Source organism: Motacilla alba, chromosome 10 (genome assembly GCF_015832195.1).
Source record: "Motacilla alba alba isolate MOTALB_02 chromosome 10, Motacilla_alba_V1.0_pri, whole genome shotgun sequence".
Lineage (NCBI taxonomy): Eukaryota > Metazoa > Chordata > Aves > Passeriformes > Motacillidae > Motacilla > Motacilla alba.
Window position 1 is genome coordinate 12,587,633 of NC_052025.1, and position 71,295 is coordinate 12,658,927.

A 71,295-nucleotide genomic window follows, 5' to 3' on the forward strand; every position below is an offset into this window, starting at 1 on the left:
CTTGGAAGGTTCATTTCTAGCAGTGCATGAGTTCCTCTAAAATATTTCCTAAGCAGTCCAGTGACTTGTGAAGCCCAGCTCTCTTTGGCTCAGGACCTGAACACACAGAGCTTTACTCACTCCAGCCCAAACATGTGATATGTGTGGGAAGGTGGATGACAGGCAGCCTTCAGCCAGGGATGTGTAGGTGCTTTGCTGATGTCTGACTTGCAATGCAGATAATACCACTTTATTTAACAGACAGCAAATCCTTCCTAAGTGTAGTAGGAGGATATGTAGCATTCTACTGGACTTTGAGAGATGAGGCATCCTCAGTGTGTTCCCACAGTCTGCTCTAATTTCTGCTTCGGGGCTGGCTCTGCCACGTATACTTGAAGGATAAAATCAGAGCTGAAAATAGGGAAGCTGAGAAATTCTTCCATTATGTCACTTAAAAAAATTCACTGTGTTGCTATATGTAGTTATGAGAGGACTTAGTTATTACCTGAAATAGCAGATTGTTCCTAACAGACTGTCCATATCATGCTGCCTGTATAACCTATCATGATATGAATGGAACTGTACCACAAGGGAAGACAACTGATCAGACCTTCCCTTGAAAAATTATTGCCAAAGGCAGATGGGAAATACCAAACCAGCATACACCAAAGCTGAAATCTTACAAACAGGGAAGATAAAGGAAAAATTTACTGTAAAAGTAGTGGTTTATGTCCACACTGGATATAATACCAACTTCTTTGCAAATTAAAGGTTTCCTGGAGCGGTTTTTCTTTACAGTTTCCTTACAGTAAAGGTTTTCTTACAGTTGAGTGCCATTTTGAAGCCAGGAGCCTAAATCAGACAAGTGTTGCCCAACTGGACTCTTGAGACTGAGGGTAAGAAAAGTCCATCCCTCACAGTGGGATAAAAGCTGAATCCAAAGCCTATGCCCTGAATCCATTACAGTGTGCACTGATGTCCCAGAATATGTTTATCCTAAAGCCTATCTTCACCCCTCACTGCCAGTACTGGGAACTGAGACACTCACACTGCAGTGCTGTTTTCTCTCTGGCTCTCATGCATCAAGCACTGTAAGTCAAACAGTTTCAGATGGTGCTTGTTTTTTGTGCTTAACTGAAATCATTAGGTAAATTATGTACCAGGGTGCACAGGGATTTAGCAGTAGGATTCCCATTAATATGGTCAAACATACATGGCTAAATTCTTGGCAATAAAATTTCCCTGCACAGTATTGCCTTAATAATCTTTTTAATTTCAACAGATTGTTCTGTCTATGCAGAGATGCTACAGACAAACTGAAAGTAAACTTTCCCAGATTTTAATCACTCAAATGTCAATATTCTTTTTCATCAGACTCATCAAGCAAGAAGAAAACCTGTGATGACAAAAGGACAATGTGTCAAATGAAAAGCACTGTAATTATTGAAACCAATTTCTATCATTTAGTTCTCTGGAGGCTGATAGCTCAACTGCTCTCTAGAAATAAATTTCTACAAATTCCTTAGGAGTCAACACTGATGCAATCACTTATTCATAGTAAAAAGGCAGTTGCTGACTCAGTATTCTTCTGCATCTTGTTGTATCAGAAGGCATCAAAACACCAAACTTTAAGAAAGGGGGAGATGGGGACTAGAGACATCAGCATTAGTGTTAATGATGACAGAATGTTTTGTCACCATACCTTAAATAAGTACAGGGATGTAGAGAAATACAGTCATAAAGACACCACCAGGGAGGCTAGTTAGCTTTAATGGTGAAATTCTTATCTATAATTTTTTTTGTTTAACCATTGACCCTCTTGTAAAACTTATCAGTGATACAGAACAAACCTTGGCTGAATATCAAACAGGTACCTCAGGATAGAAAGAAGGTTTACAACACCAACACTCAGGTAGCTCCAGAGCCAGGGCAGGAGCCAAGGGGGAATGCTCTGGGGGAAGAACCACAGCAGTTGTGAGGCATGCATGAATCAGAGCATTCTGGAGTGTTACATTTCTGCAAAACCATGAAAAGGAATAAGATTATAAAACTGTGAGGGTTTATCTAGCTAGCAGAGTCTGTCATAGCTCATTTATGAGCTACACACAGAAAGTAATAACTGAAATTCTCTGTTTTGTGTTATCAAAGAGGCAGACTGGATGTTCCAATTCCAGCAGGTGTACATTTATCAGAAGGAAGGAACCTATTCTGACCTTTTTCACATCCAGTTGCAACCTCCTTGTTGCAAATACAAAGCAGAGGCAAAGCATCACCAATTCATGACTACAGCACCTACCTGGGGAAGCAACTACTTGGGCTGTAGGGCAACCAACCTAGAGCATGGGCCCTTTATATGGCTGGCAGCTAAGAAATAAATATTGTACATTTGCTTTTAAACTGCTTACATTTGGTCTGGACTCAGCAGCAGCTTGGAAGTAACATTTTTACTGAGTCACTTTTCACATCAGAACACAATTTTCAGTGTCTTGTTGGGTTTTAAATGTTTGTCTCAGCATTCTTATCCTGCTAATATCACCAGGAATTAGGCAGCATGTTTGATAAAACTGATCCCTGTTCAGGAGTGTGAGCTTTCAGGCCAGACTTGGTTTCCCAGCCGTGCTTCCTCAGAAGTGTTCAGAACCCCTTAGAACCGAGACAGAAGGTGTTCAGGTTGGATCCTGCAGCTGCATTCTACCTCCCTCCGTGCAGGAGGATGCCCCATCAGCAGCTGACACACGTGCGTGTGAGGCTGCAGGACAGGGCTGTAAATCCACAGAAAGGAAGGATTTCTGGGGATTCTGTGAACCCCCAGAAAGGAAGAAAGGGGACAGGATAGTGTGGATGTTTTAGGATGAAAACAATGTCTCAAACAGAAACAATAGCTGGAGGTCCCCAAGGTACCTAAAACGCCTCCTGGTTTCACACGAGGCCATGGCTAATGGAGACAGCATTGTCTGGCAAGGAATTGCTGCAATAAACCCCCAGACATTTTCTTTGTTGGTATCCAGCTGGACACCATGAACAGAAAACCTGACTACATCATGCAAGTGTGTTGTGTTTTTACCTTCCAGGGGAGATTAGTTTCCATTCGATTACGAGTTAATTAACAATAAATGTAGTTTATTGTTATTGCAGTTGTTTCTAATTTGCCAAACATTACATACTAGCAAAACCATTTCTTTATTTTAAAATGAGATTTTTACCCTTTTATGAAATCTATAATTCAAAACTGTTTTGGAGAGCTACACAACAAATTAATTTAGTACACTAAACACTAAAGAATCTGACCATGACTGAATAGATATCCACTCACAAAGTGACTATCCAGAAAAAGTGATTAGCAAATAACAAAGGACAGAATACAAAAGAAACGCTGTTCTATAACAATTTCCAATTTCTACAAAATTAGCTTCTATCCAAGTGGTTAAAAAGGAAGAATGTTTTCAGGAGCAAGTACGTTGGATCAAAGATCAATGCACAAGAAAACAAATTGCCTCAGAGTGTGGTAACATTGTTTAATGGAACAATTTTACAGCTAGCAAGCCGTATTGTGAAAGAAAAGTGATTTGAAAAGATGAACTTGATAAAACTGCCTCTCAGGTTGCCTCACGAGCACTCAATCTTAGGTGACTGAACCAAAACACATGTCCAAAGAATTACAAGCTCTGCATCTTTGGCATCTCTAAGGCAGACCTAGCTGCTATCTACAATGTCATGCGGGAGAAAAATGGGATTCAAGACATACACACACATGCATATAAAAGCTAAACCCAGCCTCTCACTCATAACATGCTACATTAGGCTGGGTACTAAACCAGCACCTAGGCCTGGCCGAGATTAAGGCCCCAGTGTGTCAACTGCTGCATAAATAAACAGCTCCACTGACTTCCAACAAAGGATGGAAAACAAATATTAGGGCTCTGACTCACACACAGATGGCAAATGACTGGAGTGATGCACGTTTGAGTCAGCTCTTACCTGCTTCAGCTCTGCTGAGCTCGTGGCTGCAGAATTGTCATCATCAATAGCCTGAGCACGGTCCAGCCCAGCTGAGGCACCACATACAGACCCCCCTTGACCCAACACACCTCCTTGGGAAGGCTGTAAATACAGGCAACAGGCACAGACCTGAATGGAAGTCTCAAATTTCCTGTTTTAGAAGTGGGGAACTGGGTCGTAGAGACACCCATGGTTTTCTTGAGGATATGTAGGCATAACTAGAAAGTTACATCCTATTGCCAGAGTCAGCAAATCTTTTGAAGAAGCCCATCCAATAGATGGGGAAACCAAAACTCAGCAGGCTGAAGGGGTCTGCCACGCCACAGGAACACCAAGTTTTACATTGGATATAATGATTTTGTGGTTTGCCACCTTTTGTAGCAAATACGGGCTCCTGCTGATAGACCCAGCAAACAACTGAGCCATGCTCAAGTGAGACAACAGCTCTCAATCCCCTGTAAGCAGCCAGAAAAATTAACTCCCTCTGGAACTGTGGTGGCCATTTATTAGCTCAGGAATATAAAGGAGAGACAAGTAAAGTAAACTAATTACATTTCATGGGGGCTTTTTGGATCTGGGTTCTGAGTTACGAAATAGATTGGGAATGGCTGTTTATTGTCAAGCCTCCAAAAGGAGATTGAGGGCAAAGGAGAAACAAGGATGTTGCTATTATTTATGTTGCTTGAGCACTGGCCATTGGAAATGCATTTCTCATTGAGTGATTAACAGTTATCCAGCACAAAGACCAAATAAAAACCTTGTCTAATTCAGTCCCATTCTCTCTGCCTTTACTGCATAAATCACATGCAACTGGCTGAATTATTTACTGTTGCTTCTTAGTATCATCATTGTGCTGTGATGCCATGTTTCAAAATCAAGAATAATTAAGAAAACATAAGAGATTTTTAACTAAAGTTCTTTGCTCTTGAAAATCGATAACTTTAGGTTTGATTTAGCTCCCTGTGGACAGATTCACATCCCTGCACAGATGAAGTTACCAAAATCAATACAGCTTTGCAGAGGCACAGGGGGTCAGTCTGTGCAGAGCTCCTCTGACTTCATGAGCAAAGCACTCGCTGCTGGGTCCAAGCTTCCATCTGCATTGAGGTTTAAAAAGGTTTCTCAGCTCCAGAATACACTGTGAAAGCCCTTGATTAAGTCATTATGATGCATAATTCCCTGGCATGCCAAGAATCTAGTCCCAAATTGATACAAAGGCAAGTCTGCTGAGGATGAGTGGGTATTCCGGGGTTTTATTGTGAAAACTCAGTTACACCCACTGAGCTGCTGGTGTGGCGTTTGCTCGCTCTTGCCACCGATAGCCTTTAAAATGCTTCACAGATTAAATGCAATCACCCTCACCATTGCCTAATGAAAGACTATCACAGCCCCACTCCTGCTGTTATGTGAGGCCAGTGGGGTTTGTGTTGGCTCAGTGCTTCTCCCCATGCTCAGTGAGCTGGGGCAGGACCCTCCTCCAGGCTTGGATGGGTGAATTCCCACCACAGAACAACCCCCACTCCCAGCTGGGCATTTTGGTGTTGCTTTATTGCCTATAACAGCTGGCAAAAGTTATTTGGAAAGGTCTAAAAGAATTCAGCTTTCTTAAAGACAGAGCATTTTAGGGCCTGAGCAGGCCCTGGGATCAGTATCACTGCTAAGATGCTTACAGGCTTAATTCCCTCGATGACCCCAGGCTCTGTACACAGCCACGGCAATGGAGATGGACAAATGTAATTCTGTAAAGATCCATCAATAGAAAGACTGTAAAGATCCATCAATAAAAAATGAGCTCAAAAGCAAATCTCTTTTTATTCTGCTGTGGGTAAAGAATGGCAGCAGGTTTGGGTAACTAGTCACGGTAGCATCAGCTTCCTTCACACTTACTTAACAGGACATCATTTCACTTAGAAAGATCGAGGGGGCAGTGTTACATGCTCAGACAGCACAGCGATGAATGTGGTATAAATACCTGGGGAGACAGATTAGTTTGCTATTTCTGCTCACAGCCTTCTCCTAGGAGCACAGAAACGCCATCTCAGCATGCTTTTTGGAGGATTAGAAAACGTAATAAACACAAGGATGAAAATATGCCATGGGAGTTACAGCTAATTTCTTGCTCTAATTTGCAGCAATTTACACATAACCATTTGAAAATACTGCAGAGTGCCAACAGCCGAGTGTCTGCTGCAGTGGTGCAAATCAGAAAAATGAGAAATGCAGTTAGGGCTGAAGAACCCTCCAGAAGGGTCATTTGGGATATTAAGTTCACAAGCCCTTCCTTGCAGTTGAGTAATGAAGGAGATTTTATTCTACCACATGGAGCCCAGTTTCTTAGGCTGTAGGTGGATGGAGTGACCTTCATAACAGCAGACTTCAGACTTCAGAAAAGTCCTGCCAAACAGCAATGTAGTCTTCTTCTTGTGCATGAAGGGTTTTTAAAAATTTTTATTAAAAAAGGAGGCTGCAAGCAGTAGGCACCAGCACCACGACATTTTCATGCAAATACACATTTGAAAAGGTAATAAAACTGTAGTAAAATTATTGAATTAGGGTTCAGAAATGTGTTTTAATAGCAATATTTATTGTGAACATATGAAAATTACTTAATTCCCATTACACATTCATTTCCTAATAATAATTTCCATCCAAAAATCTGGATTGATTATAAATGAGGAAAATATCTATACAGTGTACATTTGTATTTTTGTCTATTTTATAACTTTAAATATTTCAAAGCTATTTGAAAGAGGAATAAAAACAAATGTGCCCCCAGACCAGAACCCTGCATGCAAAACAAACTAAAGATGAGTTATGAACCTCCATGAACAGGAATTTATAGTAGAAATACCAGTGTTGCTGCAGCCTTCTTTTATAGGATCATCAACAGAGGTGATCTGGAAAAAGGGGAGTAAAATCATTTATTAAGGGAATACATTCTCTTCTAAAGGAAAGATATTTAATCTGTGGATCACAAACCCTTGACCAAGGGCAAAGGTTACCAGTAGAACCATAAGAAGATGCAGCCTTGATTTAAATAATGGAGAAGTGCAGGAGCAGATGCAGGGCTGATTTAAAAGATGGAGAAGCACAGAGGCAAGCACGTTCCTGGGAGGGCTGATGTACAGGACTGCAAAGCTCCAAGGCACCCAGGTAACTTGTAATTGGTAAAGTGAGCTTGGATTTTAAAGTGATTTATTTTAAAAACATGAGATACATAAGCTTCTCTTGGAAAATCAAACAGGAAAGAATTTAAAAGCATGCCTATCTTTAAACTATTAATAGCTTTAATGAATAGCTGCTTTTTTTTTTTTCTTTTTTTTTTCCCCCCAAAGACACCTAAAGGAATTGGGCACATATATCTTATCCATGCTCAGTGGAAACTCTTTACCTAAATCTTGTTCATACTTTGGAGTTGTCATCAAGTGGGACTCTCTGTATGCAAAGCAAGGCTCAGATATGTCACTGAAATGCTGTCTCACCACATTTTGAGTATCACCAGTGTCTAAAATAGGTTTAGGTGTTGAATGCCTGTCTCCCCTGGCAGCATTATGTTGCTGAAAAACACAGATCTGAACTAAAGCTGCTGATCCATCACAAATGACTGCACATGTCCATTTGCCCCACGAAAATGAACCAACACTCAAAACCACCCTTGACTTGTGACACTCTTGACTCATGAGTGCCAGGGACATGCAAAGTTTTGGTTATCCTTTTGAGGCATGAGTTCTTGGCTTCTTATTTCATGAATACTCAAAAACAGATTTTTTTCCCCTTCTGGGAGCAAGTATTTTCAGCCATGAAGCTGACTCTAGTGTTTCTGCTGGCATCTGCAAGAACTTGTTAAGCTTCTACCAAGACTTTTTCATGCTCCATGGTCTGGGAAGCTTAGGGACCTTTACATTTCTGTGGCTCACTGCTGACAACAATGACTATGTGTTCAAATTCTCCTAATCCAAGATAAACATTCAGAAAGGCTTAGGAGAATGTAGAGCATGTGTTTGCACACATGCACGTGATGACACATGACACATGCACAGTGGAGAAGTATGTTTGGCTGCTCCTTGACTTATGGTGATGACAGAACCAGGGATCCAGAAGAAAACAGCCTCTGACCTGAGATGAGTTACCAGGGGAAGTGACAAGGCAGCAGCTGAATCCTGAGTAACACAGCCAAAGCTGGCCATTCCTACAGTCCCCTTGGGTCTCTGGAATGCTACAGAGGAGTCATAAGGGGAGTTGAATGATCATCTTCTCATGTTTGAGCAATGGAGAACCGTGGTGCACCTCCATTTGATCCATCCCCTCCACCTTTCCTGTGTGGTATTTTGGGAGCAGGAGAGAGCCAAATTGTGTAGCCCTCAGTCATTGTAGGTGGCACCGCAGCTCAGCAGCGAGCTGGAGTAGTTACTTGCTTTAGTTCATGATGGGGAGCACTTTGGCTTTCCAATTAGCCCAGGACGCCTCAGCTGGCCTAGAGGGTGCAAAACCAGCTGCATCCTCCCATCCTTTCTGGAGCTTGCCTTCAGAGCATGCATGTCTGACACACAGAATGCAAGCTGGGTCGAAGTCTCTCTTTCAGTTGCCACAGAATCTGAGATCCAGAATCCTGACATTTTGTCTCTATCCTAGAAACATTAGGAGATGGTCTTAAATGTTTTAAAGTTAACTGCTCCCAAAATTAATGGAGATGACCTCTGCATGCTTTGGACAGGAGGCTTTGGTACTTCCCGGCTGGCAGAATTCATGGAATCAGAGAATCTGAATGGTCTGGGTTGGAAAGAGCCTTAAAGATCACTAACTCCCAGCCCTCCTGATGTTGGCAAGAGCACCTTCTACTAGACCAGGCTGCTCAGAGCCCCATCCAACCTGGCCTTGAACACTTCCAGGGATGGGGCAGCCACAACCTCTATGGACAACTTGTTCCAGCGCCTCACCACTCTCACAGTAAAGATTTTTTTACCTAGCATCTAACCTACGTTTTTTCCATTCGAAGCCATTCCCCTTATCCTGTCATCTGTGCCCCTGTAAAGAGTGTCCCTCCACTTTTCCTGTAGGCACCCCTCAAGGAAGGTTCTGCAAGGCTGGAATTAGGTCAACCCGAAGCCTTCTCTTTTCCAGGCTGAACAATGCCGATTGTCCCAGCCTTTCCTCCTAGGAAAAACGATTTACTCAACTTAGAGGCCTCCTCTGGACCTGATCCAACAGGTCCATGTCCTTCCTGGGCTGGGGACCCCAGAGATGGACACAGCACTGCAGTTGGGGTCCCGGAGCCGAGAGGGAAAACCCCCGTCGCTCTTTGGCCGCAGCCCAGCGCTTCGGGAAACACAACATCACTTATTAACATGGCTCATTAGCCGGCTGCATCCCAGTCCCGCGGGACTTTCGGTGTTTGCTGCGCGGAGAACCCAAAGGCAGGGCTGTGCGGCAGCGCTCCCCCGGCTGTGCTGCAGCGCGGCCGGCTGCGACTAGATGTCAGCACTCCACTGGGCAAGCGGCCCCAGCGCAGCGCCGCCCGAGCGCGCAGCATCCTTCCCTGGCTCAGAAAGGCCACCACACCTGCCCAGCTCTCGTACCAGCGCTGCGCAGGACAGCTGCAAAGCTACAAGTGAACAGAGCTGTTCTTTCGCGATGAAATCCGATACCACGCCAAAAAAAAAAAAAAAAAAAATTTAAAAAAAATCACCCCAGTGCTGACCTCAAAAAGAGAAGAAAAGGAGGGGGAAAAAAATATCTTCAATCATTTTCTTAAGGCCTTGGACTGTTCTTCCAGACAAAAAAAAATATATATAACAAAAAATCACAGTTCCCACCATCGCCTGGAACTCTGGCAAGGCAGATGCAGCACAGACAGCTCAGCAAAGCTTTTGTTATTTGGCTCGGTTTTGTCTCGAACACGATGAGATAACATTGTCTCTCACAAGTCAGTTTTATGAGGATCTGTCAACGCAGTCCCCATCTGTTCGGGAAAAATAAGCCTTTTCAGGTTAGAGTAGGATGTGGATTCAAATCCACAGGGCACAGATTTAAATCAAAGTATCTGAAGCCCCTTTCAATTGCCAAGTAGTGAGGGGAGGGTTTGCATTTGAGCTTCTCTGTCAAGCTGGTTTCTGTTTCAAGCCTTTTATTAACAATTAACACTTATCCAGCAAAGAGGGAAACAAGGAAAAAGCAGCGCAGTGTATGAGAATGCAGTCATGCAGCACAGGGGAGACAGAGCAGGTAGGAAAGCAGAGTTTCATTAATTCACAGGTATTCACTTACAGCTACAAAATGAGAATAAAGTCTGCTAGAAGCAAGTAAGACACTGCCTAATGCAGAAAATGAGAATCAAAGCATTAGAGAGGCATGATGCAAGAGATCCCAAAGCTGATTTCTTAAAGTGTTCAGAGTTGACTATTATCAGCTTGTGTGTATAGATCCATAAATTGTCACTGCTACTGAACATCCAGCACTTGGAACTGCACCCTGCACTGCACACTATTGAAAACTTGGAAGGAGAGAGACCTGGGGCATTTTCACCAGCTCCATCCTGAGCTCTGGTCATCGGCGTCACAGCTGGCTGTTAGAGATCTCTGCTCAGAGCTGCCACCCCATTCTGGGAGCTGAGCCCTCAGCTTCACCTCAGAGCCCTTTAAGAAATCAAGAGACTATAAGCAGCAGCATTTGCACCAAAATTGCCAAGGTATTACATTGATTTCTTTCAATAATGGTGACATTCACAGTCCTATTTCATCACCCTCCTCAGAATCCTAAACGCTCCACTAATGAAGAAACAGCTGCATCTGCTTGTGCTCTGCTCCTGTCAGTGATGAAGAGAACAAAACTAGTCTCCTCAGGTATTGTTCACTATCCTCATATTCAACTAGTATATTCTCAGAGAATACCAAAACCTTTTCATTAATCAATTACTAAGAAATTCAGGAGTGATCTATAATTTCACAGACTGTGCCATATAGGGAGAGGATTCTTGTGATGTCTGCTCTAGTACCTCTCTCAGCCCTGTTTACAGCAAGCATCTGACAGAAGGGGAGCTGGCTGGGAGAGCAATGACTTCCCTCTGCACCAGAAATTCCTGTCCAGTTGGAAAGAGTTAGCGACTGTTACATCCTTTTTTTTTTTTTCCTTCCCATTTGCATTCCTCATAAAGTGATAGCATTTTGCTGAAATCACTGAACATAACAAAGGCAAAGGCAGCCTGACAGCTCTGCCAAAGCAACAGCTGCAGGTACTGGATAGGAAACACCTCTGAACTTTCAAAATGAGCTTTGGTAAGAACATGAGTTTATGAAAGAGGGGAGATCCAGCTTCCCACGCCCAGCTCATTCCCAGTCCTGGCATCACATCCTTTCCTGGGGATAACATCTAACATTGGAGTTTTCCAGATTGCACTGTCCTCTGAAACACATTCTCTCTCAAAAGTGAACACAACACCAAGCCCCCTCTCTCCTTGCTTCCAAGAGAAAGTGAGGGAAGTCCTAAAGTGCTGGATGCTGTGCTATGCTGGCTCCAGCTCGAGGTTTCAAGCCCTGCTATGATAGAAGATGACTGTGTCACTCTTGGCCAGACTCACCACGTACAGAAATAACCTCAGCAGGAAGTGGAAACTCCCCTGGTCTAGTCAATGGGTTTCTGCAAAAACTGTGATGTCAGAGCAGCAGCACATGCATTTTGGGGGGCTGGCTAGGGTTAGCAGCATGGGACACCAGAGCTGTTTCACAGTCCAGACTGGCTTTCCCCGGTACAATTAGGTGCCAGTGCTATCCTGACATCTGAGACTGCAGCTCTGCTCCTCTTCCATAAGTCTGAGCATCAGGGAGTGCCCAGGACTGGAAACAGGCTCACAGCCACGCCTGGGACAAAGAAAAACTGTTGGTGTGGGGTGCTGGGAGTGCCTTTTGCTTTCAAAGGAAGAACAGCAGTGAAAGAAAGGTGGGTAAGAAGTAGAGAGATAAAGAAAGATGGAGAAAGAGAGGGGTCCCTAGACATCAAACTGCTTGCTGTTCTTTGAAGCCTTTGCAATGGGGTGAAGTTCTCTACAGACACATCCTGGCCCTGTAGCAAGATCAGATTGCCTCAGGAGATGTTTGTAATGAAAAAGCTGGCTTGATACCCCTGCCTCTTCTCCCAGAAATAACAGCTTGACAGAAAATTTGAATCTAAGAGTAGTTGTAGGTATCATGATACTTCTTTTTCACCTGTCCTGAAAGATTCAGGTGGTATTACACATCACTGGCCCCATATTTTCCATCCCATGTTCTGACATGCTGTCTGCATTAGCATTGTCTTTCATACTTATAACATCTTTTTCAGCAGAGCTCCCCAAGGGGGAAAGAAATCTTTGAAGCTTCCCATTCAAATCTTCAAAGAAGGACCTTGAAGAGCACTCAGAAAGAGTGTGGGAAAGTCTGGCACAGGGATAATGCTATAAAGCTGACTTTTCCCTTTGTCCATCCATAATTGTACCACTGTTGTGCTACCACTTTTCGCACTCCCATAAAACTCCCTGAGTGCTGAAGAAAGTTTATCCATTCTTCCATCCTGTTGGGAATGCCTACCACTTTCTTCACAAAGTTGTGACCAGAAATAACCCATAAACCTGCAATACAGATTGCAGCCTTAACCCTGGCAGTGAGGAGATTGGACTGGGGGTGCTGGGTGTCTGCATCTCCAGCAGCACACACTTCTTGGGCATGTTTTTTCAAGCCAAATGCCTAACCTTTGCTAGCACACACCATTCTTGGAATTTTGCAAGCCAAATGCCAAACCTCTGCTAGTGGTATGTAGCAAAAGTCCCTAGAAAATGCCAAGTTATGCTGCTAAAGAATGTGGTAAAATCTGGTTGATTTTAGTTGCGGAATCACACTACTTGGAGAAATAAATCACTCAAGACATAAAAGGAGACACTTTTTCTTTCATTTCCTCTGTGACATATTCCCCAACGCAGCCATTAAGTCACTGCCTTACAGTACAGGAAATTCTGTGGTAAAACCAGAAAGATTCCATCAAAAAAGGCGAAACAAAACCGTGTGCATGTCCTGTGGCTGCTCACTGCCGAGCCTGACTGCGAGCAGTGAACTGCTCTCTGCATTCTGGATTGAATGGAAACTGCTGAGTTCTATTACGTTTATTACTTAGCTCAGGATTATCTGCAGTATGTGCTCCAGGAATCACACCTCGGACCAGCCCAGACCAGGGTTGCTCATGTCTTGAGAACCATGGCATCCTCTCTGCAAGACCAAACCGAGGAGGCTCTCAGGCCACTCCTGGACAGGATTGACATCACCTCTGTAGCTGTCGCCAAGAGAATTTTCAATGGAGTCATGGATGAAAAGTTTGCCGATGGAAATACTAACTGGGGACGAATTATGACCATATTTACATTTGGAGGTCTTCTCACCAAGAAGCTTCAAGAGCATGGGGTTCAGCTGACTGCAGAGGAGAAGGAGCAGATCTCTTATTTCATCACAGAGTACATCATAAACAACAAAGCCGAGTGGATTGATGCGAATGGTGGCTGGGTGAGTTTCGCATTTTCCACCAAAGTCTACATTAGGAGATTTCATTAATTATTGCTATAGACACTGTCAAAGCTATTTTATTCAGAGTTTCATTTGGTGGTTTAATATTTGGTGTCTGGAATGTCTCATTGAGACTTACAGTCAGAGCTTTGCTTCTGCTTTAAACAGAACAGGGATAAAATACAACTTTATTTTTAAAAGGCACTTGCCAGTTTTGAAGGACAAGATCATACCGTAATTCAGGTTGAGAATGACCTTAGAAGATCATTGGGTCCAGCCTCCCACTCAAAGCAGGTTAAACCACACATACCCTGAAATTTCCATTATTAAATCTAAAATGTAATGGCATCCTAAGGTCAGCGCAGCAATTTTGCTTTCATAGAGAAGTTGGTCCAAAAATACTTAAGTTCAAGGTAAGGAGAGAATACACAGGTGTGATCCTCACAAATGAAGTCAGCACTTTTGCTGTGGATTTCAACAAAGCCATTATTTAATACCCCAAATCGGTTTTACTTACAACAAATGTACTAGTAAGTACAACTGGCATTAAATCTTTTCTGTTTGAACTGAGATAATCCTAGAACTTCCATCTATGAATGCTGAGAAAAATACTTGTTACTAAGTGGACTGTTTTGCCAAGCTGCTGAAATTCCTATTCTGCCAGTGAAGGGAAATATCCTTTTGCTCTGCAAAATTTCTTCACACCCATACTTTTTTTTTTTTGTAGCTGGGGGAATTTGAGAATCAATGACACCAGTGTCAGTTATTTCCTTGGTACTTTTTTCCTTTACTTATATGTAAATGTCACTTTTTCTTTCCACCCCCTCTCATCCCACTTCTCTCATATTTCCTACTACTTTTTTTTTTCCCTGATTTATTTTCTAGTGTCTTGCTTTTCCTTTTTTTTTTTTCTTCTTTTTCTTTCTTGTTTTAATCCTTCTCTGTAGCCGCAAAAAAAAAGGTGATAGTGACTCTTGGCCTCTTGATGCATTGGATTTATTACAAAGGATTATCTTTCCATCTCTTTCAAAGAGAGTCAATTTTATTTCAGAGAAGTATCAACTCCTGACAACATTCTGTCATAATAGGTGGCTCATCATAGTAGAATAAGGAAGCTTAAAGAAGGTATTTCTGGGTGCATTACTACATCAGAAACATAGTACTTGTACCTTCCTGGAAGATGTGGGCTCAGCTGATAGAGTTCATGTTTATTTTCTATTTACACAGGGAGGGCATAGCCTTGACTTGGAGATGAAACAAACATTCAGCAAGGTGCAGCTATTTTAAGCTCCTATTTTTAAAGAGCTATTCATCTTTTGGAGGCAGAGCTCTGAAAAGCTGTCCCTCACTGCACAGTGCTGCAGCACTGTTAATCTGGCACAGAGAGTGGTGTGGTTTCCCTACATGTTGTTTTTAAGCTGTCCCTAACTCTGTGTGTTCTTTTCCACAGGAAAATGGCTTCCTAACAAAGTTTGAAAGAAGATCACTACTGTCCTTCTCCAAAATTACAGCCCTGTTCATAGCTGTTGTTTCCTTGTTCAGAGAGTACTACTGAAGTAAAATGATCTGCCATTCATGTGTAATCTAGACATTGCCACAAACTTCACTTCTCAGCCTTCCTCCAAGCAATATCAACAAGAGAATAATTTCCTTCCATAATTTGTTTTTAATTTATTTGTATTTATTTTAACTAAATACAATGTTTAACATGCTATCCTAATTACCAAATCTGAAGATGAGATCCTTCCAAAGGGGAATCTGCACAACATCATGCAGCAATTCAAGTCCACCTTTCCAGGCAGGATTGCTTTGAGATCATTTTCCACATCCAGATAGCTCTTGGAATCTCTCTTGCATCTCCATGAAAGGACATTGTTTTAGTGAAATACAATCCAATGGGTTAAGAAACAAGTTTTTATGTCATTTGTTTTGTAAATGAAATACTACTGTAATGCATTTTATTGCAACCTCTGTATAAGAAAAAGGGGGGGGGGGGATTTTTGTGAGGAAAAAAGAAATGGGAACTCCAATGTAGAACTGGGTAGAAGTTACTGACACAGACTAAGCAATTTCTATGGGAAGAACTGTTTGTGGAAGCTAGCAACTTAAAAAGTGCACTCACTTACTGTTATAGCAATAGTACGTGTTTCTGTGCTGTATTTTTTAATAGCTCACATCTACAATGAATGTTCTTTCATATTTGTGTGATGTAGTCATCTGGCTGAATGTTTTTTAAACTAGATGTTTAAAAACAGGCAAGGAAAATATTTTTGAAATGAGAAGTTTGTGTAAATACACTAATATTTTAAGAAAATACATTAAAATATGTAGTTTAAAGCCTTAAGATTGGTCTCATTTTTTCCAGAAAAATTGGAGCATGGGAAAAGATCTGTCTGAGTAAGATAAGATTAGAAGAGTTATCAAAATGCTGCTGGAAAATCCAAGTAGTTTATGGATTTGACCTGAAGTCCATGGATGTCAAGACTTTCATTTTCTGTAGTACTTTTTTGGTACTATCTAGTAGCTTGCATAAGAAACAGATATCTTGTAGCAGAATAAATAAACTGGATCAGCTCTGAGGACAGTAATCAGTGTTTTGGGATACATCATAAAACTCAGCAAATTCATAGAACTTCCAGGCTTTTACAGTCTGGGGCAATTCCTGTTTTTACTCAAATTCCATTTGCTTTCCAAGGCTAAACAGTAGTTGTTCAAGAGCTCATTCTAGAAAGGTTTTCTTCAGCTGTAGTGATTTTCCATCAGGGAACTAAGGCTGTGTCTAAACACCCTTCTTCTTTTTTCAGACGTGTTGGGAGGTGAACCAAACTGAGCCAGCAGCTGCCTGTGGCACACACCACTGCTGTTCTCTGAGACAGATCCTCTAGAAAATCCAGCTTTGTGACACTGAGAGAACGAATCAGCCTCTCCTGTAATGGGCTCTCCATCTTTCATCTCAAAATAAGACTGTTTTTTTGCAGTAAGAACAATTGTTTACTGGAACAACCCACCCAGGGATGTGGTAGAGCCCCCCTAACTTGGTCTAACTTGGTGGGTTTAACCATAGAATACAAACAGATGGTAATGTTTGTTAGAGCATGTATTTCTCTCTCTCCTTCCTCAGTGAAAACAAGAAATAATTTTTAGCATGCAGGCAGGATTTGTAAGGTAAACTTTGTTGCTGTTGAAGAAAATATGGCAGCATTCAAAGGGCAAAGGGCAGCAAAAGGAAAATGCCCACCTCCAGAACACCTATGGCAGCACCTGTCAGAAATGACATTTTGGGATGACATATATCTTTATAGGCAGTCTAAGTCTTCATGGTAAGAACAGTAATTCTTACTCAGTTCCTTTTTGAGCACTACTGCAAGCCACACACTATAGTGGCTAACACCAATCTATTAATACCACATCCCCTTCCTTTTACACTGATCTAGTAACCTATTTCATACTCAGAAGAACAAATTTTTAGTTAAATATAAAGGGTAACTGTGTCTTTTAAAAATGTAGGTGATACAATAATTTTAGAACTTTTCTTCGTGGTAAGGGCAGGGTTTAAACAAAAGAAGCCTGGATGGATCATTAATGGTCCAGTGGGCTTCAGGTTAACTTCACTGGGAGAAAACCTATTTTTTTCAGTGCAGAGCAAAAAAAGCAGTGATGAGATGTACCACCCCAATTCTAAGCATAGTAGAGTGTCTGAAAACAGCAGGGCTATTAGCTAAGTTTTATAAAATAGTGTCCATGTAACTGTCATGAAGTTATCCATCCATGACACTGAGTAGTGCCCAGGTTCTGGGGCACTGCTGTTTAAGGAATCCTTGGATCTGCCAGGGGAAAACAACGTGCTCCTTCTAGAGCAAAAGGTGAGGTCAAAGAGCTGCACAGTGGGACAGCTGATGACTTTATCCATGCACACAGCAGCTAAACTGAGATGTCATCAAAAGCCACACAGAAGAGATTTATGAAAACAGCTGTTCTCCTATAGAAATGTCTCTTTCTGTGCTTAAAATCCCAGAATCAGTTAGGTTGGAAAAAACCTCGGACATCATTGAGTCCAACCTTTGACTGGTCACCATCTTGTCAACTGGACCACGGCACTAAGTGCCACATGCGGTCATTTCTCGCACACTTCCAGGGACGGTGACTCCATCACCTACGCGGGCAGTTGAAGGTCTGTTGGATCCAGAGGCCTGCCTTGGGGCGGCACATCTTCCCTGTGGGCACAGCTCCTGCGCTGGGCAGCGGTGACCGCCCGAGCCACGGGCACGGGGCCGGCTGCCACAGGGATATGAAACTGCTTGGCAGACGGGGCTAGAGCATCCCGCCGAAATGTACTTTCCCATCCTGCAGCGAAATTAGAGAAGGGGAAATTCATCGCGATCTGCGCCGGGGGGGTGACCGGGGGGGTGGGTGTGACGGGGTGGGGTAGGGGGGCAACAAAAAAAAAAAACCAACAAAACCAAACAAAAAAAAACCCACCACGCTGGTGTTGGCAGCTACCGCACGGCGGGGCCGCTGCCTCCCGGGCTCGGAGCGGGCGGTCCCGGGCCGCCCCCGCGGCCCTGCCCGGCTCCGCGCGGGCCCGCCCGGCGCAGCGGCGCATGGAGCGGGCCGGGCACGGCGGCGCGATGGCGGCGGCGCTGAGGGCGGCCAAGCGGCAGCTGCGGGCGGAGCTGCGGCAGCGCCTGCGGGCGCTCGGCGCGGCCGAGAAGCAGCGCCAGTCCCGCCTGCTCGGGCGCAAGGTGGGTGCGGACACCCGGGCACGGTCAGGGCCGGGCCCGGCTCGCCGGGAAGCGCGGCCGGGACTTTCCAGGCCCCGCCGGTGATCGAAACCGTGACTCAGGGGCCCTTCCGCCGAGCGGGGGTGAGCTCCGCCTCGGAGCCTTCCCTCGGCTCTTGCTCGGCCCCGCCGGGGAGCGGGGCTGCTGGCACCGGAGGGACAGGAACTGCTGGCGGCACCGGCTAGAGCGGGGGTGCTGGGGACACTTCACCCGGGAGCGGTGGTCACACATCACCCTGGGTGCTGGGGACACTTCACCCTGGCTGCTGGGGACACTTCACCCTGGCTGCTGGGGACACTTCACCCTGGAGTGGTGGTCACACATCAGCCCTGGGTGCTGGGGACACTTCACCCTGGGTGCTGGGGACACTTCTCCCGTGGGTGGTCGCACTTCACCCGTGGATTTTGGGGGCAGTGGGGCAGACTGCCACACACCCCAAGCAGGGCTCCTCGGGGGTGGTGGCAGGTGTTTATCTCAGACATTTCACACCAGCCTGGCTCTGGCCATACATACAAAACCCAGCCACTGCCTGATTGGGTCGCTTGTTTTATGTTCTGTCATCTCCCTTCTGTATCTTCCGGCAGTGTTTCTTCTACACAATTTTATTTCTAATATAATTTTCACACTCTAAAAGATATCAAGCAGGGTTTGCCTAACTGGTATCCTAGCACAGAGTGATATGGGTATGTACTTTTGAAATGTCCTGTTTGTGTTTGGATTACACAGTTTTTATATAGATGTATTTTATCATTTTAATAAACATAATAAAATTTTATTTTGCAGTCACTGCATGTAATAGAGCACAGTCCTCATTTTTTTTGCAGCACCAGCGGGTACTTCTAGATGATCTACATTTATATGGTTATTTTCCTGCCAGAGGCTCTCAAATCATTTTATAGACTTCATTTACTACTAATGTGTAGCCACTTCATGAGTGGGATGTGGCAGCACAGCAACTTTTAAGTTGTAGGAAGTTTTAACTGGAATTTACATAACCCTTTTTTTCCTTGGGAATGCTTTTTAAAAACATATCTATATGTAGTGTCCTACCCTCATGACAATACATTTTAGCAATCACACATCCTAGACTTAAATCTCTTGAATTTTAGCAAATACTGGTATGCAAACCCTTCAAAAATTCTGAGTCCTCAGCCAACTTTTAAGCACCTAGGCCTTGTAGTACTGAATTTTTAGGAGCCTTCAGCCTTTGTCTAGCTGCTGCTGATAAACACAACAATACAGCACTCATTCTTCTAGTGAGAGCACTCTAAAAGATACAGCCTTTGTTTTGCTTAAAAGAAGGCATCAGGAAATATGACATAAATTGATAGTATCTTGCCCTTTTCTTAATATGGTACAGATTGAAAATATTGAGTTTTCTTGAGACAGAGAGGCTCTGTGCAAGTGGCAGAAAGTAGAGTTGGCTCCCTCATGGGGGGTGGCTAATACAGCAGGCACAGAGAAATTTTGGAACAGGCTGAGAAAATATTTGGAATTATATAAGGAAAAAAAAATGCAGCTTTGTAACATACATCAGTGCTTGTAGCTAATTAAAGTGAGCAGGCTATTTTATAACACCTGAGTAATATTTTTAGTGGAAAAATCTAATTTCAAAATAATCTTTAAATTCAAAATGAAATAGCTTCACAGGCTGACCTAGCCACCGGTATTTAATTAGCTTCTGGATGATTATTCTTTTTTAATGCTTATGTTCATGATTAAAGTCATGCTATTTGCATGCTCTGATTCTGAAAAAAATTGCCATCAGCTGGTGAACAAAGGACAGATAATATTTGTTAAGTGTGGAAATTTTTTCAGTCTTCTCAGAAACTGCTCCGAGTCATAGCAGGAGCATCTGCACAATTCTGAGAACATCTGAAATTGTGTCTTCCTGCTCACATGTGGGTTTACATCTTCAACCTCATTTTTGCTCCTATACAGCCTCATAATGTGTTACTGGATACATCAGAGCAGATGGGACCCGTGTGGTGCCCACAGCACACAGCCCTTGTCTGAAAGTCTCAGTGTCTCAGTTTCTCTCTTCACCAAACCCATGAGAGGTTTTGGCTCTGGAGGCCTTCAACGTGAGCCACAGCTGCTTTCTGGAGTCTGCAGCTGGACTAACCAGTCTGCTTTTTGCAGCAAAAGCTACCATGGAAATTCTGGTCTTTTGAGAGCTTAATCCTGTGGAAAAATCCATGTGTAGGGTTAGACAGATAGAAAAGGAAATAAAATATGGTTTGGAATTATGATGTTTCTGTGGCCAAGCAACACATACACCATCATTTGGTCTGGAGTGTTTCTTTTTTTCCCCCCCTTACAAAATTACATCCATCTTCTGAATATTTCACTTGGGTTTTTAACTGCTGTGATGGAAAGAAAATAAAAACTGTAGTGTGAACCATATCTTGACTCAGATGTGGGCATTTGTATCTCAAAACAAGGCCAGGGCAAAGGCTAAAGCTCATAAGAGTGAGTTACCCTGCAGTTATACAAACACTGAGCAGGGCATCTGGTGATCTCTGTTCTGTAGACAGTAGAGAGTTTCTCAATTGTCTGATATTTTAACAGATTTTTGTCTAAGTGTGTAGAGTAAGAGTAAATCTCATTTAAATGAGTAGGGGCACATTTATATTTGTTTTGTCCAGATGTAAGTGACAAAATATATAATGTGCTAGAGAATGAGAAGACAAGCTTTTAAAAGCCTCCTTTCAAATTTTAATGTGGAATTCAGTCTGGGATGGGCAGAGGCAAGTGAGGTATGAGTCTGCTAACACTTTTTCACCATATAAGCATTTTTTATTTTCCCTCCTATATTCAGCCTTTTATAAGCACAGAGTCTCATGAAAAGCAAAAACTGGCAAGGCCATCTTTCCTTCGAGCTTTGAAAAATGTGCAGTAATAAGATCACCTGTTGGAAGCAGCTGATGTTTGAAGTCATATATCTCATCCTGCTGGAGGGAAGACATTCAGGTTAACAAAAGAAAGAGGGGCCTGTTGTTGGAAGACTTTGTGCTCCACAGTCATCTGCTCTGGTGCTGATTTTCCTTTGAGTTATTATCATTGAGGCGCTTCCCGCTCTGCCTAGGCCCAGATGAGAGATGCAGCCTGTTAAAGGGATGGAAGAAGAGGAATGCTAAACTCTCTTGGCTTGCATAAGCTGACAGTTCTGGCCTGCTGTATCTTTCTGCGGTGATGATGGGCATTTGAGGATGTCTGCACTGTATGATGCACATCTTTAGGGGATTGGAAGGTTGTCTGCAAAATTTTTTTGCTGGCCCAAACCTATGTTGCAATGTTTAGTTCACTAGATGCAAAAATTTGCCTATTTTGATCTTGCTAATGGTAGAAATGTTGGAGTAGGCAACAAAGTCAGTTTATTCTGTTTATGATGCATCAAAGTTTGTATCTCTACCCTTTTCAATTAATATTTTGTGTTAAATGAAATTAAGTTGATCTTTCCAAAAACTTTTCATGAACCAATTGTGCCAATTTCCCATGTAGGTGATTGACCATCCCAAGTACCAAGAATCCAAAAGAATTGCAATCTTCCTGAGCATGCCAGATGAAGTCCAGACAGAAGAAATCATTAAGGACATTTTTAAGCAAGGCAAGGAGTGTTTCATCCCCCGTTACAAACCTCAGAGCAATCACATGGACATGCTGAAGTTATCATCTGCTGAAGACATTTCTTCACTTGCTTTGACATCCTGGAATATTCTTCAGCCCAGTGATGATGACACTGCAAGAGAGGAAGCTCTTGCTAGTGGTGAGTATTTTCTTGCTGCACCATGAGATTGTTGAGCAGGAGTAGCCTGGAGCCAGTAGGAAATACTTTGATAGCAAGAATGAAATGAAATGTTACACCTTGTTTTTATACATTGTAGAGAGATGCTCTTTTCTCTTGCCTGTTTTGCTCTACCCTGTGCCACCCCTATGACATGCCAGCAGAGCAGGAGCGCAGCTGCACTGATCCAGCTGAAAGAAAACTCAGCCCTCCACATAAATCATCTTCTTGGTCTGATTCATGAACATCCTCAGCACAATCTCAGCCAGCGTCATGTACAGGCTTGTAAAGGAAAGAGGGGCTTGCTGGGGGTAGCTTAAGCTGCCACTGAAAGTCACAGGGATTCACAGGTTTAAGATGTACTCTGAGAACTTTGGTTTGTGCTGCCTGAAAGGTTGGGAGCTTCTCAGGTGATGCCCATAGACTGAGAATTTTCTGAAATCTTTGATCCTGCAAATTGTGTTGCATGGATGAATCACAGTGCTGATATGGAGCCTGCCCTTGTAGAACAGCTCTCTGGACTGAGTCCTTAGACTGAAAATAAAAGGACTTTCTTGGCCTGCAGTCTTTTCTAGCATCATTCTCTCACATTTTTGTTTTGACCTTATAATGCTGTCTCAGACACTGAATTCTTCATAGAGTTGAGAAAGTACAAGTTAATTAAGATCAAACTTGTGTGTGTGTGTTTTGATCCCCAAATAATCCTTCTCTTAACCTAAAATTCCCCAACTCCTCTTATAAACAAGCTTACTTTTTGTGTATTTGCATTCATTATTTGCATTCTTTTTGTAAACACTTTAGTGTCTTTTCAAAACATCTGCAGAAATGTTTAATCTTATTAATGGAAAACTCATATTGAACTCATGCTTTAAACCTCAGCCTGGGAAGATTTTCTCCAGGTTGAAATTCACCACGCAGACAGCTCCCACACCTCACACACTTGCCAGCTTTTTAGTGCTTGGTAAAGGAACATAACTTTTCTGTAAGTCTGTTTGATTGAACTTAAGCTTGTATTTGCTTTGGGATGCCAATGTACTTTTCCAGAACATTTCACCATGTTTCTTTCTCTTTTCTTTTCAGTCATTACCTCTTTCCTAATTCAGAATCCTTTCTGTGTCTACATTTTAGCTAGCACTGCCTTATACAATCATCTTCTTTACATTTAATATTTAGCACTGTTTGATGTTTTTCCAGTGTTTGTCAAAAAATTGTGTTTATTGGTGGGATTTAGGGACTTTTGAAGGTAATAAAAAATATCCAGAGTTCTGTTGACTGAGCTTGGTTCAGGCTCTCTGGACAAGCTTTTGTACTACTGGTGAGCTGCTGTTAATTGAATTTAACAAGTCTGTTTTAGACATCACAGAGTAAACACACAATTTGAGGTATGATGGGAGCAAGGACTTCCAGGTATAGAGTGCACTGAGATGTACCTGGGTGCCAGACAGTGAAGATGGGGAGGGCAGGAGCACACTTTGGTACCTGGCTAGTTCTGGAGCTGCTGCTTCCTTCTCTGCACCAGGCTGTGGGCAGAGAGCAATGCCAGGAGAGCTCCTGTGCTGTACAGAGAGGTGCCAAGAGACCAGCTGTAAGAACTGATGTATGTCCATGTCAGACTTGTTCTGCCTGAAACTCAATATTAGTCTGTTTGTACTGTTTGTACAGTAATCTTGGAATAATGCCATTTGGATTGGAAGTCAAACCTCGGTCCTTTATCCTAGAATAATTTTTGTAAATTAGAGAATTAGTTTAGTTTTCTTCCACTGTTGCAGCATCATATACACACTTCCAATTTGTTCCCACAGAAACACACAATTCATCCCAATATGTCTTTATATTCCTTTTGCTGTATTTTTTTGTCACCTATTACATTTTTTGAACTTTGGTACATTTGCAAGAATGCAAATTGCCTTGCTGCTACATCCATCCTCCATTGTTGGAATGATGCATGGATGGCACGTTTATCTCAGAGGTGTTACTTTGGTGATCTGAGGCATTTACATTGTTATAAGGAGATAACATGGTGTTACATTAGTAATGTTCCCATGGCTGGCATAAATTACTATGTAATTTCCAAGAAATAGCCTGCAGGTACATAAATAAGCCATGTCATTTCTGAGTGTATTCATTTTGCATGACGAAAAGCTTAAATTTACACTGTCCTTAAAACTTCAGGCATAGTTACTGTAAGAATAGCTCAAATGTAAGCCTAGATATACTTTTTGCATAGAGTTTCCCAGTCTTTGGTAGCACTCATGGGCAGTGTTGTATAGACACCAGCCCTCCTTTTGGAGATGATCCTTTTCTGTGTTGGAACAGGGTTTACCTCTTTTCATCTTGGCAGTACTCACATCACACCGTGCAGGCATAAACAAAGATCACTGCTTTTGTGGTAGGAGAAAGTCTGTCATCTTCTCTACCATGTGTGGGTGACTGATTGGCGTGTGAAAATTTGCTTTTGTTTGGCTATATGGACACAATAACAGAAAGAACAAAGGCGGAAGAAGTTCAGATATTTTGGAGTAGGGCTGTGTGTAGGTGTTGGTTCTTTTCCAGCTTGGTTCGTTTCCAGCTGTATCTGTTGAAAAGACTTAGACAACTTCTGGGGCAAGCCAGTGGTACATTTTCCTAATAGATACCAATTCCCATTTTTATCCTTGTCCATCAGAGGTATAAATGAGTTTTGCCCAAGGTAATACTGCTGATGAAAGTCCAGGCAGGTTGCAGTATTTGTTTACAGAAGTGTAGAAACCTTGCACAACTTTGGAAGTAGTAAATCAGATAAAACTGTACTCCGTGTTTGCTTCTTATCAGTACTCCTACAGAAGTTTAAAGAACATTTTGCCAGCAGCTTCATTTTCAGTGTGGTTTAGGGAGGTGTTGTGATTCACTGAGCTGGACATGGGGTTACTCATTTGTAATGTTATTTATTATTACCTAGACCTGCTCTGAGAGCTATGAGGGAAAAGCTAAGTTACTCCTCTGAAAAAGAGATTATCCTTACTGAGACACACACAAAAAAAAAAAAAAAAAAGATAAAAAGACTAGGTTGAGTGTTTCCATATGATAAAATTCTTGGAGGCTTCTTTGAAGGGAGGCACATGGCCAAGGATCTCAGGTGGAAGGCTTGGACCTGAGCAAATATGCTTAAGTGTTCATAACGTAACTACTGACTGGTAGCTGAAGGTGTGCAACAAACTATAAACACCTTTTCTAACATTCACCTGCATGATGGAGAGAAGGGGCTTTGGCCTAAATAGTTTTCTTGGCCAAAAAATGAAGTTTTATTAAAAATAATGGCTCTGAATCTGCTTACTCTAATGGATTGGGACGTGCTTTTCTAGGAAATGCAAGAAATGGGATTATGTGTACAGACTTAATTCAGCCTCTTAATCTCTGTCAATTCTGCCCTGGTGTCACAGTACATTATTACAAGGTCCTTGTCCCTCAGATGTGAACTGCCTCAGAGATGAACCCAGATGAAATGGTCTGGGCTCTTCCAAAGAGGCAGAAGGTGAACTCCACCTGCTGTTAGTGATTGTTCTAGTGAGTATCTGCTCAGTAGTTTGCTTTCTCCCTGCCCAGGTTAGAGCTGCAGGCCTCTTTACTGTGCATTACTCAAACCTCAGGATGGAGATGGAGATCTGCATTTCTGTATGGGCTCTTCATCACTGCACCATTCAGTGACTTAAAGATATTAAGTGGTATTTACTGATGGAGAAGCAGCAGCAGAGGCTCAGGATCCTGTTGCAGCCTGAGTTGTGCAGAGGAGCTGTTCCCAGTGAATACAGACTCTTTTGCTTGTTTTTCCAATGTTAAGTTTTCTTCTCTGTTCCCTCCAAAACAATAATTTCCCAGATTTGTCTCAGCCTTGAACTAAACCTCCTTTTTCAAGCTTTCAAGCTTCTACCACTATAATGTCACTTTCCATCCTTCTGCTCTTTGCCCAGCTTCTCTGAAGCTCCCTCCTCAAGTGTCCCTCTCTGGCCTTTCTCACTGTATTCCCCACTCCCTCCTGCTCTCAGTCCCAGCCTGTCATTGCAGGGGCAGCTGGGCCAGCATAAATAGCTTGTCTCTGCCAAAAGGGAGGAGATCATGTGTTTTGTGTTCTTTCACTTGTCTGCTTCCAGACATACAAGATTCTCCATCCCAATTTACTCATTTCCTTCCCCACTGTGCTGGCTTCTTTCTCTTTTGCCTTGGCTTAGAAAAACTTGTTTTATAGTACTTTCCCCACTAAATAGTATGAAAAACATAGTTTTGTGATTGTTTCTTTTGGACAGTGCCTGATTAAATAAGCTGCTGCCCTTTCTCCTCCTCTTGTCCCCACCCATCCTCTCCTGAGCCAGCACAGATGGCCCTGCAGCCACGTTGGGACCTCTACTGGGAAACCAGTCTTGGTTAGGAGTATCCCAGCACCAGCAGAAGTTTCTTCCCATGCAGAAGCAGCACACAGGTTTGGACTGATGCAATTGAAGGAAGCTGATGGTGAGGGGTTGTGAAAATGGGTGCCATGCCAAAAAAAGTCTCAGTGAAACTTCAAGTCATCATTTCCTTCCATGTTTCAGTTCCCAGTCTTGCCCCAGACAGCAGGAACAGCAGCAGCCAGCGAAACGAAAGTCCTTTGGAACCCTCACAGCTGAGATGGGTCTGGCAGGAGGAGCTGAGCCTGCAGCTCCACGTGCTCCATCTTTGCACTAATACCAGCTTAAGGAGTTTTCTGTCCTTGTGTTTCCAGCCTATTCCTGCCTCTCTCTGGTGAGCTGGATCAACCTGCTGCTCTGGGTGAAGATTATTTCCCTCCTTTCCCCTCTCCTGTTTCCACTGGGATTTTTTGAACCCAGACAAGTGGTTCCAGTTTACCCTGTGGCCATATCAGTGCCATGTGTGTGGAGAGGGGGGAATTAGGAGCCTGGATGGAGGGAACGTCCCCTGTGGCACAGGTTCCTGGAGAGAGTCATGGGGCCACCCATGCAGATGTGACTCCAGTAGTGGTACAGGGCATCTTCAGAGAGCCCCAGAACTCACCCTGGCAGTCTCTCCTAAGCCTGTGCCAATGGCAGCTTTTCACACATTTGCAGCATTGCATAAGCCTGGCTCAGATGGGTTTGAGCAGTGCTGAAGCCACATCCCCACCAGTGAGGGTGCTACAAGCGAGATTTCAAGTTCTTGCTGCAAGGCATGGAGCAACAGAGCTTCTCTCCTTCTTTTCTTTTTTTTTTTTTTTTACTAGCTGTGATCTTGGAAACCAGTGAACCATTTTGCAAGAATAAAACAAACATAACCCCTCTGCTCCCATCTCAGTTTGGCATAAGTACCCAAGCTGAAAAATGTCAGCATTTGACAATATAGCACCTTATATGAATAATCTGCTGCTACTCAACTACAGCATAATGCATTTTTGCTTTAAGAAATGAATGTATTAATAACTTGAGTTGTATTTTGTAATTTAGTTTGGAGACTTCTGGCATTTTCAGCACTGAAAACTTTGGTGGCCTACTGGCCACAGCATTTGTGTTGTAACTTCAAGATAATAAGTGCAATATTAACTAGATAATCAATGCTTTCAATGACAGTAAAAAAATTGTTGTTAATAAAAAGAAAAGATCCAAATTTGAAATAAAATAAGGAAGTACTAGCATATGTCTATCAGCAAGTTCTTGCAGCTTTGTTTTCATATAACCTTTTAAATGTTGGCTTTTAAGGTTAAGGTAGTTTTATCTTTCTGCCCTTTTAACTTCCAGAACACTGTGAGACTTGTTGTAGCATAAATTACAACAACCTGCTGGTAGCAGAAACAGACAGAGACAGCTTACCTGTGTGGTGGCATTTAGTTTATTAGGGTTTATGCCAGGGAACATGATTCTCTTGCAAGGAAACTGCTGGCTACCTCTAGGCTGCAGTTCCAAACCTGGAGCAGTTTGAAATTATTCCTGAGTGACCATTAACCCTGTTAGAAACTTTACCATCAGGATTTGCCCTGCAGAAGCATTTTTGTCTGCAGAAACTCTTTTTCACCTGTCTTTAAATTCTTGCTATTTATTCATACATTCAAAGATTCTGCATTTGCTGCCAGGACTGATGGCCTTGTGATGCCATCAGTATGCTTAGTTATCCCAAATTTTAGCACAGCTCTTGAGAAGTGTGACTGAATTGATGGAAGCACAGTCTTAAGAGGAATAGGTTTGACTTAGAACTGCAAAATAAAATGGGATTTAAAAAAAGGATAATGGGTTCCTCCCCCACACCCCCCAAAAACATGCACCAGAAGTGAGAGGATTTTGAAAGATGAGGCACATTAGAGTTTAGAAATAAAAAACACTTGTGAGTAGAAAATGCTGTGGCTTGAAGCATAGGGAACGTCTATTATCCTACTTCAGCTGTCCATGAAGGCATAATGGGACCCTACAAAATAATGCTAATCATTCTGAAAAAAGATATGTAATAAATAATGCTCAGAGGTAGCTGGGAATATTTAAATGAGCTATATGCAGATAGGAGTGTATCAAGAACAAATGAAATATGGGTACATGAAAAGGAGAGATGTTAAATGTTTCTGCTTAGGAAAAAAAAAATCCAAAAAAAAATACCCCAAACAAGATTGTAAAGTGATTGAAGGTACTATTAGATTTTCTTTTCCTCTGGGAGACTTGATTAAAACTTGCAGTACGAAATATGTCAAGGGATAGATTATAATTTAAAATCTTTTTACACTGGTCATAAAAAGAAAACCTGAGAGCATGGCACAATGGAAAATTGAAAATCAAGGCTTAGCTGCTAATGTAATTTGTTTTTTAATGAAATGATTTAAAGTTTGGAATGAACTTGTGTTTGGAGACAATGATCCATAGTATTTTTGATATGCAAAAGAAGAACAAAATTCAGTGCAAATGAGGCATTAACATTCTGGTCGTGAATCTTGCTGTGGAGAGAGGATCCTTCCCCTCACAGGGCAGGATCTGGACATGCAATCCAGCATCACATGTTTTACAAGAGTCAGGAAATCTCACAACTTGGAGCTGTGTAGCAATAACTGAAGGATCTTCCTACCTCTGCAGCTGCAGTCCCCAGATTATTGCCTTACAAACAGGTTCTGGCTTCTCTTTCCAGCAGGCATTTGGAGCACTCCTCTAAGCATCTAATTTTATTTGTATTAAGCCCTTGGCTCTGTTGCCTTCCAACAGCTGTGAGTTGTACTGGTTAGTTAGTTGTAATGTGAAATATTATGTTCCTTATTATGTTAATATTATATTATGCTCCTGCGACATGTGAAATATTATGTTCCTTGTATTAATTTTAAATTTGCTGCTTTCAGTCCAAGGGATACTTCATTTTTCTATGATGAGAAGTAAATAAGGATGTTTGAGTTACATTATTTTTATTATTCATTGTTTAGTTACACCTGTACTGTGAATACTATTGTATTCTTTTCTATCAGACTTTGACTGTTTTATTTTTCTTGTAGTGAAGCTTTTCTGTAGGAGGTCCAGCCATTGCTCTTTTAACATTTACAATCTCTCTGATTTTATTCTGGAAAAAAAGATGCCTGGGAGAAAATTTTATGCCCAGGTAAAGAAATACTGTGAAATGCATGTACTGGCACTGGAGATGTTAATTCTTTCTGTGTATACCATAACACTGCTTTTCAGATCAGCTCACTGGGCACATCTCTCAGTGGTTTGCATACCAGTGTTCCACAATGACACATCATTATAAAAGAGCCTGTTCCACTAGTTGAGATCTATAAAATAATTTTATATTATTCCATCTAGCTTGTTCCTTAGCAGGTAGAGCTAGGAAAATGCTTTCTTGGAGATAGAACATTTCAGGTGATAGCAAGTTTTCTTCAGGGTTTTTCTGCATCCCAGCCTTCAGCTGAAAGATGTGTGACTCCATCCCAGCACTGGGGTTACTCTCCCCTGGAGCTGGTCTCAGCCCTTCCCTTGAGGTCTGCACCAGCTTCCAGAACTCTGAAACAGCTCAATAGTCAGCACTTAATTTGCTAAGTGAAGGCAGACACTTCTACCTGTTTCTCCCAGTGCTTCTGTTCAGAAACAGGTATGACACAATACAGAGACCTTTTTTTTTTCAGGTTCTTAAAAAAATAATCCTCTGAAATGCAAAAGTTCATATGTTTTTATGGTGTTGTTTTGTAATACCCTTTGGTGTCCTTATGTCCTGAATCTCCCTTGTGCAGACTAAACCACGAGCACCATGTGGTTTAATTGAATACCACCCATGCCAAGGTGTCCTGCAGTGAACCTGGAAGGCTGAGAGCTCTGGAACACTACAGCTTTTTGTTTCCATAAACTTCATTAAGGCTTTAAAAGACTATTTTTCCTTGTAATCGTCTTAAGTGTCACATCCACGTTTGCCTTCTTGCAGAAAATTCATCAAAACCACTGAAAAGATTACTTCTGCTGTAATCAATTAAAGTTTGAAGAGACGTGAAAGCAACATGGGCAAGGGCCTTGAAGTCACTGCAAGTGACTCTCAAGGGTTTTGTTTCAAAGGGCTAATTTTGCTCCAGTGAGTATGAAGAGTAGCATTGTCATTTTTTTTCATACAGTTTCCTAGAGACAGGAGTCTTTGAAAGGTAGATAAGAGGTGAAATTCATTTCTGGAGTGTGGCAGGAGTCTGTACAACTCATGCAGGGGAAATGCCAATGTGCAAGTATCTCTGGCTGCAGTAATTATCCAAACAGACATCTTTGTCTCCCTTTATTTTCATGTTTTGGAAGGGAAGACCAAGCTCATCTCTGTGCACACACTCTGGGGAGCAGGAGGGGAAGCTTTTCCCTGCTGCCCACCTGTGTGGGGAATGGGGGTTGAAGATGGAGTTTGGTGAGACATCTCAGCCTTCCTTGCTGCCAGAGAGGACAGTCCTGCTGCCTTCTCCTTGTGCCCAGCTCTGTGCTCCCCTCATCCCTTCATCCCAGGTACCATCTCTGGTACTTGCTGCTGAGCAGATTCTGCTCATGGATCTGGCAGAAATTTGTGACTTTTTTCCCCCTTTTTTTTCCTAGGATTGGTGTACTGCCAGCTTAGTGGGCTATTAAATCAGGTCAGCACTTTTCCAGCTACAAAAGATTTGTTTTTCTGGCACAGTTAATCCCTGCTGGTTTTGCTGAGATTCAAAATACAGAGTTATTCCCCTGGATGGTGGGAAACTCCTTGGACTGGCCCAGAGCCACTGGCCTTCAGGGAGCAGGAGACTCATGCTGCTGTTTCATCGTGTAAGGATAGCTCTGGATCTTCATGTTTGGTGTCATGCTGAACTCAGTACCTGCTTGGGCTGGCTGTTGTGCGTGTGAGATGGCAATGAGTTTTTGGGATCTAGATGAGGGCAATTCCTGTCTAGGAGTGACGTGAAGCCTTTTGCCGGCAGGTGTCAGCATTCCATACATTTACCATGGAGCATTGGTGTCATTTCGGCTGCTTTCCTATAATTAAAATCTCATCCAGCCATTGCTCTCACACACACAGGAGAGCAAATGCTCCAGCCTAATTTCCCATAAAAATTGGGGATTGAATTGAGGGAGGGATAGGATTCCAGGGAGAATCAGATTTTTAAACTGTGCAAGCCTAAAAAGATAAAAGAAAATCTTGTGATGGAAGAAACAGGATTTCTCAGCTGTTGTGGTGTTAACACATTTGACAGCAACTGTGAAGGTGCCGTCACCTCCCAACCAGCTGACTCTGCACGTACAATAAGCCCTGCCTGTAAACAGCCTGATATTCCCATTAAGTGGTGTCACTCCTTACAGGAGCCAGGTTTTCCACTGACTTGGAAGTTGTTGTCTCACCTATTTATGTTTCATGAGCAATTCTGTATATTTTATGATAGGCTATCTACTGAGTGAGTCAAAGGGTATTGGAAATATTGGTAGTGATGCATAAAGTATTGAAAAAGCCCCAGATGATTCACCTCTGTCTTATTTTGACTTAAAAATACCCAGACAGCAGTATGCAAAAGAGGACCAAGAGTGAAGACATGCACGTGTATCCAGTGGGAGTATTCAAATGAATGCTCAGGCAAGCACCATGGAAGTGTACCTAATAAGACCATAAACAAATTCCCATAAAAACACATAAAGATACACAAAGATCCTTGTATTTTAGGATGCAGCAGTATTCCCACATAAACTGTTCAAGCATCAATGCCTTGTGAGTTTCTCTAAAGGAGCAGATTTGTAGTCAGCATTTGCTGATTTAACAAGATATGTTGATGTGCTGTAAAGTGGCTCTAATGCCATTTTTCCTCTCTTTGGAATTGCTTCTTGGTACATCTGGTTTCAGAGTATTTTGGTGGTTTGAAATCACAGGAGAATCCAGGTGCAAGTCTTGGAACCAAACATTTTTGATTGCCCATGTTTTCCTAATCAGACTGTGCTCACATATATGAATATCAGAAACAGATTAACTCATTTTTCACAGACTGATAACTGGGAAGTCCTAAGCTATTTTTTCCTTTACTCTGAATTTGCAAAACTAGACATTTTGTGGGTGGCATTGAGTGATCATGTTTTATTTACTGGGCTTACGCAGGCTCGATGAATAATAGTGAAAAAGAAAAATACTTTTCAGATTTTCTTTTAGGTGGAGTTCTGAAAATGAGACTCTAGTCCCCATCTTACTGTAAGTTAAACCTCAGGGGAAGAGTGTGATGGTTATAGCCTCACACAGCATTTCCACATTGTGAAACCAGCCAAAAACACAAGTCTTAGCCTTGTACAGTAGCTTCTCTGGTGAAACATGAAAGGACATTTATCTGTGGAGCAGGATAGGTTTGTTTGAGCAGGGCTGACAAACTTTAGGTGATGAGCAGTGCACTTAGCTTGTCAGATGCATTGGCACTAAACCTGCAAGATTTTGGTTTAATTCAAAATCAGAGGTATTTACTTGAGCACAGCTCAGTAGCAGAGGAGCTGATCAAGCAGCTTTATTATGTGTTTTTGAGGTTTAATAACGGGCCAGTGGCTGCCACTCAGTTGTTTTAAACCTTTATGAGTGATGGCTATCATGTAGCTTCTCAGGGAGGCAGATAAATATTTTATTATGCTGTAGTTCAGCAGGGCAAGTGTGAACTGTGAAGACCAATGTTTCATGCTGACACAAAGCACTGACATGGATGAGTAGACAGATAAACGCTGAGTTGCTCAGTGCTTGTTTGTAGATTCTGCTGATGGTTCTATTTTCTGCAAAATATTTTATTGAAGTAATAACAGAAGCTGTCTGTGTCATGCCATCAGCAGGGGTGATGGGATTGCAGAGGAGATAGTCTGCTTGGCATCGGTATGGCTGCAAAAGGTGGGGTATGGCTGTGCAAAATGGTCTTTGGAAGACAAAAGGAGACAGAACCTTCCTGGTGCCTGCAATTCTCATACACAAGAATGAAAATAAAGCAATTAGCCCTGGTGTTCAGAGCGTTTCTCCCTGGAGGAGTTGAGGCTTTGAGGACCTAATGATGTGTCCCATAGCAGGAGGCTGTGGACGGAGCCTGTGAGATTTGGATGTGGTACTTTAACTTTTGATTCCCGTGCTGGGTTTAAGTGGGTGTTGCTGGGTTAAAGTGGGTATCTCCTCTGGCTCCTTCTGAAGCAACACCCTGAGATGAGCTCAGTTGGTCAGGGCATGGTGGCTGTGATGCCAAGGCTGTGCATTCAGTCCCTTTGTGGGCAGCTCACTTAAGAGTTGGGCTCAGTAATCCTTGTGGGTCCCTTTCAACTCAGCCTATTCTGTAATTCTGTGACAACAGGTGTATGTGAATAGGTAGAAAACAGTATATCCTGCTGATGTGGTAGTGCACAATTAAAGGTGTTCTCACAGGGGAAACACCTGGAGGAAAGGCTACTGACTGCAGTTTAAAATGAGATGTTTTTTTACTCTAATATGAAACACAACTTTTAGTCCTGTTAGGTATCTGCGACCTTAAGAAGGCTACAAAATAAGAGCTCAAGGAGAGCTTTTTATGAACAACCAACACCATATATCCACAAGAGAAAATAATTCCTTCTTCTCAAACTCGTGTCAGTAATATGGGAGGGTTTTCTTGTAGTTCCCAAGGTGGGTGCAGAGAGAAGTCTGTGGGGCAGTGTCAGTTTAGAGCAGCTGAGGATGTGGTCCTTCATGTTGGAACTTGAGTTTCCAAGGAGATGAGAATTCACACTGAGCTTCTGACAATGTATCATGTAAGCAAATAAGAATTACCAGTTAAAAGTTTCCTTTCTTTTTGAGGGATTGCATTTGTATTTTAGCAGACTGGCTTGGGTCAAGGCAAGCAATATTGCTGTTTATGTCTTCAGTCCTCTGAGTTACTGGATGTGCACCTCATTGGGTTTGGATGAATGCCTTTTTTTCAAATGTTTATGAGTTGCAGCAGAGGATAATGTTTTTGTCTCCTTGGGCATATAACAGTGTCTGTCTTCTCCAAGGGTATGTGGGGGAAAGAGCTTGTTTCTTCTGGAAGCAATCCCAGCCCTTTGGGAACCATGCACCTCAGCAGGGTCTGGATCAGGTCTGTAGTGAACAGATCTGGCATTTCCCTTTTTGAACTTATACCAAGAGAAAAGTAAGAGCAGAGATGGTGTGCTCAAAACCCAGGGCAGGTTTTTTCCAAAGGGCAGAAACCTTTTTATCTGGAAGGAAACAGTAAGGGTTGGTAACCTCAGGAGTGGTGCTGGGGCACCCAGGATGTTCTAGGAGAAACCATAAAAGGGAAGGGATTTGTTTTGCTGCAGCATAAGTAAAATACTTTTGTGGAGTTGTTTTCCCCATGATCTGGTGATTAACTCAGACCACAGCCTTAGGTGCTGTGTAAATAAGAACAGGATGGTGATCTGTGCCCTGTAGAGAATGTGTTGAAAGCACACACCTACCCAAAAGGCCTAACTATGCTAATGTTGACAGTAATTAAAGTTGCAGTGATGATTCTGTCATTAATTAGAAATTTCTGAGTTATTCCAATTCATTGGCTCATACCCTGCATGTCACTAAGACTGATACTTAGGTATTAGGGATCGAGTGATTGAGTTATTTTTTCCTCTTTGCCAGGGTAGCAGATACGGAGGCAGCAGATGGTTCCTGCACTCTTTTCATTCTCTAAAGTAAGGTTTTTCTGAAACAGGGTTTGCCTTTCAATCCATTGTGGTCTTTGCTAGGTCAGAAAAGGACCAAAGTAAATTTTCATTCCTTGTAATCAACAGCTTTCAATTACTCATGAGCTCAGCAGAGGTTTTGCACAGATCTGACATTGTTTATGGTGTGCACAGCAACATGAACACTCCAATGACAGCTATTCTTGGCCTGGTTCTTCTGCTCCTGCACCTTATGAAATCATTTACATCTGAGTGAAGCACGAGAGAGGTGTGTGTGGAACAAAACCAACCACTGGAAAACTCATTCTTGCCTGAGGTACCAGATTGTGAGGATCCAGCCATCCTTGTGGTGATGGAGTAAACAATGCACACACTTCTGTGCTTCAGGGGAAGCTCAAACTGCACAGCTGCTGCTGTGAGGAGCAGCAGCAGTGACATGGAGCTGATCACTGTTGACCTCTTGTAGGCTCAGACAGCGTCTGCTGTGAGCATGGTTCGTGTGAGCACGTTGCCGTTCTTCACAGGCACACAGGAGCTGCTGCAGCTCAGCCTCTGCCCCATCCTCCGTCAGTGCTTTTGAGGAGAGGATCAAAAGAGTCCTAGCTCCCACTTTGATGGGTCCCAGTTGCTTTGCTGTGCCCACAAAGCAAGTGGCAGCAAGGGATGAGAAGTTGGGATGACAGAGTATTTCAGTTTCAGCTTCCATTAGGACTGTCAAGCTGTGCAGGGGGAGATGAATGACCCCTCACAGTGGGTGACAACAGGATGGTGGAGCCCCTTCGAACCTGGGAGGACAGAGGCCATGCTGGCTGCTCCTTCTGAGGGCAGAACAAGTCCCCAGCAGTCTTTACATGACCTGTATCTGTGCAGTTTGATGGACCCTTCTATAATTAACCATTGTCAAGAACACTTCTGAAAATGCTGGCTGGCATTTCAAATAGGAACATCAGATTAAGGAGAAGAGAGGTAATGAGGTGCAAGGAGAAAATCCTTCCCTGGGGAACAAATCAAACCTGATACCATCATGAAAGGTAATGAGAAATGCACTGCCAAACTGAGGTTCACTGCGGCTGCCTAGAGGAAACGAAACCATGTATTATTATTTAAAACACTCAGAGGGGATGCTAATGCTTTGGTCTGCTGGCTGTGTCAGGGCATGTGCAGCTTGCACACCTGCCTCTTGAATGTAGTTTTGCCACACGTTTCTTGAGTCCTTGGGCCAGTCATTTCACTTCTCTGTGACATATGTCTACATCATTGTAAGGGTGTCAGTGCAGAGTGTGCCTGTCCCACAGGACAGGTTCAGAAGCTGTGACTGCATCTACACTGCCAAACAACACAGGGCTAAGTGGCACAGATAAGTCCTGTCCACACTACACAGAACTTGGCCTCTCTTCTTTTGTCTGGAGGAGTCAGACCTGTCCCCTTCTGTCTTTACTGCACATGGCAGTCTTGTCCCCTGGAGCAGTCATGGGTGCTACCTGGTCTGGCAGTGCCAGACACTGTGCTGACAATTAAGGTATTGACCACCTGTGATCCTGTAAATCAATTTGTTTTCTGGCTGTGCTGCATTTAGCAGTATAAATGAAGCCTGTGTGGCCGTGTCAGCATGGCTGTGTGCCCACACTGATAGATAACTCAGGGTTATTATTTCACGCATGGTGCTACACATTTGGAGCAGCTGTAGCCACAAGAGCTTATGCCATAGATACACTGAGTATTAGGTGACTGTCATCATAATTACTAACCTTACTGGTATACCCAGTGGCTTAAAGTGTGCAAGAACCATGGATATTCTCTACACAGAAGCTGGAGCAAAATGCTGTTGCTTGAGACAGTGTTTTCAGACCACATGCAGATTTTCCAAGAGAAGCACAGCTCACGTGTAACAAAACTCTCTTGACTGTGGATGTTCTTTCCTGGGCTCCTGGAATGTGGTCACAGGACCCTTGGGGATCCAAGAACCAGCAGTTAATGTCCACAGACACATAGGAGACAGTGGACATTGCAAGGAGATGGGCAGATGTGAATGTGAGACTTCCCTTAACATGTTTGATGAGGCACTAAAACACCTGATGTGGTGTTTGATTTTCAAGTACCTGCTCTGTCTTCTCAGGGACAAGGATGCCATTTCACACAGTGGGCTGTAAGAGCAAGGGCTGTAGGATGTGAGGACAGAGCAAGCCACAGTCCTGAGTGGCAGACAGTAATCCTGCAGGGCTGGGAGAGCTGGGGAGCATGAGGACCCCATGCCAGAAGGGGCATGTTCTTATCCTCAGCTGCCATCCTGTTGATGTACCCTCAGTGCTGATAACAATCTTAAGTGTCTGCAATCTTGGTCTCATCTGTGTGTCACCTCTCTTCCTGTGACAGCTCTTCCCCCACACTGCCACAGAACCACAAGAGGTTTTTTCCTCCCCAGGTTACATGTGAGGGAAACATTTAGTCCATGCAGCTCTCTGCCATCCATTCTAGATCCTGATACAGGATTTGGGACTAATGCTGCTTGAGCTGCCCTTGGGCTTCTTGCAGGGTTAGTTGTGTCATTTTTTTCTACCAAAAGTCTTAAAAGACATTTTACTTAAACCTTGTGCAGTGTGAGTTGCATGAATATCAGAGAACATGTTGTGAATCAGAGCAAGGCAGTCAGTATTGCTGTGCTCCACGGAAGAAAAATATAAGGGTAACTATTGCAGTATTTACAGCATAATTCTTCATATTGAGATTTTCATAAGCTTGTTTGAGTTCTTCAGCATATAACCCCCATGATTATAGAGGAGCCAACTTGTTAAAAGAATCCCTGTTTCTTCAGAGAACCCAGAGGAAAACAGTGCTTTAATACATCTAAATTCACTTGAGGTGCCTGATGCTTTCAGTTAAACTCCACAGAAAATATATTTCTTCCCTTCACTGTTTTTGCCATTTCCCTCTTTCCCTAGTGTTTCCCCTGACTTGTCTTCTTCGTGTCTCTAACACAAATGTAAGGAGAAATGGCACCTTTTTGCTCTGCAGATTTGCCCCCTGTGTGCATTCTTCCTGCCAGCAGCAGACTGCAAATGTTTCCTGCTTTTTGTCTTGAGAGTCACCTGGAGTGAAAACGGCTGAAGCAGACTGTGAGGCAGAGTGTGTTCAGTTCTGTGCATCGTGACTGATTGGTACTCACTGGTTTCTGGGCCACCTGAACACCTCCACAAGGCTGATGTGAGGCAGGTTGTGAAGATAAGTAGGAGTAACTTGGGAAGGATTTGAGCTGCAGAATGCATTCCTGACCTTGCTAACAGGGAGGCTGGTTGCTAGGTCCTAGTCCATAGGCCTGACAATTGACAGGAGCAAACTGAGGGGATGTGATGTGGTATGTCCAAAATTATGTACATCATGGTACCATTAAAATGGCATCTCTTTTCAGGGAGACCATGATTCTGCCTTTGGGCCTCTTTTTTTCTTTGTTTGCCATTTGCTATTTCACTCAATTCACTGTCCTATGAATCAGAATTTGACCGTAGTGTGTAAAACACCCTGATTCATTTTTAATCCAACCAGTAGTATTCTGTGGTCTGTGCTTTGGCTAATTCTTTCCCCTTACTCCCCTGACCTCCTTGGAAAAACTGTGCTTCTTGACTGTACAATGCTGGATTTGCAAGATTGATGTTCTCTAAGCATTTTGCACTGTGTTGCCTTGCATATTTTATATCAATGTTCTAATTAAGACATCAGATCATGATGGATGAGTGTTCATGTCAGCGACTCTTCTCTGAACAATGAAGAGTTGAGGGAAATCTCCAGGAGCCTGGGAAGTGTGTGCAAATGGTCTTATGTGAACTGTTAACGTGCTCTTCCAGGCAGAGTTTGGAGTTGATATGTGATCTCGGATGGGATTCCCTCTAAACTGAAAAGCTCTGCTTTGCTCTGGCTTTTCCCATACATGCTCCCACACATCTCCTTCAGTGGTGGGCATCGTCCCTCAGATGTACTAAAAGCAGCTCAGCCCAAAATGGCAGGAAGGATTATGCGTGGGCATGAAAACAGCAGAAAAATACCTGACCAGGTCCAAGCTCTGGTGCAGGAGCAGAGTCTGGTCACAGAAAAGCTGCTCAAGGCTAAGCACTGTTCCTGTAAGAAGGCAGTGGACTGAGACTCTGTATTTTCTTTCTTTCCAGACTCGTGTCAGCTGTCTTTTAGTCTGTGCTGCCTTTCCACTCCCTGCCCTTCTCTCCTTAAGTGTCTGTCTGCTACAGCAGCAAGTAATAAAAGACTTTCTTTGCTTTGTGAAAGGAGTAAGTGGGATGTTTCTGGGTTCAGGAGTCAGCACCAGGCCAGTCCAGCTCATTTGTTTGGAGGATGTCTGTGAAAGACTTCTCACACTGAACGTGCCAGCCTAGCAGAAGTGACAGGGATGTGCAGCAGCATCCATGCCTAGTGGTCACTCCTCGTGGCAGACAGTTTCAGTGATGTGAATCAGCTCCTGAAACAAGTGTGCAGCCAAGTGTAGATTGGAGCTGGCTCCCTGGAGTGGTGCCACATCCCCTGATGGAGCACGAGCAAAGCAAGAGCTTGTGCCTTTTTATCTGGAGCTGGTTGGTGGGGTGTTCTGTTGGAGTTTCACCAGCCAGTCCAGGTCATTATCAGCTTATGCATCTTTTTTCAGCTTTTAAACTGATTTTGAGTTCCAATCAAGTGCAATCTCACAAGAATCCTGGAAGGAGGGATATTTAAGGCAGACAAGCAGAATGCCTGTGTGTGCTGCTGGAACAGCAGAGAAAATTTCTGGAGGCCAAGAAAGAAAATCCTTTGGGACAAAAGGAGCTTGACATCATGAAGGGACAAGCCTTCAGATCTTCATCCTGATATAAGAGGGCAAATTACCACTTTCAGAATATGTTGTATTCAAGGATTTTTGGGTTTGGAAGGTCAAGAGAAAGTTCATGTCATCTTACAGTGGTGTCAAGATGTCTCCCCTCTCTCTTACACGTCTTCTTTTCATCATTTTTTTCCTTTTCTATTTTTGTGTCTGATGTTGAAGTTCATTTGATTTTCTGATTCCTCCTGTGTTTAATATCCCTGAGTTCAGTCTCTGTCTGATTTAGAGTCATAATAATTTGTGTTTGGAAGTGTGGGGTTAAAATGATAAAATAAATTTGTTAAAATGCTGAGGTTTTTTTCCCATCCAGCTTTTCAAGATCTAATTATTTTTCAGCTGAACTAGTATGCAATTGATAGATGAAAATGTAAATTTACAGGTTTAGTATTCAAAGTATTTTTCATCTGATCAAAGAAAGGGAAGCATTTTACAAAACACAAAGCTTGCATTCTTGCAAATGTCTGAAGTTATGTGGTTGTAGTCAAGCCATCAGGAAATCCACAGGGCATCCACTAATGCTTATTTCATTTTTCTGCAGGAGGTCTTGACCTTATCTTCATGCCAGGCCTTGGGTTTGACAGAAAAGGCAACAGATTGGGAAGAGGGAAAGGATATTATGATACCTATCTTGAAAGATGTATGAAACATCCCCATGGAAAGCCTTACACGATTGCTTTGGCTTTTAAAGAACAGATTTGTGAATCAGTGCCTGTGACAGAAAATGATGTTCCAATAGATGAAATCCTTTATGAAGACTGCTGAAAGTGTTTTGATACCAACCTACCTCCAGAGCAAGCAGCCAAAAAAGGTGTCATATCCATCAATCATGTTTTTTTCTAATTGTCATGTATGACTTTGGGACCAATAAAATACACTATTTGTGTTTGGGGGGAAAACCTCCAAAAACAGTGTAACTGTGGTAATTGTAGTGAGGATTGTGTTTATTTGCTTCTAATTAGCAAATGTCTGGTGTGAATTCTTATTCTAGAATCAATACAAAAAAGAATGAGCGACTGTTTATTACAGTAAGGACCATTTCTCCTCATAATATTTTTGAGGTACAAGCTTCTTGATACTTAACAGTTTTATTATTCTGGTTTAAAAGTGAACTGTTCAGTAATGACAGTTCTTGATCCATTCTGGAATTAGACGCTTGTAATGGTAAAATTTCTTAGTACTTAGATACTGTGTTAATCCATGAGCAAAACAAGAAGTTGATGGAGATGTCTTAGAGTAAGCTGGGCAAAAATGGTGATGGGGAAAAAAAGCCTTAATTAATTTTAGTGTATGCAGTAATTTTGACTGTTTATTTGGCTCCTTGCAGTTGTCTTAAAATAAAGGGAGTACCTGTTAAAAAAATAAAGGTTGATGTCCATAACTTTGGTATGTTCTTTCCTTTGTCTGAATACAAGATTGTAATGTAGTCTAAAATGTGGTCAAGCAGTTCTCTATCCAGAGACAGCACTGTTTTGGTAAAATAATATTCAAAATTACTTTAAGTTCTATAATTTTGTACATAAGCCATTCATAATGTCCCAAAATACTGTGTGGTGCTGTGGTAAAAAATGAGAGATGCTGAGAATTGCTGAGAACAGGTTTTATGGATGTAATAAATTTTTGGGTGGAAGGTTGGTTGTTCTCTGCTTCTTGAGACAATCATGGAAATCTAGAAGAAGAAAGTGAGTTTCCTCTGCACACTGTCCTTGTGGTATAAAAGCATAATATTTCCAGTCAGGATCAATCAAACTGTCAGAATTTTGTGTTCCTTCTTCAATGCAACCTCACTTTTTCTATGCATGTTTAACTTTTCCCTCAATCAATAAATCAGTGTGTTTATTTTCACCAAACTATTCTGTGTCATCATTAAAAAATCCATAAATTCTCGAGGACCAGCTCCAGAGTGGAAAGACCTTAACGCTTCCCCAAGAGCAACTGGTTTTGTGAGCAAAACCATGCCTGCAGTACCTGTGAACCTTTTCTTCTCAGAGTGCTGTATTCAGTGCTGTTTCCATTCTGCTGCTACAGCAACTGTTTAAACCCTCTGGCCCTGGGGTGAACATAGGCTTAGCAGCTGAGGTCTCTCTGGCCTGTGCTCCCTGGTGCTTCTCCATCCTGTGTGTACCAAGGTCCCTCTGGCTGGGCTGAAGATCCCTCGGATGCTGGCCTGCGGGGCATCCCACCCCTGTGTGCAGGAGAGCTGCAGCCTGGGCCAGGCAGCTGGGAGCACTTTGCAATGTGAGCTGCTCAGTAAAGCAGTGTTGATCAGAGCTGGCTTCCATCCTTCCTTATCACACCGAGTCACCCTGCAAACAAAAGGGGTGTCCGTGGGTGCGCGGAGGGTGGTGCAAGCAGAAATTGAGGTGACAATGTCAGTGCTGGTGCAGTCCTTGGAGTGTCCCCCAGGTCCTCTCAGCTCTGAGCGCTGCCAGCTGTGCTGCCTCACGCGAGGGAGGTGGAGTCCTGCCATTCCAGGCCTCTGGGGAATAAAAGTGATGAGAAAATCCGACCTTTTTCTTTTACAATCTCTATCATGTCAGTATTTTAATCCCTTCTTCATTTCTGAACTTCCATCAGCACATGGAGAGCAACAAAACAAAACAATGGGGCAGGTTTTTGTGTGGCAGGCCTGTTTCTGGGTTTGTCTGCAAAGCTGCTTGTGTTCACCTACCACATTGGGCTCAGCACTGTGCCATATGGCACAGCCTGCCACCAACACCAACAAAGCCACGCTGAAGCCAGTGCTTGTCACAGCAGAAACCTGGACCCTACATCTGATACATGTTTTAAATGCATATATTAGGTTAGTTTAGCTTAACCTATTGGCTTAGCTTTTGATCTTGCTGTCTGAACTTTGATTTATTCACTAGAATAAGGGCTGCTTGGCTTGTAGGTATTTCACCAGGGATGATACCAGGTGAAAACTGTGTGCAGAAAGGGCAGCATATGGGGAAGAGGCTTCAGAGCCAGCACTAGCAGCTGCCCAGAAACAAAGGGCTGAGAGACAAGGACTTGGTTTTGTTGTGTGAGAGTTCAAAATAGGAGGGGGCGAAGTGAAAGACAAGATTTTGGATGCAAAATACAAGCCCTCATCCAGCACAGCCGCAGACAGGCACCAAGCTTTGTCCTTGTGGGCTCACTGGAGTTGCTGGAACTAATTGGTGTAGGAAAAGCAAGCAAGCTTTGAAGGTTTTCAGGGCTTGAGGCAATGAGTGTCCCCAAACTTCTTATGTCTCAGATCACTTTTCAGTCCCTTGTGCAGCCATTCTCTCCCACTTTCACTCCAAACTGCCCTTTTGGCTACAGCTGCAGTGGGAAAGGATGAGGAGACTATTTAATGTACTGTATCATTGGGAACAAGAGGAGCTGGTGCTTTGTTCCTTGCCAGCCTCTCCTGAGTCAGGAGTTGATCATTTCAGGCTCATCAGCCAGGCTGTGGGAGCTGCAGGACCCTGGCTGATGCAGATAGCTCTTAACATTTAGCTGGTGGGGATAGTAAAACGATATTTATGTATATTGTCTTGAGAATCACGGAGCTAAATAAATGTGGCAGTTTTCATTTGACATTCCCAGCCTTGCTGCTGTCGCTCAGGGTTTTTCTTTTTGCCACAGAACATGAAATCACTGTCAGTTTGATGGTATATAGCAGTGTTCCTGAAGCACAAAGGTTAGGGGGGTGGGGGGCGCGTCAGGATTATTTACGTTTGCTATGCATGAAGTGGCACTCGGGGAGCGAGGCAGCCTGCCAAGACTGAGAGGAATCGGGGCTGTCTGGTTGCTCTCTTCTATCTCTCCATGCTGGATTGTCAGGGTAGGATTTATAAAAATTGCTTCAAAACAGTATCATCTTTCCTCAAACGGACGTGCCCCCGTCTGGCGCAGCGATCGCCATTATTGCCGCTCTCGTGACAAAGCGTCTATCAATCTCCACTTTGTTTATAAACAAATCTGCCTGCCCTGCATAAGAAATAGATAGACTAAGGAAAAACACCATTACCAAAGGAATAAGTTAATTATATTTCAGGATCTCAGCGGGGAATGCTATCTCAGACTATTCAGTGAGATCTGACCAGTGGAGTTATAATTAAAAAATGTCCCCAGGGAGGAACTTGTAAATTATTTACTGTAAGGGGCTTTTCCAGGCTCTTTTAGTTTAATTACACACTCTGGAAGAGAAAGGCCTCAGAACCAAATTAACTAAGATGTTGAAATGGCTTTGTTAAAATCATGTTTACAGCTAAGCAAGTGGGTGACTGTGAGCAAGGTTCAAATATAGGACAAATCTTTGAAAGCTGACATCACTCATGGTTTAAAAATCATACGGAAAGCACCAAAAAGTCTGTGCATAGAAAATGCAATGGTTTTGTCCAGGATTTCCACTGGCCTCAGAAGGCTTAGCATAAGCCCGGATCTGACAGTGCCTCATGGACATTTCCTTTGTGGGAAGGGAACTGATTTCTGTGGGCTTTTCTGTAGGGTACGGAGGGAACTGGTTGGACTTGATGATCTTACAGGTCTTTTCCAGCCTGAGCAATTCGGCGAGTTCATGATTCTAAGCCCTAACAGAGGGAGAAAAAAGATTAGAGGTGATGGAGAGGCAGAATAAGAGGATGCTGGGACGGTCTGAATTTTCCATCACTCTCTCACCATCTAGGACATTTTAACTCAAAACAGCCTGGTTAACCCTTAGTGGGAGGTGGGCTGAGTATGTCCCTTGGTGCTGAGGGACAGGTAGATGTTGTGACCTTTTCAAATGTGTGGGTGCAGACAGCTGACATGATCTCTGGTCAGATGTGGAGAATGGAAGTCAAGAAAGCTCCCCCTTCATCTCAACCACTGACTCACTGCTTGGCCAAGAAGGAGGCATTATCTAATATCTATTTGCTAAGGCATAAGACAGCCAGGAATGCTCTATCTGCCTGCCTGTTGATGCCAAATTCTATGTATGTAATGGCCTTTCAGCTGCAGTTGCCCTTGAATTTGTTTATTTCTGAAAAGCCCCACGTCTGCTGTGGCATCTTCACCACGGAGCCAAGGGCTGCACAGAGCAGCCAGCCAGGCAGGGCTGCTGGGGCCCGTGTATATTTATGGACACTTCTCTTCACCCTGGGGCTCCTTTTTTTTCAAATTTATTGCACTTACATGTCCTGCTTAGATGCCCCAGAGTTAGGAATCTCTCCACCCCCTGCATGTGTACAGTCTTCAGCAGATGCAGTGAGATTGTAGCTTGGGGGTACCATTATCACATCCTAAGCAATAAGTTCTCCACCTTCAGGCAAACTATCTGCAAATCTGGAGATGAAAGCTGCTCTAGTCGTTCATCAGGCAGATGAGATCTCTGCTTTTATTTTGTTATACTGTAAATCTGCTGCTTAGTTTTCTACTCTCTCTGCAAACTACTGAATCATAAAAATGCTTGTAGCAAATGCCAGCTTGTCTGTCACCAGTATAATGCATTTTAAATGGCTTATCAGCTCCAAGAGAAGACTACAATACTTTGGAGATGATTTGGATATATAGTTAGGGAACAAAATATGTTGTCAGCTTTCAAATTGTCTTGATCAGTAGATTTTATTTTGTATTTTACTACAGTGTATCCAGTAGCACTTTGGGAGGAAAGAGAAGATATCCCTAAATTTCTGCAAATGTAGCCTTTTTGATAGGGAAAACCACAGAAGATTGGAGTAGGACAGAATGTAAACCAAAGGATTCTTCTTGAAAGGGCAGGACTATAAGGTTTGAATATTCTGAGCAGAAGTACTGCCATTTAATTATTAGGAGTGGAGAGTCCATATTAACCTTTATGGAAAAGTACTGTAGGCTATAATAAAGCTGAATACCTTTCTATAGCCTTTTGTTATCACCTTGTCAAATTTAATAAAATATTACTAACAAAGCAGTTCCATTAGAATGGCTAAAAAAAGTCCTGGAAAGGATCATTTCCTATTAAAGAGTTTTGATTCACCATTTCCCCCACACTATATGAGTGCCCAAGTGGTGCAGCAGGTCACTGATCATTTCCGCTTGAATTATGGGGACTTCATCCTGCTCCTTATCCCTGATTTCCAGCTCAGGGGGCTGGGTGCCTGCTGAACAACTGCTGTCACCGTTAGAGACCAGGGCAAAGAAGGTCTAATAAAGTACCTCAGCCTTTTCCTCATTCTCTGTCACTAAGTTTCTCCTCACATCCAATAAAGGATGGACACTCTCCTTAGCCCTCCTTTTATTAGTAATGTGTTTATAGAAACATTTTATAGCACCTTCCACAGCAATAGCCAGGTTAGGCTCTAGCTGGGCTTTGGCCCCTCTAATTTTCTCCCTCTATAACCTCACAACACCCTTGTTGTTCAGCCAGGCCAGTCTTCCCCCTGGCTCACCTTTTGGCACACGGAGATGGCCTGTTCTGCACCTCTAGGGTATCTTTCTTGAAGGATATCCAGCCTTCCTGAACTCTGCCCTTCAGGAACTGCCTCCTAAGGGACTCTGTCCTAAAAACAGACCCAAGTCCAAGGCAGCCATTCTTCTGACCCTCCTCCTTCCCCAAGAATTAGGAAAATATTGATCATTTTCTGATTGCTGTGCCCAAGGAAGCTTTGAACCATCACATCACCACTTCTGTAATTCCTGGTGTGGGAAAAGCCCCTGGTCCCCTGGGAACACCACTTTTGGAACCTACCAGCCCTTTAATACAGGCAAAAGTGAAAAACATAGCAAGAAAAAGCAGGTAAATGTAACAGAAAGCTGGAGCTGAGGTGGGAATTTGGGGAGGTTTAGATACAATCAAGTCATGCAGAAGAAAGGGAAAAAGAGATTACCCTCTAAGAACTGGATTGCAGTGGCTTGGTGGGGGATGAAAGGGCTTAGCTCAGACTTAGCAGTTTTGCAGCCACCCTCCTGGGGACACCTTGCAGGAGTCAGTGCCCAAACTGTTCCTTTACAGCCCTGATAAATGCTCTGCAGAGGCTGAAAAAAGCAACCTCCACTTTACAAAGGCTGAAAAAGCAACTTTGCAGCTTGTTATCTGGGAGACACTTGCTTCCCTGGGACTTCTCCTGCCTGCACTGGTAGGACTTGGGCAGACCTCCTGTGCTGTAACCTGCTGGCCACGCTGCCCTGCCCCTGACATGGGACACTCATGGATGAACGTGTTGTTATCATCAATTAAGAGCTCTGGGAAGGCCTGGAAGTTGGCCATAAATCTGGTGGTAAGCTCTGGGAGCAGCAGGGGCTGGCTGTACATCATTAATAAAGATGTTGAGGAGGCACAGGAGCTGTGCTGCTGTGGGTGTTGTTGCTCAGGGCTCCACCACAGCACAGCTGAGATTTCATACACACAGGGCTATCAGTCAAAGACTCTTTGCTGGCTTAAAAACCATCCAGGTTACTGTTGGTGGAAGCTGTTCTTGGTGATGAGGTTCTTGTTTTACTGTTATTTAAAGGAAGGGGAAACGTCTGTCTCCATTTTTCAACATAACACAAATTCCTGACGGAATTCCTCAGCTTATTGAGCAGTGCTGTGAACACTTTGTTTTGAATAATTTGCACCAAAATTAAAGTGAGGTTTAAAGCTCTGTGTGACACTGCTCTTGGCTTTGTAAGCACAATCTCCAGCACAACAGGCCTCTGGCTGGGATTAGTCCCAGCACAATGCAGATTATTCAAGAGCAAGAATAAAGAGGTAAGAGGAGGGGATTATAGTGCAATAGGTTTAAATCTGGTTTTGCTAAGGGCTGGGGAGCAGCAGCAGGACCAGCCAGGCTATTTTCTCACTACTTGAACACTCAAATCCAGTCTGGATGTATAATTTCCTGGCTTTGCCTCTGTTTTCTCTGACAGATACACAAATTTTTGGAATAAGCATCCTCCTTCAACATTTATAGGGCACTCTATGGTGCATGGACAGAAGCCATAAGGGGCATAGCAGCTGTCTTGCTTATTGTGGCACCCAGAAATGAAATGTTTTTCCCTGAGGACAGCAGGGAGAGGGCTGCAGCTGTCTGTGCATCATAGAGGAGGAGAAAGAGGAGCAGAGAGGGTGAATGGCCAAGGAGGAGGGAAGGGAGCAGCTCTTCACTGGGGGCTGTCACAGACTCACCTCCTGTCATTCAGGAAACTTTTTATAAAGAGCTGTGGGAACTCAAGTATTTGTGGATTCTTTTTGAAAACAAAATGTAAATTGGATTTTAAAGCAGGCATTTGTCTAAAATTAGAAGCCATGGGCCTGAGATGCTGTAGAGTGTGACAGAAGGGGCCAATTGCAAGCAAGCTTCTACCCCTCTTGATTATTGTTGTAACACACAGATCGTTAACATGGTCTTCTGAACACAAAATAAGTTGTTTAAATATTAAACTATCAAGTCCTTTTTCTGATCTCTAAGTCACTACCTTAAGTAGGTGGGATGTGTGTGTAAAAAGAGGTTTGGGTTCTGCCCCTGTCTGATGCTGTTGCTCCCTGTCAGCATGGTGACTCCTGCCAGGAGGCTGAAAAATGGCATTTTCAATCTTTTGCTTTATGTGTGCATTTAATATCTGACCCCACATGTCCTTCTGCAAGCTCTCGCGTGGGCATGAAGACTGCTGCCTCCTGTGGTCCTCCCTCACCTTCTGGTTTCCAGCACAACAGGCCCTACCTGGAGATTTAGGGCATTTGAATCAAGGGAGGTGGGGAAGGAGAGAGGCCATTTGCCAAATGAGCATTTCTGTGGGTTTGGGAAGGTGCCCAAGTGCCAGGTTATGCACTTTCAAACTGCTGTCTTCAGGCACAGGAGGAGGAAGGGGAGGATGCCCCCATGAGCAGCCTCCTCATGCAAGATGAGAGTTGGAAAGGTGACCAAGTTCCACACTATTTTCCCATGTTCTTGGCCCATGGAACAGCACAGCCATCCCTTTGATGTTTAAAATACAGTAAAGCACTTCCTAGAGAGGAAGAATTTGCCTGCAGCTGAGCACCCTGCTTCTTTTCAAGGTATGCACTGTGCTGTTGCTCCACAAAGTGACCTCTGACTGGTGTCACCTGAAAGATGGGTCAAGAGCAGTGTAAGCACACTAAAATCCCATATTTTACCCTTCTGCCCTGTTGAATTTTATTTCTCCAATAGCTGTTGTGCCATGCAAGAGGTGGTATACAAATAGGACCCAGTATAGGAGCTGTTTTGCAAGAGAATAATGATGTTGGGAGACAAATGCAAGCATATTATTGTATGCAGAGAGAAAAAAAAAAAAGCCCCAAACTAATATTCAAAAACTTCTAACTCATTTTAAGTCTGGTTTTGGGATGTGTGTGTGAAGACACAGATCTAATTATCCTCACTCCATCATTCTACATTTTACTCTGGCAGCAGGTAGTGTGAGGCAGCACTGAAGAACACAATTAAAGGCAATGAGCCCAGAGCCCTTATTAAGGCAACTATTTGTTCAAGGAGGAGCCTCCTAACAGCTTTGGCTTCGTGGCTTCCTTCCTGTGTAACCCTTTGGAGCACAGGAAGGCAGATCTTGACTTCATGGGTTATAGCTCTGTCTGCTGAAGAGCTTGAGAAGGATCAATGTAAAATGAGTCCTAGCACAGCCTATCCCCAGGAGCACAGCAAAATTAATCCACCACTAGTTTCTCTTTGTCTAGAGATGGAAAATACAAACAGAAAGTGAATTTTGTGCTGATAATTACTTTGGCAGCTGTCACATGTGCATGGTGTAAAGGATCAGCACAGACACAGCTTCCAATATGATGATAGCCTGTGGTAATGGCTATGATTAAGAGGAAGCTAATTAGAATATTTTACACATTCAGTCCCCACAGTACACTGCTCTTTAAGTAAATTTGCATTTGGGAAGAGAGCCTTATTTTTGATGTACATGGATAGTGTTCCCTGCAGACTCCCACTGATTTACACAGTAGCCATTTGTACCAGAGCATTTTCTTTGGTGGCTCACCAAACATTACAGCTTTCTTCCACACAGCAACACAACTCAGAAAGATTTGTCCTAGTTCTTCTTACAAACAAACAAGTACAAATACATGAAGAAATACATAGAACAGAGATTTTTAAGGTTACCTAAGGAATTCAGTCTAATGCTTCTTCTTCAGCGTTGCTTCAAACACTACCTACAGTCAGAATAATATGTGAGGAATGATGGAGTGAGGATAACTACATCTGTCCCAAAACCAGACCCAGAATGAGTGAGAAGCTTTTGAATGGTACTTTGATTTCTAAGTCACGTAAGTGTGTGCAATTTTATCCAGGATGGAGTTGCACATGTAAACAGACTGGTTTCAAACAGCATGAGCGTGCTCAAATGCTTTCATGTTGGAGGTATTAATCCACATATGGGTATTCAACTACTATCAGAACAAACTGTGCCACTGCACTAGAATCAGATAAAAATATGCAAAGCAGGTAGCTTGAGGCTCATTTGTACTAAAATTCCTCTAGCTGTTTGAAGAGACTTTGGAATGCCAGCATACTCCCACCTGAGCATATTCTTTATTGTGAGCATTGTACAGTGTCCTTCCTGGATGCAAAAATGGGACCTGAATACATTTACTTCAAGGATGCAAATTTTTTTTTTCTTCTTAAGTAAAAAATGACCAGAGTTAAACTAACCTAATTTCTCTCTTTCTCTCTTTCTCTATTTTTTTCTCTCTTTCTCTCTGTCTCTCTTTCTTGAAATTATAGAATTATAGAGCGAGCATTGGGAAAAATATATCAAAATCTGGATTATCCCCCTCTTATTTCTCCTGCTCATCTTTTGTCCTTTCCTGTCCTTGTCATTGCTCCTCTCTCTCCCCTCTTAGTTATCATCCCTGCTATCCTTATCAGCATTATTAGTTTAGTTGGCATCCAATTCAAAAGCTCTCCATCGCATCACAGGTTTATATTTTCAGATGCAGGAGACAGGCTTTGGATAGAATCCCACTTTTTGGGGGCCCTTGGAGATGCATGGGGGAGAAAAGGCAGATAAGAACAGCAGGTCTATAAATCTCCACATCTATAAATCTTAAAATGGGTTACTGATGACAGTGACTCTTTAATGGAAAGAGTGACAGTCCATGTAGACGAAAGGCAGTGTAATTCATGGAGGCTATTAAATTTGAGAGGCCTTTTCATTCTCATTTGTCTTTTACTGTTATGTGTTGATCACAGGGAGATTATTCTCTGGGGAGAGATGTGACCTACTCACCAGGGCCTGAGGAGTGCCTGTGTTTGTCTGGCTGGCATTTGTTGTGGTGAGTAATATATTTGCTCCTCCTGCACCAGAGAAGAAAACCCACAGTGCTGGTAGAGGATGGAGAAAACACAACTGGCTGCCCTGCTTGTGATTTTTGAGAGCCTCCTGGTTGCAGACGCTGTTTGTTTAGGGTTAGGAGTATCCAGAAACCAAACACAGAGCAGGACGGGGATCATGGTCAAATTCACCTCATCTCTTGATCAGCTGGGATGTGGCTGTACCCAGGCAACCCCTTCACATCACAGCAAGACTGTCACAGGACAGAGGCCACCTTCACTGGATGGGATGTGATGGTGGGGCAGTTTTCTGGGAACAAGAATTAGGCCTGAGAGGTCAAGCCATGAGGGAAAAAACAAAAGAACCCAGCAAAAGCAAGCTTGTGGTTTATAAATACTGATGCATCAGAACAAGAGTTCAGAACAGTGAGCAGGCACCAGAGGATTTTACATCTAAAAGCAGTCGCTATGCCAAGGTAGCGTTCCTTCATTTTGGTCAGGGACTCCAGAGTTACCGTGCAAAATAAAGCCCAGCTGAGTTTAGCCAAGAAATGAGTCGAGTCTTCGACTTGGGAGAAGTTGGGAGCAGGATGGTTTCACTCCAGGCTGCAGATGGATTTACTGTAGCACAGTCACTTCCCACGGATGATGGACTGTTCCTGTCCCCGTGGCAGCCTGGGATGTGCTGTCCTTGCTGCTGGTGCAGTTGCTCATTCCGGGACTGCGGCGCTCCGGCGCATCCCATTCCTCCCGAGCGGGCGGGTGCCATCCCATCAGCATCCACTGGCTGCACTCACACCCTGCACCTCCAGTTGCTAAGGAAAGAAAAATCAGTGCTGCTCATGAGAGGACCACTGGTGCAGAAAGTCACTTAGCACCAGCAGCTGCTTTATGGCAGCAGGCATTCAGAGATGCCAGCGGAGGCTGAAGCTGGATCTTGTGTTACGCTGGAGTCTGGGGACATGCACGGGAAGAAACCCTGAGCAGAGAGGTGCTCCTTGTCTGTGTGTGGAAAATTCCCATTTGTTTCTGAAGGAAAGCACGTGCGTGTAGTTTATTTATGCACTTATTTACACAGCTAAAAAGATCAAGGACACTGCTGTCAAACTACAGAGATCTGGATCCGTACTCTCTCACTGCAGCCAGGGAGCTGACAGCGGCTTCAGTGTTCTAAATTACTTATTGGCTAATTAGCCATTTTCTAATAATTATTACCTTATTACTATTAGCTAATTAGCCCCTGGCTGGCCACTGCAGCAGCCCCATCTCACCCGTGCACCTGCAGAGGTGACAATGCTCTCACTGCCAGCTCTGAGTCCAGCCCGGGTCAGGCTTGGCCTCCCAAAGTTGCTGCCCTTTCCTACAGGAAGTGGGTGGGTTGGTCTCAGCCCAAGCACTGGTGTGTGGCACCTTTGTCACAAGTGCCCGCTGGCATTTTGCAGCCTTGCCATTGTGTTGGGGATGAGTCAGAGGAGCTGAGCGCTCTGCTCCAGGCTGGGAGAGGCTCAGTTTCAGTGCTGAGTCACTGGCAGAGCACTGTGGGCAGCCTGGGGCTGTGGTTCCTATCCTCCTGCTTTATTTTGCTTATTTTTGCTCATTTAAAAGGTCACTCATCTCTGAACATCCTTCTGTGGATGTTCCTCCAGCACATCTGGCTAAGGATGTGTTTGATGTTCATGGTGCTCACTGTTTAGAGGGTTTCACCATGGTGCACAATAACCCTCATCCACATTGTGTCTGCCTCCAACACGGCTCTGACACAAAGGCAGATCCCACTTCTTCCACATATTGTTATTGTGATGTATTATTTATACCATGGAAAAATATTGAGGAGACAAAGTGGGAAAAATTAGCTCATTCTTTCTAAAATCTGCAAGCAGATGAAAGACAAGGAATATAGAATAAAAAAAATAGCACAAACCCAAACCCTCAGCTAATTTTGGAGCATGTTTCATCTTCACAAGAGCCACTCATTTTCTAGATAACTCTTTGTAAACCTTTATTCCTTTTGTTGGAAGTTTGGTATAATTTTACATTATACCAAGTTCAATGGAAGAAAAAAAAAAGGCATGATAGTTTGAATTATTCCCCATCCCACAAGAAAAACCCAGGTTTGAACTTCACTTTTTAATATGCAAGGACCCAGCCAAGGACGCCCTTGCTAATCTTTCAAAATGCAGCATTTTGTTCCTTCAAAGTCTTAAAAGCTGCCTGGATTTTAACTGAACATGTAACCCTGTATTAAACTTCTAATGGCTAATGAGACAGAACTTGGTTATGAGGACTAAAATACAGAAATTATAAATCAGTAGCCTAGAATGAGTAGTCATCCTCTTTTCGTTTCATTAAATCCATTTTAAACAAACTTCACCATGTATCTTTCGTGAGATTTTCATTACTTTCCCATCCATTGAGGACAAGATGGAACAATCAGTTTTATTGTTCATTTGTCTAATTTTTGCTTCGCTGTGGGTTATGCAGGCATTTGAGTGTGATATTTCACTGCCAGCCCAAGCTGGTGTTTTAATCTGTGCTGTCCCTTCTCCTCCTCCTGTTCTCTGCCTTTCTTCCAGTTGGAAGGACAAAATGTGCAATTTAAAAAAAAAATAAATTAAAAAGTCTCTTGCAGTGGTGTCCTAAGCTGGAACAAATCGAGGAAATGCTAAAAGTGGCTTTTGTCAGCTCTGTTTTCCTCTAAACATTTGCATCCCTAGTCCGTAGAGATTTTTCCTAGCATGGGGTGATCTCCTGGGTCACTTTTCCAGCAGAACTGCTGCTCTGGATGTCCCTTGGGTTACGATATTGCACTGTCTTTAAGAAAGTTGAAGCTGTGTCTGTTCAGCAGTGTTTGCCTAAATCCCTCTTACTGTGGGCAAAAAATGTGGCAGCAGTTACCTGGGCTTTGTCTCACGTGAATGAAATAGCAAGGTCTGATTTGGTAATGTCAATGAAGTTTCCAATTTTGGCCTAACTCTGAATCCTTAATTTGGTTAATGCGTACCTCTGCAATCCCTCACAATGGCTCCTGTTATCTAGAAAACATTTGAAGAGCAGCAGCAGGGTCGATTGTGCAGTTATTTGTGGGGACTGCGCTGTGACTCTGCTGGGAATGGTGGTGATTCTGCAGCTACTCGTGTCAGCAGAGTTAGGATATTCCCTGGTTGCTCTCCAATTCACTTGTGCCACTGCAGCAGCCCAGGAAGGGAGCAGGCAGGACACTTTAAGGGATGCAGGTGTTTTGAAGGGGCTCCCTTATGGCCCCCAGAGAGTCGTTCTGTTGGAGCAGGGGCTGTGAGGATCCCTGGCTGGTTTCGGAGCGCAGCTCTGCGCTCAGCTGGCGTTATTGATGGGGTCCTGTGTGAGGGAGGCTTCCACAGAGGGAAGAGTAATGGCATAAAGAAAGGGAAAGGCAAATTGGCTGGCTGAGAAATGACCTGTGCTCAGCCCTGCTGAGTGGAGCACCGGCAGCTTGGGGCTGGCTGGAAGGGCAAAGGCACAGCAGCACAGCTGTTAGGTGAAAATAGAGGAAAAGCCACTGATAGTGAAAACAGAAATAGAAGAGAACAAGTCAAGGGACGTAGATTGTTCCTCTGAGGTGGGGTTGGATGGAGGGTAATGATTCGTTATTTCATCTTTAAGGAGTTTTATTAATTATTGGGGAGCAGATGCAGATTGAAGCACTGAGAGGCAAAACCAACCAGGCACATGGGCCTTGGGAGCCACTCCTCATCTGAGCACTGGAGTAATTTACAACTGATTGATCCCTTCATAGGCACAGGTTTGGTTTAGACAAAGCATGGCAGGGAGGCCAGATTTGCTGTGGATGTTATTACCAGCAATAATTCCCCTCCTGTCACCTCCCTTGGCAATAACCAACTGCTGGAGCAGAGCAGAGGAGAGCGACATGTGGCAGGGACAGCAGGTTGAGTCTTGGGCCTGGGGGACAGAAATCAGGACAGACAGCTCCCAGCAGGAGCCTTGGTGGCTTTCTAAAGCCATTTCTGGGCTCTTGGGTAGACAGAAACTGGGTCAGACGGGTGCAAGGAAAGCAGATGATGCTGTTTCTTAGAAAACAGATGTGTGTTCCCAATGTGTGCTCTTGTTTCTGTCTCAACAGCTGGATCTCATCCTCATTCCTATCACTCACTATTACTGCTCTGAGCTATTGCACGTTTAGTATCAGGATTTTGATTCATTTTATGGCAAGTCTCACCCATCTGCATATGTTGGCATTGAGCTGGCTTCTGTACAGAGCTCCAGTGCTGAATGTGGATGGAGAAATCCAGGATAAAAGGTCTGACCCCTCAGGGACACCTCATGGATAACAAGGTGTGGGCTCCTCAGTCCAATGAACAAGGAATAATTCACTGCATTTTCAAGCTTGGCAGCTTGTTTCTTATAATTCCTTGAGAGGTGGTAATTAAATGTCATTGCATTAGAACCAATATGTCCCAAGCAGAGAACAAACTCATACTCATAATTATGTAGCCATCACATTAAACAAACAAGATGCTCATTAAAAATAGATGCAAAAGATTCAATTAGATCTAATGCTGTATTAAGGATTTGATGACATGCTGGCTTTATCTCCATTGGTTCTAGGCAATAATGAAGCAGCTTTTCAGAGTGACCCGAGAGGAATATGTTTCTTTTTTAAACACTCATTTTCTTTCTTAATCTTAAAACTACTATTAAGCACCTTTTCTTCAAAGTAAAGAGGGAAGGGGGGAAAAAAGGGAAAGGAGCTTTATTGTTTTCTAGCATTCCATCTGAGTTTAGAGGCATAGAAGAATGAGGGAGCCCAATCTTTATTCTGTGTGCAACCTCCAATACAATTCAGAATAATGTAATAGGAAATCAAATATCTGTAAGGGAGATTATTGAGTGTACAGTAAAGGATGATTATTGAATGTACAGAATTTGTTCTAAGCATTATCTACCTCCTGTATGCCTTAGCACCAGAAGAGCTGTGTGATGGTCACTGTGATCCATTCCTCCCGGTGAATCCGCTGCCTTTGGTCCATCCTCACCACCCGGCTGGGCACTGCCTGCAGTTCCCACTGAGCTGTAGATCTTTCTCTCACAAGCTGGTTTTATTTAAACTCCTGTCTGTGGCCCTGCCCTTGTGTTTTGGAAGCACGTTACATTTTGCCAAGCGATCAGGACTGTGCTGTTCCATCGCTGCTTTCTTTTCTCTGAAAAGTCTGCCCAGGGGACAGAGCTGTAAATTGTGTGCCTGCTCCATCTTAATCCATCACTTGGACCAAGCAGCAGAGTATTTGCAAAGACTGAAACAAAATCAACTTTGTTTTTTCCTTGACTCTCTCGCCTAGCTTGCAATACAGACACTGTCAACTTTTAATTATGTGTGGGCAGATTATCCAGTTGCAAATGAACCCTGTTACACCAAAAATAAAACACTTTTATTCCCCTCGTTGACCTTTCCTACATCGTCTCCCCAGTTTTTTGCTAAGATTAATATAGAAAATAAAACCTTTATTTCCACAGTCTGATTTACATCAGTTTTGTTCAAATGTGTTTCACTTTATTTGGGTTAGTTCAGCTCCCTCCCTGAGTCTGGATAATCACTAGTTGACTGACTATAGTGAGGAAAGACATATTAAAATTTATAGTTATCAAATAGCCTGATGCAGTGTCTGCTGTAGATGGCAAAGTAGATTGGAATGATTGGGCATTTGTCTCTGAAACAGAGGGTGGTTTTGATGTATGTGCATCATTTGTAAGAGAATTTGCTTCTCCATAGCAGTGCTGTGGTTGATGCAGCATAATTAAGAATTTCATCACCAATCTGGAAAGTGCCCTTTGCTTTTGAATGTGGTTTGATTTCACAGAGAAATCACTTTCTGGGCATGATGTATTTGGAACCCCAAGAATTCCACTACCTACAGAGTAATTGCTATGATGGAAATTTAGGAGATGTGTGCTTGTGAATGATATTGTTGTAACAACCAATTTCTTTACTCCATCTTGTAAATCAGTATATTCCAGCAAAGAGCACAAGCCTGAAAATTGTATATTGACGAGTACATGTTAATATATAAGAAATAGCAATAAAGAAATACATTGAGTAGGTTTTCAGTTCAGCTTCATCTCCTGCTCCTGTGTCCAGTCTAAAGATAGCTGTGAAATCTCTCTTGCATTCCAAGGGGAGGTACAATGAGGAAATAACTGCAGTGCTGCCAGTGCAGAGCAGGAGATGGTGGTGGGGAGGTGAGATGGCTTTGCCAGACTGGTGCTTGCTGTGTTTTCGTGTTCTCAGGGAGAGACAGGCTCCTTCAGAGTGTAACAGCTGCTGATTTGGTCTGTAAAACATACAAACTTGTGTTATCTGGTAGAAAACTGCAAACTGGGAAAAAAAAAGACTGTCTGTTGAAACATGAAGAACATATTTTTTTCCCACTTTTGCTGACATACCTTTCCTTAGTCAGCTCATTTTTCTTTTAAAGTATTTCCCCCCGTTTTTCCTTTTTTTGTTGTTGTTTTGTTTTGGTTTGGTTTTTCCTTTTTTTTTTTTTTCCCAAATGAGGATAACAACACCTTGGGTGCCATTTCACTGTCATCTGCAAGTGCCATTTCAACTCCTCCAAGGAAGGAGTTGCCATGAAAGAAGTAGAAGAAGTCTATGGGAGCCTTTCTCCTGATAAGGGCAAAATTGTGACCATCCTGGGCCACTGTTGGCATTTCCCTTCACACCACCCTCTGAAAGCTCTTGACCAGAGGAAAAGGATATGCAAAAGGTGAGGTTTTCTTTACACTTATAGGGCCTTTCATCCCCCAACAACTGAATTCATTTCACCCATAAAACAAGGGCCTCGAAGGATCCCACCCTCTTGAGCATGGGATTGGTTAATTTGTATTCTGCTGCTGGTTCTGTAAGATAACAAATACAGGAAGAGAACATCAATCCTGATTTCTTTTCTTTCTTTATCTCCCCTCCTGTTCTCTGTTGTGCCACGACTGCTAATAACATTCTGGTTTAGTGGCGGATGTAATAAGATATGGATGCTGGATATTGTTTTTTATACCTGTTGCACCTATGAGAATGTGGATGGCAGACTTCCCTCCTCCTCTCCTGCTTCTCTCTGAATTGAATTCATTTACCTCAAAATTACAGAGCTGTAGTCACAAATCCATCAGGTCAGAGAGATACTTAGAAGAAAAATGTAGTCCTCTCACCCCTCCTATGTGCCCTTACATTGTTATCAATCCCTCAACACTCTTCTCTTTTTTTCTGAAAAAGAGGGACAAATACTCCATTTTTCCACTTAAATTTCAGATCATTTGCTAAAGTCATTTTGTGTAACCAACTTTAATTATTGATAAAGGTGAGACTTTCTGTACTTGTAATAAATTTCTATATTCATAAAAAGCCAGGGATTCATAACAGCCAGCTCTAAATTATTTATCAGTCAGAAGGACAGCTGAATCCATGGTACAGGGTATTTCTAAGGACCTCAGCTGACCAGAGGGGTCACCTGCTTCAGGTATGACCTTGCTCTTTCTGCTCCCTAGAGATTTCCTGACAGAGGAAAGTGGTGGGCATTCTTCAAACATGGATTGACATTTATACATTTACTGGGAAAAAATGCATGGAGATGTGATGTGAAAGTTGGGAACTGGATGTCTGTCCCTCATCCATGAAATGCAAAGAGTGAAGGTGACGATCAGAGCCCCTCAGGGCTGGTGGTGCAGGGCAGCACAAAGAAAAAGAAGAAAAGAAAGAATTTCCACCTGTGCCCAGGAAAGCAGAACTGAGGAAAAAAAACCAAAAAAAAAACCAAAAAGCAAAAAACAAAAACAAAACAAAAAAAAAAAAAAAAACCAACAGGACAAAAAGCAGACAGAAGAAGAAAAAATTTCCACTTACCAAAGCTGTTAGGTGAACCTCATCACACATTCATAACTCTGCCTTCCGCCAGCAGCAGGGCTTCAGGAAAAACATCTCCACAGCAGACAGCAGCACAGGTGATCTAGTGCACAGAATCAAGGGCAGGAAGTTTCCCTAAGATTTGTATTTTTGTAAGTGACTGAGACTTTTCAGTTTATTTGCACGATGAAGGAGGTGAGCAGGAAAAAAGAATCCCAGCTCCCTCCATTATGAAATACATATTGTGGCAGAATGCTGCATGCCTTGTGTCAAAGGATCCATAGTATTGATTTCTTGAAATGAAAAATAAGTTTAAGGTGGAGTGCTTGAGAAAAAAAAAATTCAATAAAATTTCAAGTGACTGAATAGAACTATCAATTGTAATGACAGCAATCAAAAAGCCTTATCCAGTTCCACAACATTTTGGTGTCTGGACCTTTATTTTCATTAAATTTGTCATTGACAGAATGCTGACCTTACCTTACCAACCTGTCTAAAATTAGATTAAAATTAGTGTGGCTGAAAATGCTTGATTTCATTCCACACAATGCATGTAAGCAGAAACTGGAAAATATGGAGCAGAAGTGTAAATGTCTGCAGTGCAAACTGGGATACAACAATCCAGTCAACTCAGAAGAATATTTGAAAATATCTCCTGAGATTTAAGAAGGAGCCTCAGCCCCCAGCAGCTCTCACTGAAACCATCTCCCAGGGTGTTAGCAGGAAGGCCAGAACAGGAGAACCTGTGTCTCTTACAAAACCCTTAATTTCTTTGGGTTACTTTTCCCTTTCATTCCCACAACACTCAATGAATAATCAGCCCATGTGGGACCAAGGGCTTCAAATCTCTGGGAAGGTTTCTCCCTGTTTTCAGACTCAGGGTGAGGGACTGCATCTGAACCGTGCCCATCCCCATCATCACCACCATCCCCACCATCCCCACCATCCCCATCATCACCACCATCCCCACCATCACCACCATCACCATCATCACCATCATCCCCACCATCACCACCATCCCCATCATCCCCACCATCACCACCATCACCACCATCACCACCATCACCACCATCCCCACCATCACCACCATCCCCACCATCCCCACCATCCCCATCATCACCATCATCCCCACCATCACCACCATCCCCATCATCCCCACCATCACCACCATCCCCACCATCACCACCATCACCACCATCACCACCATCACCACCACCACAGGGCTCCCCAGCAGCTCTCCAGGACCAAAGGCTGTGCCATCCCTGGGCACTCTGTCCTGTTTGTGCCCCAGTTAACATGCGTAGGAATTCATTCTTGATTGCTATAAATCACCTTATCCTGCTATAAATCCTGTAAACAGCATCATCCTTTTCCAGAGGGGATGCTCCCCACATGATGCACCTCTGTAACCCTTGTGGACTGGGGCAGGGGCTTTGCTGGTGCCTGGGGAAGAGTCCAGGCCATCAGGGATGGGTGGGTCTCCTCCCTGCTCCTTGGTTCAGAGCTTTGTTCTCTCCTTCATGCTTCTCCCTACTCAGTTCAGGGCTGCTTTCCCTGATTCTCCCCTCTGTTCACTGAAACAAGGCTGTGGCTCAGCAGCTCCCAGGGGACACACATGGCAGGTCCCCACAGCCCCAGGAGTGACCACAGCTCACTCTTCACCACACTTGGCTGCAATGTGGTTATCCCTGGTCTTCTCCTTGTTACTCCACCAGAGAGAGCAGGGACAGAGGCAGCCTGTGCTGCTTTATTCTCATGATTCTCGCCATCTCTATTTTCTGTCTTCTTTCTTCAGATTTCCTACTCTTTTTTTTCTCCCTGTGATTTTGGAGGTTTTGCTGTTAAAGCTTCCCAAAGCATTCCTGGAGCTTCTTAATCCTCTACAGCCCCAGAGCATCAGGCTCACAGATGCTGCTGACCTTCCCTGCTGGGAATGACTCTCCCAGTGGATCTAAGAAGCTCAGACCCCCTAGGATGTGCTCCTCTCCTACTTAGGGCTACAAAAAACCTCCTCAGGATGAGACAAGAGAACCTGTCCTTGCATTTCTCGGCCAAGAGCTGTTCTTTGTGACTCTCTGAAGTCCAGGGTGTGCATCTTGCAGCTGCTGGGCAACAGAAGGTGCATCTTTACAAACTTGTCAGGATAAAACACCCTGAGTCACTGCCTGGTACCACAGGATCCATGTCCATGGCTGAGCACCATGCCAGGGACAGAAAATGGATAAAAAGCCTACATTTTGCAAAAGTCTACATTTTGCAAACCTCTTTTTTTTATTTGTGGCTCTAGGCTGGATTCTGGTTTGACTGCACAAATGGTTTCAATGCAAAGTTCTTGCTTTTCCTTTCTATTATTTCAAGACCTTTCTTAAAAGGCACAAGCACAAGGAGCTGCCCCTCAATGTCTGTGGCAGTGCCTCTGATTTGGAACACACCAGACATTCTTCTCTTGGTTGTCATCAAAGGTATCACGTCCTCCAGCATCTAGAGGTTAAATTGTGCTCTCTGATGGAGAATTTTTGCCTTCTTTTGTTCCAAATGATAACACTAAATTTGTACCATTTTCCTGGAAATGTTTCTTTGTACTTAAAGAAAAACAAAATCAAGACTAAATAAGAAGCTGGTTGGCAAGTGGCTCTATCTTTCCTAAAGCCTTTTGAACTTTTCAGACCTCGAAGTGTTTGATTTACTTTGCCGTTCAGGTGTCATCTCAGGCTGATTATTTCCAAGACTCGTTCTCTTGTCCCAGGTCATTGAGTTTTGCACTTGATCTTCAAGAGCACCTTGGCTTCAGCTGTTTCCTTGGGCGTACACAGGCTTGCATTCACCTGCAGGGAGAGCAACCTGCACTGAAACTACTGGAGTCGATTCACAGGAAAAGGGCCAATTTTTTCCTTTATTGCTTCTACTGTTGCAGAGAGATGAATTCTCCATGGCATAATAGCAGAACAAAAATAGATTGCTTCTGTAATACTCTATACAACAGCCTGGAATACATCAGCCTTTTTCCTCAACAGTTCTTTGACAAATGAAACTTTATCTAACCATGTTCACCATGTTATTCTCCTTCTCCTTTTTGCTCCATTTTTCCAGATACCTGCAAGTGCCAAAATGGTGATTGTGCAGTGACACTGCTGTGGTGCTGCTGCCAGAGATAGTGACATTGTGAGCACTGAATTTCATGCTTGATGGACAGAGGTTTCCATTTATGATAGTGCCAATGAAGACCAGCAGTGCTTGGGCTCTGGTCAGGTTTCTCTTTATTTTGGGCGGTATTTGCTGTCTTGGATAGCCCTCAGCAATTTTTGAAGCAAGTTTCCCATTCTGTTCAGTCTTGATGCAGGAAAAGTATCAGGGAAATGTCCTTGTCTATAGAAAACCTTTTAATTAAAACAACTGCTTGGCTCTGCTCTATTGAAAGCAAACAACTCTGAGGGGAGCATTTGTTTTATCTGTACGTGGAGAAAAGGCAATAAATGCTCACAATCTGGCTAAAAATAGATGCCAAAGTGAACTCCCTATTTTCAGGTCTAAAGAAACCTAAAATATTTTAAATAAAATTATGCTATTTGTCAAACACTTTCAGACTCTGGGGAAAAGCCATTCCTTTTAATTTGAGAGAAATGTTCCATTCAAATTGAGGACTTCATGGTTTCATCCTCCCTCAGCACCTCAGCCCAGTGTCTCTGCAGAAAAGGGTATTAAATGAGATTAGCAGGAAGCCAGTTCCTCCATAAATTAGGATTTTGTATCAAGTATGTGTGCTTTGGCCACTTTTTCTTTAATTTGACTTATTCCAATCCCCATTACTTTTGCAAGTCCTTATGGATGCTTTCAGGGCTGCATGCTGAAGGCTGCAAACCCAGCCAGCCCCAGGAGAAAATGGATCTGTTTCTGTCCCACCTCCTTGCTGCTACTGCCCAAGGACTTTTGCTATCAAATTCAAAGGAATCACCCATAATTGCAAGATTATATAAATGTATTTGGAGAGCCTGGGTTTAGGGACTGCTGTGCAGTGTGACAGGCACTGCACTCCCAGCACTCCTGGTGCTGCCTGGGGCCAGCACAGACCCAAGCAATGCAAACAAAATGTTCTAGCAGGAAAATGGGTATTTTCTGATGGGTGAGGCTGACAGTTGTGTGGTGCAGTGAATCTCAGCAGATTTCAAGAGGTTCCACATAGGAAGAACAGGCAAAACTTCTTCAGAGCCATTTCATGCAAACTTTCTTCTTGGGGTAACAGCTAAGAGGTATTGCAGGGCTGTGTGCCCTGAGCAGTGTTATGGTATTCCCTGTATCCCTTCTTTGTCATCCCTGGCAGTGCTGAAAACATCCTCAGATATTTCATGAACCAACCACAACCCTCCAGCTGCATTCCCAGAGAACAGTGACAGCCCAACTCTGCCCTGTGCCATGCCAGGGTTTCCCCTGGGTTCCCATCCTCATGGTGGCATATGGGGTTTGTCCCAGCTGGGGACAGGTGTGCAAAGGTGCTTGTAGGAAACTGCTGCTCACATCCGAGACTGGCAAGCTCCAAATAAAGCAAAAGCTGGGGTGTGGCCTCGTGGTAGGGCACTCCTGCTCGGACTGGTGCTGCCCACCACCCCGTGCCTCGGGCAGGGGCCTCGCTGGGCACTTTGGGTGAGGTCTGCCAGACTTTGGGTGAGGGCTGCAGATGGCAGGCACAGTTTGTGAGCTCGCTTTGCTGCCCCAGGGCCTGCTGGGCAGGATTGATTGCACGGCTCAGGAAGAGGCATTAGCAGATGTTATTGATGTGGGACTGGCATTATGCACAGCACATGCTGTCCATGGAGAGAAAAAAACACAGATGGCATAATTTTTTAAAACCTCTCTGCCAAAATCTTTTAAAACAAAACTTGCCATTTCTGCTTGAATTGATCCTCCTTTCCTGCTATTGATTTTTGCTCTTTGCCATCGCTGATGTGAGGAACGGGGATGAACAGGGAGCGGCAGCACGTGGATGGAGGAAATCATCTTCAGCAAACCCTGTGTTTGGTGGGGGTTTCTTGTTTTCATTGGGGTTGGGTTTTTGTTTTGGCTGTACTCTTACTGCTCTATTTAGCATCGAAATAACAGGGCTGTTAGACTGGCTAGCAAGTCCCCAGACGCCCATAAGGAGAACTTGGTGCTGTATTTATGTGACGGCTGTACCATAAAAGTGGATCAGGAAATGCTTCAAGCCGAGAGCTTGGCTTGAGCAGAGTGACCTGACATGAGCTGGAGCTGAGGAAGGATTTCTGAAGCTGCTCAAATAATTACAGCTGTACCTGTACCAGAAGTATGCAGTTTTGATGAGAGCTTCCATATTTCAGTCCTCAGCTACCTGGACAATGACATCTGGAATAGGGACCGAAAGGCCAAATCTCTCCCCCTTTTTTTTTCTTAATGAGCAAACCTTCAGGATTGAAAAATAGGACAATCCAAGAAATGCAGATGCCTGGGAGCACCAGCATTAAATGCAGACCATAAAGATTATGTATGTTTTCAGCACTATTACATTTGCAAGAACAGACTTCTGCTTGCATCACACTCCCAGGAAGGTTTGTGTCAAACAGCAGATAATGGAAATCATCCAGGTTCCGATTACTTTGGTGGCAGCCTACCTTGAATACAGCATTCAGTTCTGGGCCACCTCATTACTAGGAAAATACCAAATTGCAGACAATTCAAAGAGCAGCTAAAATGATTTTGGGGTTGAAAAGACTGATTTATGAGAAAAGATGATGAACTAAATATATATACCTTCACTGAATAATGACTTGTGTTACGGTTACTGTGTTCAGGCAGACAGAAAAGAATTATTTTCTGTGTACAAAAATGTGATGCTAAGGAGAGCACGATAAAAATGACAGAAGGGAAAGTCTGAGCTAAGAAACAGTACAAAATCTCTGTGAAATAATCTCCTAAAAGGGATAGGAAAAGCTCCCATCTCCTTATTGACATTAAAAAAATACAGAGAAAAATAGAAATGATACCATTATTCATCCAATTATCCAATAGCTTTTTTATAAATATCAAACCCCAAAATAAATAAAAACCAAAAAAAAAGGATTGCATTCTGGTATCCTCTGTATTCCTTAAAAATACAAACTGATACTTTCTTGTCAAAAGTATGATGGAGAAGAAATTTGTTAAGACTGTGTAACTCCCTGTGGGAGATCTGGATTTTGTAACCTTGGCAGTTCTCAGCATGCAACAAATACTCCCTCACACAGGGGACAACATTTCTAACCTAATTCACCTGTGGGGTTTGGGGTTTTATTGTGATTATTGCACACTGCAGACCCAGAGTGTCTGTTCCTGGGATCACAGCCGTGCCAGGAGCAGAGCCAATGCCAGAACTGCCACCCACCCCCCTCTTCCCACCTGGTCTCACAGGAGCCTCCCAAGGGAAGAGCCACAATGAAAAACAAGTCCTGCCTCCAACCTGCTCTTCTGGCATTGCCCAACACCTCCCCATGCTTGCCAGCCGTGCAGGATTGCTCTCCTGGCCTCGGCGTGCAGGGGGCATTCCAGCAGCACGGACACTGATAACTGCATGATGTTGACAAAAGGGACAAAATCCTTTTATCTGCTGTCTACAGAGAATGTTCGAGACTGAGGAGAAAACACATGGAGGGTGGGATGAAGTATTTTAATCAGACCCATTTTCCATACAGAAATGCTACGGTTTGAGAAAAACTGCTTTGGTCTGGCCCATCCGAATTCATTATTATCACTAACCCTGGAGGAGCTGCACAAAAGACTGCTGTTGATGCTGTATCCAGCTGAGAGTTTCACGAAGAAAATCTGCACTTTTAAAATCAGCTAATCATCAGAATAGCTAAGGAAGTAGCTCTTTCCGTTGGATCACAACCGTGCCAGCACTTTGCACAGCAAAAGTTGTAAAAGAAGAAGCATGCAACATTAAGTGACATAAGTGAATGTGTCATTAAAGAACCAAAGAGCTAATTTTTTTTCTAAATATGTCATTTAAAAAAATGAAGATGCCTCATTTAAACTGATCGAAAAGCTGTTAAACCAATTTAACACTTTGCTGTTTACTCCTGAAAGATGTCGAGAGCTTATCTCCCCCTACCACTGTTCAAGGCTAATCAGAATATATTATTGCATCTCTTTTCCATTGCAATAAGCCAGTAAAATGAATGTAGAGATTTCTGTGAACTCTGTTTACCAAAGATCTATTCCTTTTCTTGTCCAAAGTGGCTAAGAGTCTGGAAGGGAGGAAGGGACAGAGAAGCACTGGAAGGCACAGGCTCATACTCGTGGAAATGAACTACATAAAATCTTAATGGGAAAACAATGGTAGCTGAAAACAAGCTTTAAAATGACTCAGGCTGTCCCAAGTAGGGAAGCTTTCCAAAATCTAACCACCATCAGGCTCAGGAAAAATTCTCTTTCCCTCCTCTCCAAAATTAACTCTATTTGCCAAAGGGGAAAACAGCAGCCCAATAATAAAATCATAGTTATCTGCTAGCAGTGCAGGTTGCCTCCTCCTGCAGAGCTCTGGATCAAGGGCAGTGGTGAAAGGCTTTGATATACAGCACACATCAGGACTTGGCTTTATTTTGTTTGCTCTCCCTGCTTAGAGGGGGAGAAGTAAACCCAGCACATTTCCACCCTTGGCTTTCCCTATGCAAGAGGCTGGGAGGGAGAAAATTTCAGGAAGGACAGGAGAGACTGTAGAAAATTCTGGGAGATAAAAATGAATGAGGAACAGGAAAAAGAGTGGACAGCATAGTGCAGAGGATCAGGAGATTTGCTTGAGGCATATGGTTGGAAAATTGTTCTTTTTCTCAGCACCAAACAGATCTATTAAAAAAAAAAAAAAAAAGAAAGAAAGAAAAAAAAGCACAGGCATGGTTTACCAAGGGTCAACAGATTTATGGTTAGCTTTAAATCTGTGCAACTTCGCTGGGAGGTTTAGTTTTGGGTGTATTCAGGATGGGGAATAAGCATATGAATTATTCTGGTAGAGTGGTAGTAAATAGTCTGGCAGTCTCAGACCAATTTCTGTGGTGCCATATCTCATAAAGTCTGATAAATCCAGCATGTGCAGCTGCTGAGGACTTTTGGCAGTAGAAAAAAGCCTATATAGCAGTAAGTATCTATACAGCAGAGAATCACTGACCATGTACCAGCCCTGGCAACTTGCTTTTGTGATGCTGAGATTTTGTTACTGCCTCAATCTATCTCCTGTGTTTTGGGTGAGAAATGAGAATAGTACTGGGGAGTGCAGAGCAACTATGGATGAGCCTGCTGGACTGTGTCTGACTGAATTCCCCAGGCTGATAGCAAAGTGCTTCATGTCTGGATCTCTCATTTATGAGTTCATCACACTTAGAGCAGGTCCAGCAGGTCCAGATATTTTGGGGGTTGGTGCTTACTGGCCTCTTAAAGTTCCCTTTCCTATCCAGTTGCAGTGATTTGAATACCCTGGAAGAAAAAGGGAGGAAAAGGATCTCCTGCTTACTAGTTTTGGAAAATTTTATACATTCCATGTATATTTCTTTCCAGCCAAAAAATCCCTCTCCACTTCATTACTCCCTTAGCTTAAACATCTAAACTAAATTCTGTCCTTTTATTTCTTATTATTTGTGCAAGAGATTCAGCTTTGCATGCAAAACACCCTACCAGTTTTAATCTGAAGCATAAGTATGATCCTTTTCATTACAAAGTTGATATTTATATTTGACAAAATAGTATTGGAAATAAAACCTGTTACCATGTCAGGTAGCAGCTAAAGCTATCTATGCAGCTGCAAGAGTGACTCTTATGCCCACTACTAGAAATTAAAAACAGAATTGTTAAAACATTGCTGGGGATAATTTCAGCCCAGAAATACCAAGCAGCTTTTATGAATGTTCCTGTTTTCCCCTCCTGGCAAAACTGTATCCCTCTTCACTGGGAAGGGGGGGTTTAACATGCTTAGGAGGCTTGGAGAGCTGTCTGAAAGCAGTCAATCAGTCTGCACTGTGATAGTCTGGGTCTGACTCTATTTTGTTTAAAAAGCAGAGGTAAATATGACCTGAGGAAATAAAAAGAACTGAGAAAAAATTCTGCCTATGGAAGGCCAGCTGTCAGTTATCCAAAACGTATTAAATACTGGCAAATGAGTCTCCAAAATCACCTCCAATCAATTTTCTCCTTATTTCCTTTTCCTCCAGCCACACACAGTTTTATTCCATCAGAGAATTCCATCTCTCTGGGTGCAGAGAGAGCAGAAGCTCTCTGAGGAGACCCCTCACCCCTGAGGTTGCTTAGCCCAGCCCCAAAGTCAAAGAAAACCAGGAGCACACCTTGTGTGGGACACCACTGGTGAAAGCTGGGTGTCTTGGGCAGGGCTGAATCCTGCACCACTCTGCAGCACAGCAAACCCTCAGTATGTGCAGAACCCAGCCCTGCAGACCACCCTCTCAGTTACCTGGAGCCATCCTGCCTCTAGGGAGCTGGGATCCCTGCCCCGGTGTGCTGCCATTTGCCTTTGAATCAACACGGTGGAAACCCACAGAAAGCTGCCCTCCAAATCCTGACCTAACTTTCCTCAGATGGACAAAGCAGCCGGATTATCCTGTCTGCAGGGCAACCTACAGCTGAGGCTTTATTTGCTGAGTGCATTTGAGACGTGCCATCCTCTTCAGGGCTGCTGGCTGCTGCGTATATGTGGATGGTCGTGCTTTTGCCAGGGCACTTTGGTTTTAGCAGCAGAGGTTTGCAGTTCAGCACTTGCTGGATATTGCCCCTTGCTCAGGAGAACTCCTCTGCTTCCCTTGCAGCTATTGCTGTGCCTCTCCGTGGTGCTCTTAGCACCAGGTAAGCTGTGCCAGCACATCCTATTTTTACACCCTGGGAAATGGCAGCCCCGTGATGAGTTACGGGCTGGAAAGCGAGCGGTGCAGTGGGGGGTGTGCGGTGCTCTACGTGCAGGTGAGTACATAAAACAGCACTGAGGGCAGCATCCCTGGGCCCTGCTAGATTCTGGCAGCCTGCTTCCTTCTGCTTACAGCTCGAGCATTAGTGCAGGCTGCAGGGACTTGTACACATTTGCTTTGGGCTGCCTGTCTGAAATATCTACCTCTGCATCCTGAGCCTTGCAGAGCAGGCAGCATCAGATGGGGTTTTCAGGCATCTGTTCTGGGAAAGAGCCCTGTAGGGCTGATGCCACTGACTCCACAGGATCCAGATATGCTTATTTCCCTGACACTGGGTCCCAACAGTGGTCTGGTGTGCAGAAAGTTGTTTATTCAAGCTGCAGAGTTGATGAAGGCAATAGCCGAAGGACCAGGGGACTCGTGGCCCCAGCCAGAGAAAATTACCATCCTGCATGGAGAATTGTGCTGGAAGAGAAATCTGAGATTCCTGATTGCCTGCTGATGGGCATCATCTGCAGCTCCCTCCCATTACTGCACATGGGCCATTAGAGGCAGTGAGAAGCCATCTCAGATTTGTGGGCTACCAGAAATCTGACTGAGGATATTCTGGCACTTGTGAGGGCTTTGCTGCCTTTCACCAGGCAGGCAAAGGGCACCTGATGAACCATTGTGTCAGCCAGACTATTTAGCTGCTTCTATGATGTCCATTGCTACATGAAAGGTGGCAGAGTTGGGGTATAGAAACCCCTCTGGCTTTTGGTGGTGGATTTTTATTTTTTTCTTAGCCCTGTCCTTTTTTTCCTTCAGCAGAGGGGAAAAAACACACACTGTAGAACATCATTCTCCAAGAAAATCCAAATCACCTGAAGCCAGAGTTTAGCTGCTTGTGAAGGTCTGAAAACCTCTGTGAGACAAGTCCTCCAGGGAAGTAAGAAATGCCCATCCCGTGGGTTTTTCTGGAAGCTGGGCTCCCCCAACTGCAGCTGGAGCAGGGCTGGGGAGTTATGGATGTGTGTTATGTGGGCAGCAAGAGAGAAAGAGAGGGGAGGAGAAGGGTGGCAATATGTCTGGCCAGAGCCAGTGGGACATTGGGAGGCTCAATGCCTGGCTAAATCAGCCCCAGGGGCTCTCCTGCAAGAATAACAAAGACAGTTTTTCTTAAGTTTATCCACTTAACACTTGTGCTTTCCCCTCTGATGATGGGAACAGGCAGCAGGCAAAGCACCTGCAGTTTTCAACTGGAAATATTTGCAAAACCTTCTCTGACCTGGGCAGAGCAGCTGAGACAAGAGCTTACAGCATGGTTCAAGTTTCTGCTTTTACAGCCCAGACTTGCCCGCTCTGAAGGCTGGACCTTGTGCTGGGTTAGGGCTCTTGTGCACCTTCATCTTCCCTCATCAGTGCTCAACAGCCTGTGGAGAGGAAAAGGCTTTGTTTTAGTGGGAGCAGGTGTTTGATTACCTCGCCTCTCTCTTTTTATATTAAACTTATCCCTGGTTCACCTCTCTAGGAGGGATAAACTCATGTTTGCAAAAGTGGCGAGGGAAATCATTTGAAAGGCACCATCAGAGGTCGGCTGCCTGCGCTGATGACTTGATGAAACAAAAGAGCAAATGAGCAAAAGAAAAGCATTCAAAGTATTTTCTGCCTGTGGAGCGTGGCTCAGAGCAGCGCTGCAGGGCTGTCTGCCTCTACCCCAGGGGGCTGCCTGAGCCCGCACACGTGTAGGTTGATGAAGAAAAGGGAACAAACTCAGCCCTCTTCCCCATCCATCCCCAGGGCTGCCTCCCTGCTCGGGGGCTGGATGGTTGCAGGTGCTCTCCTCCCCTTGGACAAAGGAGCTGTGGCATCCCCTCGCAGGACAGCATCCAAGGACAGCAAAGGCATCCCTGAAGGGAGCATAAGCTCTGTTAGTGCCCAGGCCAGGCACAGCAGCTGTGTCCTTGGCACCTGAGCTGTCCTTGGCCTGAGCACCAGGCTCATGGTGCCAGCACCAGGAGGGATGGTGGGCTGGAAACGGCAGCTCACCCGGGAGGGACACACGGGCCAGCATTTTTGGATGTAGAGACAGAACCAGGGGGACCCTGCCTGGTTTCAGAGCACCCCATGTGCACCTCCATCCACTGGACTCGGGCCCCACTAAGCGAAGGAGCAGAGAAGGGATAACTAGGTAACATCTTTGTTTCCAGATGAAATTGGAGGCATGTCTGGGTGAAGAGCAGCTCACTGCTCTGCTGTAACCATCTGTCAGGCTCCCTGCCACAGTGTCTGTGTGTTTG

General features: G+C 43.6%; 2 protein-coding genes and 1 long non-coding RNA gene across 3 annotated transcripts; 2 read left to right on the forward strand and 1 right to left on the reverse strand.

Moving 5' to 3' along the window:
* Nucleotides 1-12,933: 12,933 nt before the first annotated feature.
* Nucleotides 12,934-15,836, forward strand: BCL2A1 (BCL2 related protein A1). Its single transcript, XM_038147288.1, has 2 exons — nucleotides 12,934-13,499; nucleotides 14,950-15,836. The coding sequence occupies exons 1-2, from the start codon at nucleotides 13,080-13,082 to the stop codon at nucleotides 15,052-15,054; spliced, it is 525 nt and encodes a 174-aa protein (XP_038003216.1). The 5' UTR covers nucleotides 12,934-13,079; the 3' UTR covers nucleotides 15,055-15,836.
* A 2,215-nt stretch (nucleotides 15,837-18,051) lies between these two features.
* On the forward strand, nucleotides 18,052-41,866 carry MTHFS (methenyltetrahydrofolate synthetase). Its single transcript, XM_038147286.1, has 3 exons — nucleotides 18,052-18,241; nucleotides 21,785-22,049; nucleotides 40,558-41,866. The coding sequence occupies exons 1-3, from the start codon at nucleotides 18,101-18,103 to the stop codon at nucleotides 40,779-40,781; spliced, it is 630 nt and encodes a 209-aa protein (XP_038003214.1). The 5' UTR covers nucleotides 18,052-18,100; the 3' UTR covers nucleotides 40,782-41,866.
* A 15,473-nt stretch (nucleotides 41,867-57,339) lies between these two features.
* LOC119705288 lies at nucleotides 57,340-68,621 on the reverse strand. Its single transcript, XR_005258184.1, has 3 exons — nucleotides 68,569-68,621; nucleotides 59,127-59,229; nucleotides 57,340-57,605 (listed from the first exon to the last, which is right to left on the reverse strand). It is a non-coding gene; the product is annotated as an uncharacterized LOC119705288 (long non-coding RNA).
* Nucleotides 68,622-71,295: the final 2,674 nt, after the last annotated feature.

What these genes read in the sequence shown, in the direction of transcription:
- BCL2A1 (XM_038147288.1), top strand. Translation starts at nt 13,080, where the DNA reads ATGGAAACTGCTGAGTTCTATTACGTTTATTACTTAGCTCAGGATTAT. An exon ending in TTGATGCGAATGGTGGCTGG is followed by an intron (nt 13,500 to 14,949) that starts GTGAGTTTCGCA and finishes TCTTTTCCACAG; the next exon opens with GAAAATGGCTTCCTAACAAA.
- MTHFS (XM_038147286.1), top strand. Translation starts at nt 18,101, where the DNA reads ATGGAGCGGGCCGGGCACGGCGGCGCGATGGCGGCGGCGCTGAGGGCG. An exon ending in CCCGCCTGCTCGGGCGCAAG is followed by an intron (nt 18,242 to 21,784) that starts GTGGGTGCGGAC and finishes TTTCCCATGTAG; the next exon opens with GTGATTGACCATCCCAAGTA. An exon ending in AGAGGAAGCTCTTGCTAGTG is followed by an intron (nt 22,050 to 40,557) that starts GTGAGTATTTTC and finishes ATTTTTCTGCAG; the next exon opens with GAGGTCTTGACCTTATCTTC.